Here is a 50534-nt window from a genome sequence, read left to right as displayed (position 1 = left end):
TGAATAGGCAGAGGAAAGGTGCGAGTATGCCTGGTAATATAAATGCTCTGCATTATCACTTCAAGTCACCGTGTCAGTTCCAGAAGAAATAACAGACCACTGAAATTATTTCCTTTGCTTTAAAGAAGAGAACTGAACTTTGAAATAATAAAAGGTTTTAAAATTTGGCTTTCAGTAAGGACAGTATAAATTTTAACCCCATTGTTCTAGAAAGCAAAGTCTTTCGTTCCTTGGGGTTTTGGATGTTGAATCTGCATACCATTTTCCTGTTAAACTGTATATGTTGGTCTTTTTAAAACAGAACCAATGAGAACAAAGAGAAGTGGAATTTGGGGGATTGAAATAAGTAAGTACTTCACTGTAAAGCAAGTATACTGACAGCATGCTTTTGAAGTCTGGTGATAAGACAGAAACTCCTCTGCAAATGTATTTTATTTTTTGCTGCTCCTGGCATTTGCTGAGGAACAAGGAATACTTTATTCCTTCTCATAAAAAGACAGGCTCAGGAAATACGGGCTGTTCAGCCTGGAGAAGGTTGCATGGAGACCTCATAGCAGCCTTCCAGTAACTGAAGGGAGCCTATAAGGATGCCGGGGAGGGACTCTTCATTAGGATCTGTAGTAATAGGACAAAGGGTAACAGGTTTAAACTCAAACAGGGGAGATTTAGGTTAGATATAAGGAAGAAATTCATTGCTGTGAGAGTGGTGAGGCCCTAGCACAGGCTGCCCAAGGAAGCTGTGACTGCTCCATCCCTGGCAGTGTAGAGGGCCAGGCTGGACAGGGCTTTGAGTGACCTAGTCTAGCCTGAGGCATCCCTGCCCATGAAACTAGATGAGCTTAAGGTCCTTTCCAGTCCGAACAGTTCCATGATTCTGTCATTCCATTCTATATGCAGTATTTCTTGTTGCTTAGAATATAATAAAATCTGCTCATTCATCTATATTATTTTGTATTAGCTTGAATAGTTAGTTCATTATATTTTGTTCTGACTAGTGTTTGATCCTGCTTCCTTATCCTAAAAATTGCTGAAACTTTAAAAGGTTTGAATGTTACTTTGTATTTTATGTGAAGTCTCCTTCAGCAATAGGTGAACTTTCTGATGTAGTCATGGTCTGAATTCCTGGTCCACACATACATTTTACTGGAAGAGATCTGACCTGATCAGCATCCCTTCAGAAAGTAAAACAATGCCATATTTTTCTTAACTCCAGAGAACCGTATTGTCAATGTGGCATATCTCTGTATGTTTCTGAAACTACTGTTCTATATTTGCATTTAACATATTATTATATCTGGTTCAAGATGTACATGAATTCTGTGCACCATAAATCTGGCTTCCCAACTTTTTAAGATCTTTAAGAACCAATATACAGAGTCACCACTCTCAAGATGGTACTTTATAAGACAAAAGGTTGTTTTCACCATGTATACCTTCTATTCTTACCGCATTACTGGAAGCCAGTAGCATTTTCCTTCTGGGTAACTACTAAAGCCATTGTGCTTTAGCTACAAACATGTTAAAAATTGCTCTGCTGTGATTCTTAGGATATCTACACCATACAATTTGCAGACATACCCTAATTTGCATTAATTTGTTTGATCTGTGTATCAACAACTAGATACCTGCATGATAAGCTGACGCCAGATTTTTAGTGCATGTTGAGTAGGTTTTCTGTGCTGAGGCTTGTTTCCGTTTCATCTCTGTGTTGCAACTAGGTAGGGCTTTACAGCTACCTGAAATGTGCCTGTACATGAACTGGTAGGAGTTGTGGAACCTCTGTGGGACTGTCCCTAGCAAGCTGCTAGCTAGTAAGTGAGGGGGTCTCCTGTTTCTTCATTCTAAGAATGGATCACCACAGCAAATCCTCTTTCAAAGAGATTTTGTTCTTAAACAGGCAAACCTTTTTGTACAGGCAAACCATAGCTGCTTTATTTTTTCGCCACTAGATCTCACACAGTATTTTGCAGCTGACTTTCCAAATAGCAAATAAGGAAGATTAATTTATTTTCAAATTACTTCACTTTTTTGCAAAACGACAGAAAACTGAAGTTGTATTAATAGGTAAAACACAAATACAAAAGCAAGGTTTGGTGGTTGCTATTACACAGATCAGTTACACTGATAAAGTTGTATATAAAGCAAGACAGATGTGAAATTAAAGCCAATAAAGATGTACATTAATGCTAAATACAATGTCTGCAATTAATTGTAAGCAAGTCGAACATGTGGTGCATATTAGAGTTCATAAAATCTTGCCACAGGCAAACAATTAATGTGCATACATCAAGTCTGGAAGGACAGACAACTGAAAGTGATTAAAGAAGTGTGGAGTATAGAATTAATTATAATTTGCTAGAAAAGTAGTAAAGAAGTAAACAAGATTCTGTCATTGTAAGTTAAGAAACTATTCCCTCATTTGGAAAAGAATTTAAAATAGATCTCATGTTTGCTGAAACAGGAAGTTTTGATGTTCATAAAATGTGCCATAAACAAAACAACCTGGCTCTGCTTTACCTTTCATAACTTTTCTCAACAGAGCAAATAACCTGAAACTGAAGTCGCCTGTCAGTCTAAATTTAAAGTCCCTGAAATCAGTTACGGGATTAGAAACATGTCTGCTTCTCTTCAAATGAGAATGCTCAGTGAAGTAAAATACACTCCTTGGTAACAGAGCTTACGAAAGGGATACTTTAAAAACAGGTTGTTGACTGATAGAAGCATCAAGACAATTCATTCTCTTTGGCATAGAAAAACTGTGTCAGTAAAGCCTAATTACTATATCCTTTCATGTTAGAGAAGGTGACGGTAAAAAAACAAAACCCTAACAAATGTCACCAAGATACATTTACATTTATGCTATTGGGTCAGATGCATTTTACTCTCTATACTGCTTTGTATGCTGTATAGAATTTTGTACTCTATACTGTCTATAATGGAGTTACGTATTAATGTAACTATCAATTTGCTGCCTTCAAGACAGGGCAGGCCAGAGTTGCTAGCAAATGTGTGGAGCAGCTTCCTGTGAAAAGCTCTCTAATGAGACAGAAGATAATTTCAGTTTGATTTCTGGAATAACATTGAGGGATTGATACAGCTTTTTTTTCTTTCCAGTTTAAGAAATTGAAAACAAGAGAAATTATATTGAAAGTTCTGGAGTTTGCAGAGCAGAAAATTGATCTCTTCAAAATGTGGAAAAACAATACTTCAACCAGAATCATGTTCAGTCCAGTCAAATCCTTCAACCATCCTGATGACCTAAATCTGAATCTAAACTCAAGTGTCTAAATATAAAGTCTGCCACACCTGTACTGTAGTAAAGATGGGCCAGTCAAAATCCTATCTTCTTTCTGGCCTTGGCTCACCATCCAAGAGGACAAATAACAGCATTTAACAAGTGATGACACATCTATGTCTTTGAATACAGATAAAATGGATATTCATTTTGCTTTTCAAGTCAGGCTTCCGTATCAGCAGTGCATTTGCCAGCATATCATAAGTATGGGTTGGAGATAGAAAAGGATATGTTGAAGAACACTGAGAATGCCATATGCTAATTCTTCTGTGGATTATCCTACTGAATCATTTAGTCGTATATAGGATTAGTTACTTCTCCATATGGTGCTTAAGGGCCAAATTGCTGCTGGAATATTTTCCAAAGGTTATTTTTATGTTTTGCTGTACTATGGGATTGCGTTAAAAATTGCATCATGACCTTCACATACGCTGAGATATTTTAAAGCACCCGAAGAGCTTTATACGTTTTCCTCCATGTTTTAGCAATTACAATACTCTCTCAATTAGTAATCTTTGCAGAACTCTGTGTAATCCATTCACTGCTATACATACATTTCTGTATGAATAGAGTCTGCGAGCTTTGCAAAAGCGGGTGTGGGTGGTATGAAATCATTTATGCTGCTAATTGACAATTATGCAGTTGCTTCTAGTTTCAAACAGGAAAAGAAGTCAGTGTAGACTGGCAGATAAAAAAGAAAGGGCAAGGCATAAAATACCATTTTTTGCTATCAGTTTGTGTAGTACTATTTAAATCAATTTTAAGCTAACTAAAACTAATCAGCTTTAGCTAAAATAAAATTCTTTTTTTCTTGCTACTGCATACATTAGCTAGCAAGCTCTGTCAAGATGACATTATAATTATTATGAATTACAGATCAGTGCCTGTTCCCATCTATACCTACACTTGAGTGACATGAGTGAATTAGGGTAGAACTTGGCTAGTATGAATTAATCCCGAATACTTCTCAAAATACCTTAATAAAAGTGTCAAAAGGTACTTTACTTATTCTAACTTCTGTAGCTGTAATAAAAATATATATGCATAATTTACATATTAACAGTGATGGAGGTTATTAGGCAACTGATGTCTTTGCTAGGAACGGAAAAGCTACATGCATCTGATAAGAATGGAGAGAGGGAATCATGGTTTTTGATAAGAAAAAGGAGTAGTGCACTGGGATAAGGCAGTGGGACTGGCAGGAGCAAGTGCTGTCTGAATGCTCCTTGGTTTCAGAGAGTTGGCTGAGTTTATCCCATTGCCAAGGGCCACATGCAGCATAGCTTGCACCTGCTCAGGCACACTGTGATGTGGGCCAGTGGGTTCTCCGTATGCAGTTGTCCTTACCATCATCATGACACAGGGACATGAGGATCAAATGGAACTTTTTATATTAGGCAGCTTTAAATAATGCACACTACAGCAAAATAACTTCTTAATTTTGAAAACACACCATATTTGATCAGATTTCAGATCCTAAAGAATAACTTTAAAGCTCCCCCACCATCTAGTTGAAATGTCCCTGCTCATTGCAGGGGTGTTGGACTAGAAGGCCTTTGAAGGTCCCTTTCAACCCAAACTAGTCTATCATTCTATATTCAAAAATTCGTAGCTAAATTCTTACTGTCTTTGATAACTGAGACTTAGAATAATTTCCCTTTAAAATGCACATATTTACTTTTCTTGGGCACGGAATCATAGAATGGTTTGGGTTGGAAAGGACCTTAAGATCATCTAGTTCTAGCCCTCCTGCCATGGGCATGGACACCTTCCACTAGGCCAGGTTGCCTAATGCCCTGTCCAACCTGGCCTGATTTCTTGGTCGGTTAAGTGAGTCCTCCTTCTCTATAAACTGTTTATTTTAATATATCAGTAAATAAGACACATACAAAACTGAGTGTGGGAAATGCCAAACTTTAAGCATACATAGTGCAATGAAGAACTTGACTGAGACTAATAAAAATACTTTACAAGAATTGAATGCTTGTGATCATCCACACAGAATAATTCCCTGTCTTTGCAGAAATGGGTTTGTTGTTTTTTTTTTCAGGGAGATGTCCCGTTTCAATCTAAGTAGCACAGTCAGGTGCAACAAAACCAGAATTGAAATACCCAAATCCTGGGCTTTTAGCACAAGACAGGAGAATACTATGCTGTAAACCTAGGGTAAACATCAATAGCTGTAGAACTTCTGGCAGAAAAAGCTCTCCCTTCCCAAGAGATCCTGGTGTAGCTTTGCTAACTGCAGCATGACATGAATGCACATGCAAAAAACCACACCTGAATGGAAAACCTACCTTCTCCAGCCTGGAACATGAAACTGTCACAATGAACTGTCTGGAAATATTAGCAATACTGGAATTTTCACAACTGCATCAAATTTCTGTCCTACCCACAGATGTGGTGTCCTGGGTTCAGCAGCAGCAGTCATTTTTCTCCTCCTTAGCAGCTGGTGCAGCACTGTGTTTTGACTTTCAGCCTGGGAACAGTGCTGATAACACCCATGTTTTCAGTTGTTGCTCAGTAATGTTTACTCTGACCAAGGACTTTGTGAGCCTCATGCTCTGCCGGGGATGAGGGGAGGCCGGGAGGACCAAGGTAGCCAAAGAGGTATTCCATACCACAGCACGTCATGCCCAGGGAGGTAACTGGGAGTTACCCAGAAGGGCACGGGCTCTCTTCTGGGGGTTGGACTTGTTTTGGCGGGTGGTATTGTGTTCTCTTCCCTTGTTATTTTCTCTTATCAATATTATCATTGGCGGTAGCAGCAGTGGTTTGTGTTATACCTTAGTTACTGGGCTGTTCTTATCTCAACCCGTGGGAGTTACATTCTCTCCATTCTCCTCCCCATCCCTGCGGGAGAAGGGGGGGTGAACGGGGGGGGAGGGAGAAAGGGGGGAAGAAAGAGGGAGAAAGGGGAGGAGTGAGTGAACGAGCTGCATGGCTGGGTTTAAACCACAACATGTGGTCTTCACATTCCATGATATGCTACTTGGCTACAATTGCACTGTGTATTTTTACCACGTGAATTAACTGTGGTCCTTTTCTAAGTAACTGCAGAGCGAATTGAGCATCCAGTGGGAGACTAAAACATGGACTGTGTCTGCTAACAGAAAGGTTAGAGCTGCCCAGTAGTACTTGCTACAGCATAAAGCTATCAGTTGCTTTCCTCTTAAAGCAAGGGATGAAGCCAAATCCCAGACCGGGATGCCAAAGCTCACTGCCTTTTCTGGCTCCTTTAAGGATCAGCAAGCTGCCTTTTGCAGAATGGAATAATCAGGGATAACTTATACTCTATATTCACAGGAGAAACAATCTACTATATAAGTATTTTCCAGCTTGCTTTATGTCCTTTCACTAGACTGGAGAAGGTCAATACAGAAACAGAATAAAACTTCCACTCTTATATAAGAATCATGTTTTCCTTCAGTGGTTATCACTTCTCTCCTCTGTACTCTGTTAGGGAGATGTGCTTTCTTTGTACCTTGGTGTTCTAGCTGCCTAGATTTCAACAGTCCATGTTTTGGAGTCTTTTTGCTGTTGTTCAAAGTCTGTACGAAAACAAACTGATTCTGGAATGATTTTCTGTATGAAAGAACAAAAATAACAGCACAGACAATGCAATACTTGTGTTAACTTCAACATTGCCTTCAAAATAGGATGCATCAGCAAAATTCTGTCTAGCACCTCCTCATATGCACAGATGGCATGAGAACTGCTAGTGAAACAGCTTAGTTTCTTTCTCACTTTCTTAGCCTTGATTTTTCATCCTTGATATAAGTCATAATTTTCACATCTTTTGAATGTTTATTGCATGAGATCAGGTTTTTAGTCTTGCACAGCCATTTCTTTATTAAGAGTTTCAAAAATACCTGCATTATGTTCCTTGCTATGATGCTTTTCTTTCTATAGTTATTTTTGGCTTGTCAGATGTCTCCCAAGCCTTCCTCAAGGAGAATGACTTCATTTTTCAGTCTGTGTCACTGTCTCAGTGCTGTTTTGAATAGGGTATTAGAGGCACTTGCCTGGGTAAAAAGCCATCAGTCCATACTAAACTGTGCCTAGACAACACCAAGTGATATCCAGCTATCTTACCTCCTTTCCTCTCTGTGATCAGCTCTGATTTTAAATAACCTTTCCTTGCTTTTATGGAAATTTTCTAATGTATTTCTTTGAGTAGGGCCTCCATGATGAGCTGCTTGAGAATCAGCTTTGATTTCTTCCATCAGTTCTTCAAAGTATTTCCTTTGTGAAAACTGGATTAGACAATGTGCATTCAGCCTGGCCTCTTTCAAGCCCACAATTACATGTGGTACTAGGACTTGTAGCTCCTGCTTACCACGTGTCAGGATTCATCTAGGGACACAGTTTGAAAGAGGCTGCCATAGAGCCAGAAAAACCACACATCTGTATGTGAGTGATTCATAACCTGATCAGTCATAGAGAATCACAGAATGGTGTGGTTTGGAAAGGGCCTTAAGATCATCTAATTCCAACCCCCTGCCATGGGCAGGGACATCTCACACTAGACCATGTCACCCAAGGCCCTGTCCACCCTGGCCTTGAACACCGCCAGGGATGGAGCATTTACCACTTTTTTGGGCAGCCTGTTCTGGTGCCTCACCACCCTCACAGTGAAGAACTTCCTCCTTATTCCAACCTGAACTTTCCCTCTTGAACTCTGAACCCATTACCTCTTGCCCTATCACTACAGTCCCTGATGAAGAGTCCCTCTCCAGCAATCTTGTAGGCCCCCTTCAGATACTGGAAGGCTGCTATGAGGTCTCTGCGCAGCCTTCTCTTCTCCAGGCTTAACAGCCCCAACTTCCTCAGCCTGTCTTTATATGGGAGGTGCTCCAGCCCCCTTATCATCCTTGTGGTCCTCCTCTGGACTTGCTCCAACAGCTCCATGTCCTTCTTATACATAATACATCTGTAATAACTTATAAAGTTACTGTACTCCAGCTTAGACATGGTAAAAAGATCATCTTGAGAGAGAACAGAAGAATTTTCAGGTGAGGACAGGCACAATGTCCTCCCTGCTCTCTCCTTACCAGGTTCTTCACGGAGAGAGTCTGTACTCCATCTAGTAAGTGGCCAAAAATTTCTGGCAAACAAGAGAGCCTGACATCTCTCTATCCATCCCCGTGCCCTCTGTGAGTAACCTCACTAAACCACATTGCTCAGAGTCTTGGTCAACTGGACGCTGGCAGCATTAGTCAGTCCAAGTTTCCCATGTCTGATTTCACTAGCTGTGGTGTTGACTTTGATCTTTACATAATGCTCACAAAACAAGATTTGATCTGAACTTCCTAAAACAACAGGGCATGTAATGTTTCTCATAATACAATGTATAAAGTTTTATCACTGTCTTTAGAAGGCTATAATGGACACAATAAGTCTAAATCCATGAATATGCTAATGAAGACATCCTGGGAATGTTAATGAAAGAACCTTCAGAACAGAGCAAGAAGGTCATCTCTGCTCTTTTCTATCTCCACACACGTACGCAGGTCTCCAGCACATCTCTTGTATCAAAAGTCTGTGGCCTGAAGGACTGCACAGGCCAGGCTAAGAGGTGGAACAACAGTACTCAGAAAAGGAAGAAATGTTTCCAGGATTAACTGGAAAAGCTTTCTTGCATGAGAGGAGGGAGACAGCAGCACAGCTGACCCCATGAGACCTGAGGGAGTTTGTGAAAACCTTTATCCCCATTTTACAGGACAGAAAATGAAACTGAAAATTACTTTCCCATAAAAAGAGGGGTAAGATGATTTACACAGCATGAAGTAAGGTGGCATTTCAGAAAGGAGCTGATTTAAAAATATGTACAAATCTTGGACTGTACAGGTGCTTTGTGAGAAACACTGAAAAATGCAGATGAATGGGAAAGGGAACTGGTGTAGACAATAGCCAAAAAAAACCCCCCAAAAAACGGAGTTTCAAACTTCCTTCTTGATCGAGTCAGTCTTTCCACTTACATTTAAAGTAGTCAGGAAAGGATCTTCATAACCTTTTAGTTTATCTTCACCAATAAAAAGTTGCTTATCTAGTCTTTGCAGAATCCTTACCAAATACCCACAACTCTGGTTTCAGGAAATTACACATACTTTTTTGAAGGGTTTTTTTTTGTTTGTTTTAAAAAGCCTTTACATGAGACTCGGTCTGTTGTGGTGGGGGATACATTTGCATTCCTCTCAGTATTTGCCAGAGAGACCCTCTTCTGCATAAACAGCTACTTGTAGTGCAATAAACTACTGCCTGGCATGTCTGCCAGCATCCTAGAAATTACATGTATAGGATGTGTAAGCAAAAAACATGGGATGACAAGGAGACTATACTACTGGCATCTGAGGAATAAAAAGTGCAGAATGAGAAGGGAACACAGTGTTAAGGCAGGCTAATTCATTTGTGCCTTGCTTTGGTGCTCATCACCACACAATAAGCCATTGCTTTGGAAATGCTGGTAACTTCTTTCCGTTCAGCCAGTGGCAATTTAAATACACCTCTGCAAGAGATGATGATGAGTGTAAACTTCAAACGCACATTTAATCTCTTATGTGGGTTTTCATGTGTGTGTGTATGTATTTTGACTTCATCAATCAAAACACGCTCAGTTTTGGTTTCCTGTGCGGGCCTACCCTGCACCAACACACACAAACACGCTTCAGAAACTTCAATACAAAGTGTAAAGAGAAAGCTGAGAAAAGGGGTCTACTACTTATGTGCAGTCCTTGGAAGCTTTATGTCTCTCTCTCTTAACCATAAGCTAAAAGCCCTCAAAATAATCCTACAAACAAAGAGACATTCTTTAATGAATCTGATTGACTTTTCCTTCCAGTTTCTGAGAAAGAGTGCAATCAGTATTTTCCACCATTTTTTGGAAAAGCTTTCATATAGGATAAAATTGGAAGTATTTCAGTGAACTATTTTATTCCTACAACTAGGATTTAAGGAAAAAATAAAAAATGGCAAGATTTTACATTAAACATAAGAAGTTAACAGCATGATACTGCCTTTCACCAGCTGAGAAGCTGCATCAGCTCCTGGATATGAGCTCAACACATTCAGTGCTCCATCTCCCAGATCCATTCAGTAGGTATGGCTCTAGCTGGCAAGGCTAGCAGGTTTTCCACTCCTTCCTTGCATTACTAAAAAACTTAGAAATACTAGAACCGAGGAATATGGTGCAATACCTGCACCATGTGTTGCCACTGAACCAGCATATACACGCTCTATGTACCAGTCCCTGGTCCCAGTCTAAGCAAATAACCAAAAGGAAGAAACATTTTGGGCAAGATGAGACATGCAGTGTGGGGTTCAGACTTCCCCTAGGTCAGAGAGAGCATTCAAAAAAACCTCTTCTCCCCTCATTTAAAAACCTACACAAATTTATTTGATATTAAATTAAAAAATAATATCAACTCCTGTGCCCAATTCTTCAACAGCTTCCACAAATTTCCAGCTACTGGCAACTGGAGAGCTCTTTTCAGTTTTGTAATTGAGCTAATTAGAAACACATCAAGGATGTTTAATCTTCATCTCCATATACCTATTTTAATACCAGTAAACATTGCAAATTTGCACCTGGGACCATATCTGCATGACTTGCTCTAACTTTTTTCTCTTCAAAAGAGAGGTAACAATTGCAGGTACCATTACATCGCATAGACTAGGGACTGAAATCTTATTTTCAAACAACTCTTCAGGAAGACTTGAGACTGTGGGTTTCCCAGGGACTACTGGACACTGTGTCTGCAGTCTAGTGAAGTTATTTACTTCACTTGTGAATACCAAGCAAAGTATTTACTTGGTTTTTACATTGTAGGACACACAGAAGCTTAGGTAATATCTGTATAGCATACATGAGACTGATTGCCTCAGCATTAGCAGACCACTTTATCATTTTTATACGAGCAGAAATTCCTTCTGAGGAAGGGAATTTGCTGTAAACCCATTTTTTGCCAGGTAAGAATATCACACCCAAACCCATACCTACCTGAAACTTCTTCCTCTGAAAGACAACGCATGCATTTTGAAAAAATTTATTTATTTTCACTGCTTTAATCTCTCTACTGTAGTGTTAGCACTTAACATAAGCATCCACTCTTCTACTGTTCTATTTACAATCCATTGAAATGTATACTCTACAAATACAATACATATTTTCAGAAATGTACGGGAAATACACAATTTTGTAGGGTTTAAAAAAGTTACACTCATCTGTACAGGATCCTCAAATCATCCAAAAAAGTAAAATTTACAAAGCAGTATGCACACAGCTATGTAAGGGCAGGTGCTACAGTGACAAAGCAGCAAACTTGCTAATACAATAAAATACAGAAAATTAAAGTGTTTGGGGGCACCAGGTAACACATTTAGTACCGCTGAAGTTGTAAATTTAGTAATACCCATATTTCTAGAAACATGTAACTGCAAACCCAGAGAATGTTCTGAAAAATATTAAACATTATATACACGAGGTAAATGTACCTTGGTCTTTTAAGAGGTAATTTGAGTTTAAAGCAACTGATATGGTGAAGGTTTTTTTTTTTTTAAAAACCAACAAACTCACAAAACAAAAAAAAAAAAAAAAAAAAAAAAAAAAACCAAACCAAAACACAAAATGATTAACACCTTGCAATCCTTTCAATGGCACTATATAAACAAGGAACTAACTAAAAGGTGAATTTCATGGCAATCACACTCAGAATGATTACTGGAAAAAAAAAATAGCCTCTTATTTCATTTGACACCTTCATGTCCCCATATAATCAATCCCAACGTCTTTACCTGTACACAAAGTCTTTCTTAGGATTGTAAGTGGAACCATTGGAAGGTGACAGTGTGTCATACTTGGAAAGTCAGCTTGAGAAACATCCCAGAATTCCAGCTTTTAAGGTTGGAAGGTCCCTGAAGAATTCCAGCATTCCAAAATCAACATTTTGGGCTTTTCAGCATCAGACCATTTCCAATGCTCCTTATTTTCCACATCCATATCCACGTGGTCACAAGTCTGTAAACCAAACTGAGGCTTCAATGCTACTAGAATGTCAAATTGGTTAAATCCACAAAAGTGAATGTATAATGTATGAAATATTTACAATAAACATTTGCATCAGTATTCATCAGAAAATGTTTTGGTATATACTTGAAATGATACAAAATTAATATTCTGAATGCTAAAATATTTTGGTCCCCCTGGATTTCCAAGAGCAAATCTGGTGATATTACAATCTTAATTTAAAAAATACTTATGTGTACCTGTGTCCATATATATAAGATATGATCTTACACAGGTAACATTTAAAGTTACATAATATATACAGACACAGCCTTTGTAAAAGGTGTTCAGTTTATATAATGGAAAAGAAGAACAAAGCTTGAAGTTGTGGTGTCAGAACTGAGGATACATACAGCCTTATTCAGAATTTCCCTGTTCTGCATTCCAATATGAATGTGTCCCAAAATAACATTCCTAACATCACACACTGTATCAAGCATCCTTCCTGTGCTTTGTTTTTGCAAGCTTCTATTACAAAATGAAAAATTAGAACAATTTAAGAACAGTTGCTAGCAATTCAGGAGAATGAAGACTACTAGGTGTTTGAGATGAGACATGTTACAAACCACTGTAGAGCTGACTGAAAAGTCTGCATGCCGTGATGTTGCTCAGCTGCCTTAAGATTCTCTTTTAAATGCAACAGAACTATCCTTACATTTTAGGAAACTAAACATTATGGTAATTAAGCTTTGTAGGTGCTAAAATAAGCCCCTAATGAAATTATTTGATGAACTTCATTGGAAGCTCTCTGATGTTACCATCAAGATTACTAGAGATCTGAAGCATGCTGGTAGCCTGATGATTCTGAAGTATGAACTATACCATCTGTATCTATGGTAAAGATCCAGTTATGCCTATGAAAAACTCTCTGTGGACTATATGCTGAAGAATGAAATGGAAGCAGAGTTAAGGTTGCTGCGTTTGTTAATAACAGGATGGATACTGATGTGTTCTAAAGAGTGTGAACTTAGGTGGCATATTAATTACCACTTTTAAATACTGAAATACTACCGAGTATTTTGGGTATTAATAAAAGCAAAGGACAACCAGACTCTTCCTGAAGTGGCAATAAAAAAAAAATTCCTGTTAACAGCATTTTTTAAGAGAATTTTCCACATTAATTTTCCCCATCCCCTCCAGAAGTTGTACATTTGGGCAAAGAAGCAATTCAATTTCTAAAGAAGTTTCAGAAAATCTTGTAATACCCTTAAAATCTTGGGCAAATCCTGACTAAAGCTATGCATATTCTTCTGTGTTCTTATGACAACACAAGCCATCATAAGCTTTGTTCTTGTAACTATGAAGAGAATTGCTGAAATCCTCTGGTATTTGTATCCAAAGACCTGCAGCTCAGCACTTTCTGCAGCTCACCGCTTTCTGTGTATGAGGCACACACAAAATATATGCACATAAAATTTATAAGCAGCTTTGAACTTTCTCATACAAAAGCCCAAATAACTTCTCCCTAATTACAGGTGCACTTAATCCTTGTTTAATTGCAAACACTGTTCTTTGAGCCTTAAGACTCTGCAGAACTGCACAGAAAATATGCTTTTCATATTTGATTTAATGGAGCAAAAATCTCCCTTAAGAGCATCTTACTCCTCATGCTACTTTTCTGAAGTAGATAGGTACTTCAAGCATTTTAGAAGTACCACTTGATAAAAAACAACAAAAAAACTCCCTTAAATATAATTATGACTCATGACTTGACAAGTACGACAGTGAATTAACTATCTTACACTATTTAAAACTCCCACAGTGGTTTAAAGGGTCAGATTTTGGTAAAATTAAAGGTATTTCATGAATTATGTACTCACTTGCTGAAATGAGTGTGAATTAGATCTTAGCTAGGCAAAGGAACAGTTGATCATTAATTTGTTTTTTCAAACCAAAAGTACCTTAGGGTTTGTACGTTCCTACTGTTTTGCATTAGAAGACTCAAAAGCGGCACTTACTGGTATAATACAATCTATTTTGAAGGCAATGTAATGTTCTGAGAAAGTGGAAAAAACCCCAGTAATCATGTATAAAGTACAGTTGCATAAATTATGTTCCCACAACTGAATGAGGTCAATTTGTATATCAAAGAGTCCAAACGATGTACTACCTTAATAGCTAGCAAAGTGTACTCCAACAGTACATTCACAATCTGAATCAAAGAACCTTGACAGTGGTTCAGAATAGTCAATGTACCAGCCAGGAATAAAGTTGCTTACAGAGCCATCAATGCACTCTAGAACAAATTAGTGAACCAGTTCAATTTTAAAAGTGACCTCCTGTTTTTAGCACAGTTAACTAGAAGACCAGCTATCAAAATAAAAAATTATAGGTTAATAAAAATAAAACTAGACTACACAATGTTTTGTAAGTAACCTGGGAAAGAGGTTCATAGTGCACAGAAAGGACCCAACACAACTGTTCAGCATGTCCACAAAAATCCTAGGTAAGTGACGTTCCTATGAAGTGCTAAAAGGCAGCAATATCCTTCTGTTCCCCCAGTGAGGTAGAACAATTAACCTTCTTAACACGCCACTCTGGTGCAGACATGGATTTTTACAGTATTCTTTGTTAGTGAATCCAGGATTACATCTTTATCCCCTCCTGTTGACTAAGTTGTGATAACGTTTTCTTAATGCGCAAAGCTGTTAGCCTAGCAGCTCCATTGGCATACCAGCATTCCCGCATAATTTTTGCCATTACTCGTAACGCCTGTAAAGGAAAGAGAAACAATTATATGTACTGCAGACCAGGTAGCGTCTGTCCTACCTTATCCTCTTCATCTGTTTCTGAGGTCTATTATTACCCATGTATTCATTTCACACATGCTACAACCCAGTTCTCTCTTCCATCATGTCTTATCAATTTCTCATTCCTATTGTAGCCTACCACAGCTATTCTCTTAAGGTCTGAATCAGAAAGCATTGGTTCTAGCCCTAGGTGGGTTTCTACAGTAAGCAACATGAACAAAGCTGGCTGGAAAGGAAAGAGCTCACTGCTGTGCATACTAATGCCTGTGCAGTGACTACCAGCATAATGACCTCACCCCAGAATCAGGTAAACACTTCTAGAGAGGCATGGTTAGTAGTCGCCACCACATGTACACTGCAATTTTAAGTCTTTGGCTTACTAGAGCTTCAGCATCCTAATAACAGTGTTCATCTTTCAGTAAGTGCATAAAGTACAAACTCCGAGATGTACAAACTACTAAGGCCATCACAATTTTGGGCGAAAATTCCTAAAGCTTTTTTTTTTAAAGAAAAATCCCTATTTTGGCCAGTCTGTAGTATACTCCTTCATTACACAATGACAGGGCAAAGACCCTTGAAGTGAGTTCCAAGCAAGCATTTACATGAGGCAGCACAGCACTGTTGAAAGAGATAACCAGCCTTGTTACAAACCAATTGGCACAGACCTGATTACCTCATGTATGTTTACTACCCTTGTTGTGGGTTAACCCCAGTAAGCAGCTAAGCCCCACACAGCCACTCCCTCACTCCCCACCCAGTGGGATGGGAGAGAGAATCATGAGGGCAAAGTGAGAAAACTTGCGGGTTGAGATGAAAACAGTTTCATAGGTAAAAGGGGAAAAAACAAACCAAAACAAATTCTGCCCCTCTACTCTGCTCTCGTGAGACCCCACTTCGAGTATTGTGTGCAGTTCTGGTGTCCTCAACAGAAAAAGGACAAAGGAACAAGTCCAGAGGAGGGCCACGAGGATGATCAGCGGACTGGAGCACCTCCCGTATGAAGTAGGCTGAGAAAGGTGGGGGTGTTCAGCCTGGAGAAGAGAAGGCTGTGTGGAGACCTCATAGCAGCCTTCCAGTATCTGAAGGGGGCTTACAAGGATGCTGGAGAGGGACTCTTCGTTAGGGACTGTAGTGACAGGACAAGGGCTAATGGGTTAAAACTTACACAGGGGAAGTTTAGATTGGATATAAGGAAGAAGTTCTTTACTGTGAGGGTGGTGAGGCACTGGAATGGGTTGCCCAAGGAAGTTGTGAATGCTCCATCCCTGGCAGTGTTCAAGGCTGGGTTAGACAGAGTCTTGGGTGAGATGGTTTAGTGTGAGGTGTCCCTGCCCATGGCAGGGGGTTGGAACTAGATGATATTTAGGTCCTTTCCAACCCTAACTATTCTATGATTCTATAAACAAATGATACAAAACCAATTGCTTACCACCATCCAACCGATGCCTAGCCTGTCCACAAGCAAGAGCAACCCCTGCAAATATTCCCCCTCCCTCAGCTGTACTGCTAAGCATGACATTACATGATATGGAGTATCTCTCTGACCAATTTGGGTCAGCTGTCCCAGCTGTGTTCCTTCTCAGCATCTTGTCTACCCCCAGCTTACTCAGCAATACGTGCTGGGGGGAAGAGAATGAGAAACGGGGAAAGCCTTCAAGCTGCATAAACACTGTTCAGCATTACTTAAGACGCTGGTGTGCTATCTGTTTTGGTCACAAATCCAAAACACTGCCCATATAGGGCAGTTAATCCATATAGGGCATATAAAGTTAACCCCAGGCAGCTGCAGTACAACCGCAGTTGCACAATTTATTTGCAATGGTAATTCCTGTATGCTCGAGATTGCCTCAGGAGATGTTAGTCTTGTTCGAAAACTTCCTGATCACCTAAGCAGCCTTTTTTCCAAACAGATTTGCCTATCCCACATGCTCTTGGTTACCGTGCTTGTAGTAAGCATAGGGAAAGCCCTTTCCAAATCTTCGCTCACGAAGCCAAGCCATCAATATAATTCAGACTAGCTTTAATTTACATTACTATCACCTATGTTTCACAGGAACGGATTACAGAATACTCCACAAAAGGTTAGCTATTAATGTGCATGAAAATACATTAAATATTAGCATATAACCAAGGATCAATGACATTCAATAAAGCTACAATGATCAGAATGTAATTAAGGTCTTGAAGCAACCCTTCTCCCTTCAACAACAAGCACAATTTATAAGCCACTGAAATCAATAAAAGCTTCAGTGTCCATTAAAGCAGCTTTAGCAAGGTTAGTTAATACCTCACAGCTCTGCCATCTGTTTGGAATATTGGGCCTTAACTTCTGCTCACACACAACTTTCCTCATTTCTTCAACAGAAGGGTCTGAAGGAACAAGGTCATAGTACGGCAACTGGTAATCTTCGTGGATTCCTGTAACAGGTTGCAAACGGCTTAATTTAGGTAACGCTAAATTACATACTCTTCACATTTTACTGTGTTGCTTATCAGTACCCTACCATTTTCTTTTTTTGGCTTTCATTTTTAAAAACTACATTACAATGACTAATAATAAAAAACCCCCAAACACCACCTTACCCATACCTTTGGTATGTTCATACTGCCCTTGAGGAATTTTCAATTTTTAGATTTATATATTTGGAAAAGATGAAAGCTATGCCAAATCTTTCACATGCTATACTAAAGACATGCTTCTTGGAAGTGTATGATTTGTAATAGCATGTTTTATTTTAAATACAGTATGGATGTTACCTGAACACATTACACCTAACACTTACTGGTGGTGTTTGCCCCTTGATCTCAAGGATGTTTAACTTCACCCTTTTCTCCCATCTACGTAAAGGTTTTAGGGAAAAAAACACAACCCAAACATGGACAGGGACGTTTCGTATTTTTTTTAACAGGTATGGTTCATCAATTTAAAAAGAGGTTAAATAAACCAATCATCATCTAAAGGATTAACAGTTAGAAAGCCTGAAAACCATATTATTACCTTGTACAATTTTTTGGAACAGACTTTACTAAAACTTATTCACATTCCGTAAGCTATAATTCCTTAGTATCTCCACTTCTGTAAAGATTGCTACATACCACCAATTGAACATCGCCGAGCTATTTCCCAAAACACTAATCCCATGGCATAGATGTCTGCTCTTTTGAATGACTCAAAATGTTTCATATTTATGGAATCATCTAGAACTTCTGGAGCCATGTACCTATTTGCAATAATGAAACAAAACAAAACACCAAATAAACAAAATAACATTTAATTTCATAAATACTTACTGTAGAGAAAGTTCAATGCTATCGAGCTGCTCAAAACCAAATGCAAATATGAGACAAAGGAAAATCTGCTTCATTAATCAAAGATCTCCAATGCAAGGGGGATAAGTAAACTGAGAGAAACAAGCAAAGCAATAGTGGAATAAGTATAAGGGGAAACAATGACCAAATAGAGCCATAAGCCTGACAAACATGGGATAACAGAGACAATGACGAAGACCCAAAGGCTCAGTTGCTAACTGATGTGCTATTAAAAAAATCCAGGCATAGCTTTAGGGAGGGCCAGCGTGCATGCTGTAACTGCTGATATGCGGGAAGCAAGAGGAACATGAGGACTGTCAATATTCAAGGGAGGTCTGTAGGACAATGCAATGCCTATCAATGAATGTTCAGGAGAAGGGTAACTGAGAGGAACAAAAGTGAGCAAAAGACAGTAAAGTTTACGCAAGGAGCCACTTGCATAAACACTTGCCCACCATTATGCTTGTTTGACCAAGACCTCCAAAGGCTTGCTGCAGTGTATCTTCTTACTAAATCCTAACTATCTTTTTATGTAATCTCACTCTCAACCCCATGTGCACATGCGCTTTAAGGACTACATGCCAGCAACTGGAGCCAGGCATGAGAGAGCTCAGGGGTAGCAACTGGAGTCAGACAAGGGATTAAGTTGCGCTTGGGCTTGGTGTGCCAGCAACTGGAAGGGAACTGCAGATCCTGCGAGCAAGCATCCAAAGGTCTTAGAACCATGTATCCGGAGCTACTGTGGGGGTACCAGCAACTGCAGTCAGACAGTGCGTGAAGATACCTCTGGTGCCAGCAACTGGAGCAAATGAAGGTCTCTGCTTCAGCCACTGAAGTAGGACCATGTGTCATAGGCTTCACAGTCACCAGCTTAAAGATAACAGCTACAGGGAAGAACTAAGATGACAGAAGCAGAGTAAGAGGCTCTCAGCCGCAATTGGAGTGGGAATAATAGGTCACAAGATCTATATGCCAGCTGCTAGGGTGTACTTCCCCCAAACCTGGCATGGGTGGCAGGTGTGCATATGTGTAATTCACTAGCTAACTTCAAGCTAGTCTAGCCAGCAAAGAGCTGACCCATGCAGGGATGGTATTCGAGGGAATACCACACAAGTATACACTGGTATTAAAGGGAATCCATGAATATAGGTGTGCATACAGGTATATGCATCCATTTGCTACTGTGCATTAGCACAGCCCAGCTGGTGAGTAGGAGAACTGCAGAGCACAGAAGAGGGCATTAGACCAAAGGTTGTATTCACATGGAATTCATAAGCACACGTGGGCTTGTCAGGCTACAGCAGGGAGTTTGCATTTTAACTAATGAAGTTGAATCCTGATCGGCTGAAGCATGAAGACTTGGCTGTTAACACTTATATTTTATACAAGTTCTGACAGTGTTTTATGTGGGTATTGAAGACAGCACGTGGTATATAGCAATCTGTATAGCCAGCCCTGTCAGTATTGTATGTGTCTGTATATGCGTAGCCCCACTACTGGTTGAAGCCCAAGAAAGAAAGCAGCAGCTATATCCATGGGCCTGGAATGGACACAGTCCAGCCCTTAGGACACACCAGGCTAGCAGAAGCCAGGCAGAAGGATGCCTGAGCTCCTGGAATACGCCAACATGTAGCACCCACTTATAATATTCACTAGCAAGACCACAGAGGGAATAGACATGAAGAGCTGATTAAAAAAGCAGAGCTGATAAGGATCCCTTGGGAACAAAGGCTCCCTGCCATTACAGTAACTGATTATTCCATTATAAAAATCACATAAAGCTTTTTTTTTTTTTTTAATAGAATACTTTATCAGCATTTTCTGCAACAGAAAAATCTGTGACAGACTTTCCTGGTTTCAGCACAGACTTTCAACTGAGAAAGAAAGACTGAAAACTGGTCGTGGCATTGTTACCTTGTTTAGTGACTAAGCCAAATGTGGGAACATCAAGCAAAATGTCAGTGTGAACTGCATTGTGAAATATCGACAGCAGCATCCTCACTGATTGCTGGAAGGAATGAATAGTATTTGCTGCAGTCAACATCAGCTGTAATTCTGCTTTCTCAATCTGGTATAGCTCTGGCTACTAAATCCAATATACGTAATGTTTAACAGAGTTCAGTGTGTTTCTCCACATGCCTTGTCAATCTCAAGCTGCCATCCTAATGAAGCAGGGAAAACCACCACCAGGGCTTTGGAAAGCACAGATAACTGGTAAAAACGCAACACACATAGATTACTGGAATGGAATACAATGTCAGGTGATAGCTCAACCCTGAATAGCCACAGAAGCCTATGTAGAGTTTCATTTTATCAACATAATACCAGGATTTTCTTTCCATAGGGATGTGAGGCAGAATACAAGACACAGTACTTAAATTCAGAACTATCAGACCTTCCAGAACACTCAGCACTACTGTCTTACAGAAGTGACATACATTCAAGGAAGCACGGGCTATAAACAAAAGAGCAAAAATGTACCCCGTAGTTGTATTTGTTCTGGGCTATCCAGAACTTCAACAAGGGTTGCCATCATGAGAGTTCTCCTAAGCACTGTACAGACACAGAAATTCCCCACAACTGATAAACACAGCACAAGCAGTGGACAATTGTTTAAAGAGGAACATAAGGTTTACTTTGACAGTATTCATTGAATGGAAGCAGAATTCTAAGTTTACATATGTCACAATCTTTAACATAAGCAAGACTCAAAATTATTCTGTGCCACCTGTATCAAAAGCTTTTTAATCAAGAATGCAAGACTGTGATGAGTGTTTTAATGCTCTCCAAGGATTTTGCATTATTGGATAATCTTAATGCACTTGACAGTATAGTGATCAGCTTTGGATTTAGAAGGAAGAGTATTTGAGCTGTCTTAAGATCACATGGGGATGTGAAGAGTAATAAAGGTGGAAAGCCACTAAACCAAAACCCCCAACCATGTTGCGAGACTGTCCGCCAAAATCACGTATACAAGCAGTAAAGGAGATCGTATCAGTTTCTATATATTGTCCTAAGGACAAAGGTTTTTACAGGAAATACTGAAAGAGGCCCAAATGTGTCAATGGAGCTGAATTCATACCCTCAAAAGAGAATAAAAAAAAACCCCCACCCTTTCCAAAAGTGACTTCGACTGAATTTATTGGCAAATTGACCTCTTACCATGATCTTCCATCAATGCATTTAGATTGGCTTTGATGTCCATAACATAGAATGGTAAATGACTGATCAAAAAGTCTGAGAGATTATTGCTGGAACAAGAGAGGCGAAAGGCAAGTAGGTCATCTAGTGCAGTCAGCAGATAGCCATTTCATGGCTATCAGACAACAGAGAGAGAAACACCCATCTCCTTTACAGCTTATATATTAGAAATGCACTGCTTATCAGAAACAGTATTTTGGGTTCTGGAGAGAATTACTCTACATAGACTAACTTGGGCCTTCTGAACTAGGTCTGCAATTCAATATCCTCCAAGACTGACAGGCAAAGTCTACAAAGAAGTTTAAAAATGTTGAGCATGGGTCACATTTGGCACTTTGGGTGCCTACTGACCTCCTCACCTCTTTTAGTCTGAAAACTCTGTATTAGTTGCCTAAACTTCTTGCACATATAGGGCTGGTGTAATCAAATAGGAAGCATGCACAACAAGTTGAATATGACATCTTCATCTTCTGAACAAGCATAACTAGAATTCTGTTCATATTTGGTTTGGATAAACTACAGAAAAGCACCCATGTTAAAGTGGAATTTGAGCCTTAGGGAGTAAGAGAGGAATTCTATTTTCTTCTCAGTTTTAAGCTCATATTCTCTGCTTTATACTGCAGGCTGAGCTGTGAAAGCACACAGTTCACACGCTCTGGGATACAGCTAAGCCTCTGAACAGAAAAGAAATAAAGATTCATTCAGAAAGAAGGATCATCAGTCTGACTTAGCACCTACATCACACAAACAAGAATGAGTCTTGCTTGCTTTCTAGGCCATACATCCTTACAACAGACAATCATTAGAAAAATATAAACTTAGCTGAATCTCCCTGAACCTGCACACAGAGCGTCCATGTGCTGTAAAGGTACCAGCAGCAGCAATCAATGGGAGTTAAGGCAAGATCTGAACTGTATTACGAAAAATTAGCCACAGGTGCAGCATTACTTACCCAAGAATTCACAAGAGGGAGGAAGAGGAGACCAAGACTTTTATGAGAACGAACAATTTTCAGAAAGGTAGAAGTGACTAATGTCTTCAAAGTGGGAAATGAACTTGGTCTTGCTGCTGTGCACTGCAGCAAGCAAGAGTTACTACAGCATTACTATTGCAAAGAAGCATAAGGCAGCTGCATCTTCATTCAGATACAGATTTAATAGCGCCTACACAAGAAGAGAGCTTGTAAGTGGGATCTACAGACACAGCTGAAAGGATGCTTCCTCCAAAGACTAAAGAAAGTAACAGATTTGCACTTCCTTTTTTTTTTTCCCTGTGTGTAGGTGTAGTAAAAAATTCCGTGACATGAAATGCACCCTGCACACAGCTAAGTCTGCAATGACAAATCCCAAAGTAGTCTGCTGTTTTACTACCAATGATTCCTGGAGACTTTGAGAAGGAATAACACCCAGTACTTTGTAACCCAGTAGCATTTCAAAAGTAAATCTCATCTGACCATTTGTATGGTATTTCTAAAGTTGGCAAAAGACTAGTTCAGAAGAGCTTTAGAATAAAGTAATGTCAGCAATATAATTGTCAGTAAAGTAAATTTTCAGTACATGTTCTAAAAAATTTTTGTTCACTGGGCCTTAAAAGAGAAGTTTGTTTTTTTCTTCCAAAAAGACAGTGCTAAAGGTACATCCCAGTTCATTGTTTATGCTCATCCCTCAAGCCCCCTTGCAGTACCACTAAAGAGATATAGAACTGAAAACCTGCTAGGGCATATGCTGAAGGTAATCACATACAGCCCTGAACCACTTGGGCTTCCACACATTCCTCTGTGACAGGCATACAAAACTTTAGTTTGGCATAGTACTGGACCTATACGCATCAAAAGGACAAAATGTACCTGTATCACACAACTCTGTTGCTGTGGTTTACCGTTAGTGCTGTTATCTCTGTATGCTGTATAGCTGCACAGATTGCTAAAGAAAGTTAATCTTCTCTTCAGAACATCTTCCAATTATTGTTCTCTGAAGGTTCAGCAATGCTAAATTACAGCCAATCACAAACTGCACTAGTGTCAATGGAGTTAAACACTCTGAGTTCTTTTGAGGACAAAAAACCAAATCTGTATTCCTAAATTCAGAAGTACGCTTAGGAAAGGGAGTATACTGACTCATGTACTGATAATTCTATTTACATATTAGATAACAAAGATGAATGCTGTTTTAAGTTCTCATATTTCTCTCAAAAATATGATAGGCCCGTATCCAAGACTGTACCTTGTATGTTCTACCACATAGGCTTCACACTGAAATAAATCCAGCTTTTAACTTCTACTGCCAATATCCTGTTTTACACTCCAGATTGAGCTGAAATCATTTCCATGCAACACAAGGCACAAAGAATAAAGATACAGCAGTGAAGTTTCAAGACTGTCACTCATGAAGTCTCCTAAGTGTTTTAGTATATACTTGCACCCTACAATATTTTGCAAGTTTTCTGTATTTTACACATGCTAGTAGAAGATGCCAAGATTCAGTATGCTTTTTAAGCACCTACTGTCTAACTAAATAACCAGCTGGCAAGGAAGTGCCTAGGAACTCTACCTGCCATTGTTTAGATTTTCCTGCTGCTTGTGTTTGTACACAGGAAAATCTTCTATATGGGGCAAGAAAATCCAAAGCATTTTATTGTAAATACCACCTGACACATCACATTAATGATTTTACCTTTTTGTTCCCACTCTGTGGTTTGGGGCAATATCAATTGTGTCTGTAGCTGAATCGTGCCTAACTGCCAATCCTAGGTCTGCAATGCAGCATGTTCCATTCTTTTTTACCAATATATTTTTTGATTTCAAATCTCTATGAGCAATCGCTGGTTTGCCTGTAAGGAAACAAAACAAAAACCAAAACAGAAATAACACATCTGTAAAAAAATGTAATTGCTACTGTTCTAAAATGGGTGCAGATTTTGTTTGATGTTACAGAATTCCTTCCAGTTCTGCTACCTCATGTACATTAAAGTAACTCCTGAAACCATTCATTGTGGATTGGCTGGCTGGCTGTCCAGAAAAGTACCTTAAATGCCTGCCATATTATGCCACTCTACTCCTCCTTCTCCTCTTCCTGCAAGTACTTACTGTGTACCCATACTACTTGCCACAAAAAAAGTTTCTAACATCTCTGGAAACAGACACATAGTGCTGTCTCAAGTCAAAGACGATTCTAAAGGCAACACTACTTACTGCCTTTTCATAGGTGTTTTGTAGGAAGGACTGTTACATCACAAAACCTGGATACACCACAGAAAGATAAAAAAAATCCAAATTAAGAAGTTCTATTAGTTCAGATATTATGACAGGCCCCAAACAGACATTTTTCAATTCCCTCAGCTCCACAGGGGATTAACCTGAGTATCTGCACTGAGTTTAGCTGCCTTATCATCACGTAAGTAGCTGTGTGCAAAGAAATTACAGGTTGAATGTTCAAATTAAGAAAAGAATCATAGTAGAAAGAGCATCTATGATTTCTTTAAAAATCCAATACTATCCACATGACAGGCTACATAGTTGTAAGATTACCTTGTGTGCCAACAATTTCCATGTGAAGATGAGCAAGACCACTAGCAGTGGACAAAGCTAATTTTATCATTCCTTCCACTGTTACTGTATACCTGTTCAGGTAATCAAAGAGTGATCCATGCTCATGATAGTCAGACACCAACCACAGCTGAGTCCATGTACCATTGTCTGCAAAACAACACTGGCATGAATACCACACATACACACACAAAACGACAAGCAAACCATATACGCCACTTTAATACGATGCTTATGAAATACAAATTACGATTTGCAAGTAACTTCAGCCAATTAGACTCTAAAATCTTTACTTCTATCCCTGTAACATTTAAATGCCTATATAAGGGCTAGGACTACCATGCAAGATTTTCCAAATAGCTTAGTGAGTATTATTTTATTTAAGGTAAAACACAAGTCATAGAAATATGATGTCACTATGATTCTGCAGAGAACTATTTTATAGCATTAGCCAGGCCCTGCCCGCCCTTAACTTTTCTACCTGGGGGGAACAGTGCTGAATGCATGATGTGAAACTAACCCTGTCACTGTTGGTCTAGTACAGTATTGTCCAGACTACACGTAACTATGAAGAACAAGACAGGCCATAATACATATGCAGATATCCCAAGAAACACAAATGACAGGTAAGAACTAAATTGTTAATTATTAAACTAGTGGACACAAAATACCTTGAAGTTTAAGCCACAGAGAGACTTTCCTGACTATTAAAGGAACAGTCAATCAGGATGGGGTAAAAGTTTGGTGGTTTGTTTTTTTTGTTGTTTGTTGGGGGTTTTTTTTTGGTTACCTAAGAAGTAGAAATATACCCAGAAAAAAAAAAAACAATCCTGCCACAGTTCTTCCCTATTGTATGTCTTATTTATGGCCCTTCAACCAGATTTTAAGAGGGATAGTGCTACATCCAAGCTTACATGAACAGTATTACTTACAGACAAGCCGAAATGCAGTAAGTAATAAGTAGAGTGTCCAGCTATTAGGTGAGACATACTACATGTTCTTTACCTTGCTATATTTGAAAAGCTACGCATTTGTTCAGCTATCTAAGAACACATTACGATGAACTTAAGTCTTCTTGTACTGTTGACAGCAGTTAATTATTACCAAGTAATAATTAACCTGACCCTGAGTATTTTTGGCTGCACAGTAAACAGCATCTGCCATGAAGCTTTCAATTACAGGATATGCATTATCAAGTAATAAAAAGTAATTACATTAAGTAGTAATTACATACAGTAGCACAGCCTTCCATAACAAGGTAACCTAATTTAGTTCATATACACACCATGATCAAGAATCTTAAGCAATTTCAGAACATTCAAGAACATTACATATGTTCTTGGAAACCTATTTAATTTCTGTAAAGAGATTAATTAAGGTTATTTCATTTATTTGCATAAAACACGAAAGTATTTTAGATTATCAAAATCACTCAGAAGTAACAGGTTTTTCTTTTGCAGTTCTAACAAAATTTGAAATTCTGAGTAAAGAAGCTTTCAGATTTGTCAGAAGACTGGCTAGTTTCAGAGAAACATTAGGGCAGTTGAAGCAACATTCACCTTAGACAAGCTGCCTCTTGAAGAAAGGGATTTATAACAAATTCTCTATAAAATACATAATCATATTTGAATTAAAATTGAATGGACTGAATTTACTTAAGTGAAGATAGTTTTTTCACATTGGTATTAGCAAAACAAAAATTAGGACTTGGAGTATCATATGCTTGTTTTCAAACCAAATACTAGGTTTTAAGATGTAACAGTATTGCTTGGTACAAGAGTTTTGAACCACAGACTTATGTTCCAACTTGAATGTTCAAAAGAAGTTATGAAAACTGCCTAATTGTATGTGTTCTCCTGTGTCATATAGTAAAAAGTGTTTCAAAGCAGTGAGGTACAATAGCCTTTTTTAGCATGCAGATAAAGTAAAAGAAAAAATACCAACCAAAAACCAAAGAAAAAGGATTAAAAAGATCAGCTAGAGATAGGATCTATAACTAGAAAACTCTTAGAAATGAGGTACTCAAGGAGATGTCAGGGAAAACACTTCTGTCTGTGGCTGAAAGAGGGCTGATATTTTGTTAGTGAACAGTTTGACTATCTCAATGTGATAGTCATATGATTAAATTGATGAAAAGTGCTTGAGCTGTGTAGATTAGCAAGATCTTCCAGGCAAACTGCTAAGGCTAAACCAGAGCTTTAGAAAGAGTAAATAGCTCAAATATTATTTTTCTCAAAATAAAGGAATTCTGCTCATTTCTCCAAAGCATACTGCCTAATATTATTCTTGGGGATCTACTTATCACATAAGGTAGTCTGAAAAAACCTTTCAGCTAGTCAACTGCAGCTTTCAATTAACAGGAAGGCATGGAGAGGCTTAAGTATTTTAGTGCATAAAATTATCTGAAAGTATGCAGTACAAGACTTCACCTTACTTGTAACATGACTACAGACAGGTATGGTTACAGACGACTAAGCCAGGGAAGCCTTTAGTACTGTAAACAGAGGTTGCTGCCTGCTGCCACTGCTCTTCTGCTGCTAGAATATTGCAGATAAGTAGTCCCCAATACACTTTACAATTAACTATCTAGGTTAAAAAGAACAAAACAAAAAACCCACCCAAACCCCAGACTATCTTTTTAGATGTTTCAAAACAAGGCAACACATGGCCCAGAAAGTAATTTCCATGACCCAGCAGTATTTGAAAGTTAGTATACACTCTTGGCTAAGTAAAGAGCTACCCAGAACACAAACATGCTAGTCAGACAGAACACAACTGTAGTTAAAATAATTTACTGATTTCCAGTAGCACCTACCCCGGCGAATTTTGGGATGGGAAAGCAGACAGATGGCACCAGCTCCTATAGCCTTCTGAATACCATATAATCATGCAGAAGTAGAGAATGAGATGGGAGAATGTGCCATTAAGGCACATGGAAAGATTAAACAGTGTAATATAACAAGGAGTCAAGACAGCAGTTCAGTCACAAGCTTTGACTCCACCATCTCAGCTGAATACCACTGATTTAGCTGATCTACCTGCACTTGTAAACACTTTCTAATCTTATACATGCACCTTTCTACTTGAAGGCACCCCCACAATTTTACAACTAAAATGGCCAGCCAGAAGTCCCCCAGCAGTTGTGAAAAATATGCAGTTGCGTGAAGAGGAGAGACCGAATTAATGCCTTTGCTGGTGGAAAGATTTGCATTAACACTGGCCCACACTTACACCAGAAGCTACATGCCATGAGGCACCAGTCCTCAGCATTTGTGATGGATACATGAGAACCTGCTCCTCTACATGTATCACTGAAGCCTTCAGCACACATTGAGTTGGGATTGCACAAGTAGCTGTTTCACTGTTCCATCTCTGTAGTTAACTTTGCAAGGTGTCAGACACACAGTGAGATTCTTAGTCTCATGACTTTGTGCATTCCAGCTAGGCTGTAGTAACTCCTGAATGCATTCAACAGTACACCTTATGGAGAAATCAGGAGCAACAAAAGAAGAGTGACCAGGAGGTTGAAGGAAGGGATCCTGCCCCTCTACTCTGCTCTGCTCTGGTGAGACCCCACTTCGAGTACTGTGTACAGTTCTGCTGTCCTCAACAGAAAAAGGACATGAAACTGCTTGAACAAGTCCAGAGGAGGGCAGTGAGGATGATCAGAGGGCTGGAGCACCTCCCGTATGAAGACAGGCTGAGGAAGTTGGGGCTGTTCAGCCTGGAGAAGAGAAGGCTGCGTGGAGACCTCATAGCAGCCTTCCAGTATCTGAAGGGGGCCTACAAGGATGCTGGAGAGGGACTCTTCATTTGGGACTGTAGTGATAGGACAAGGGCTAATGGGTTAAAACTTACACAGGGGAAGTTTAGATTGGATATAAGGAAGAAGTTCTTTACTGTAAGGGTGGTGATGCACTGGAATAGGTTGCCCAAGGTAGTTGTGAATGCTCCATCCCTGGCAGTGTTCAAGGCCGGGTTAGACAGAGTCTTGGGTGAGATGGTTTAGTGTGAGGCGTCCCTGCCCATGGCAGGGGGTTGGAACTAGATGATCTTAAGGTCCTTTCCAACCGTAACTGTTCTATGATTCTATGAAATGGATGTAAATCCATCAAAGCTATTATTGCTGTGAATTAATACTTCATCTTGCCTCTGGCACCTAATAAGCATTTATGAGTTAGCACCAGCATCTACAGCGGAAGAAAATAGGTGTAATAATCCAGCTTTCCACATCTCTTCAGAGAGCAACACTGTTAGAAAATACAGCCAAGAATAGCAGCATTTCCAACACATGTCTTTACTCATTTTTCAATTACCAACTAATTCTCACAAAAACAGAAGTCTGGCTCATAACCCCTAAAGCCTCAAATAAGGGTATGACCTATCAACTAAGGATTCTTTCTTTGTGTGTACAGCATATCAACAATAGAATCAAGGAACAATGTTATATCAAATTATATTATATTACAAGGAACCTAAAGATGACTAAGTCAAATGGAATTTCTTCCTACTGCATCTGAAACCTGCACCAGCACTCAGGAAGTTATTTTAAGAACCTGCTTATTCAGGAAATCTTCCTCATAGCTCTTCTGCACAGTAGTCAAGTATATTTTTTGGACAAACTATCAATGGGTTTGGGGCAAAATGGGAGACTGGTATGCTTAACCACAGAGAGATTTTGTTAAAAGTTATAGCTAAGGTATTGCAATATATCCTTGAATCACAGAATCACAGAATCCCAAGGGTTGGAAGGGACCTAAAAAGATCATCTAGTCCAACCCCCCTGCAAGAGCAGGGTAACCAAGCTTTTTAAGCTTTTTAAGCTTTTTAAGCTTTTCAGTCACAAATAGTACTTAAGGCTTCTGTAGAGGTGGATTTCCATTTATGTCTTTAATGCAACTGATCTATTCATTTTAAACCCAGGCTGAAGATACTCCATTAGGTCCATCAGAACAAATTCATAGAATCATAGACTCATAGAACAGTCAGGGCTGGAAAGGACCTTAAGATCATCTAGTTCCAACCCCCTGCCATGGGCAGGGACGCCTCACACTAAACCATCTCACCCAAGACTCTGTCTAACCCGGCCTTGAACACTGCCAGGGATGGAGCATTCACAACTTCCTTGGGCAACCCATTCCAGTGCCTCACCACCCTTACAGTAAAGAACTTCTTCCTTATATCCAATCTAAACTTCCCCTGTGTAAGTTTTAACCCATTAGCCCTTGTCCTGTCACTACAGTCCCTAACGAAGAGTCCCTCCCCAGCATCCCTATAGGCCCCCTTCAGGTACTGGAAGGCTGCTATTAGGTCTCCACGCAGCCTTCTCTTCTTCAGGCTGAACAGCCCCAACTTTCTCAGCCTATCTTCATATGGGCAGGGCTGCAGCCCCCTGATCATCCTCGTGGCCCTCCTCTGGACTTGTTCCAACAGTTCCATGTCCTTTTTATGTTGAGGATACCAGAACTGCACACAATACTCCAGGTGAGGTCTCACAAGAGCAGAGTACAGGGGCAGGATCACCTCCTTCGACCTGCTGGTCACGCTCCTTTTGATGCAGCCCAGGATACGGTTGGCTTTCTGGGCTGCGAGCGCACACTGCCGGCTCATGTTCATTTTCTCATTAATCAACACCCCCAAGTCCTTCTCCACAGGGCTGCTCTGAATCTCTTCTCTCACAGGTGCTAGTAATATCCAATCCAACCTTAGGCATGAAAGTAAGACAGTTTCTAATGGTAAGCATAATAAATTGCAGGAAAACATTGCCTGGTATGCTACAAATCTGCAAGCTGTTGGAGGTTTGGTAGGAGCCTAGCCCTTTCCTGGAGAAGGGAACACAACCTCTTCAGTTCTGTTCCAATTCTAGAGATCTGTAGAGATGTAGAAATTTGAAATTAATCTACTGATAATTAAAAAGAACTCTATTCATGTGTGTATTTCAACTACGCTAAACTACTTAGGAATTTCCCACAAAACTGAGAGCCCTTTTAGAAGCCAAGGATGTCTGTGGATTCTTGACTTCCCCCTAGCGTGACAGAATTTTCTGTCAGTGCTTGCTTTGCAAAAAAAGTCAAAAGCCATTCATGGTGAAACATATAATTTCAGATTAAAATAACTGAATGAAACAGTATAACATTTTAGCTCCTCTTAACGTAAGAAATTCAAAACTTCTGTTGGTTTTGACAAATCTTGTGTCTTAAACTGGACAGCAGGAAAACCCAGGAAACTCATCTGACTGAAACTGTAACAAATCAAGTTAAAAAAAAAAATAAAAAATAAATGGTCAAACTGTTCCTCTTAATGGATACTTAAAAAGCTTATAAGGAGAGCTTCAGGAAACAGGTATAATTTTTCATACTAGGAACAAGCCAATAATTCTCCTTTTCCAAATTCTTTTCTAGCTGGAGTTCTTAATAACGTCGGACATCTCAGCCTTAAAACGAATTCTCTAACTCTATTTTCTATTAGGACAACGGGATTAGACATCACCTCTTTTGGTCCCACAAATCTATCTTATTAGGCTATAAGGGAAGTACAGGTACACGTATTCAGCAGATGTGTGGGCTGACAGGACAACGCATTTACTTTTTGGTACTAAACTTAGCTAGTAGTTTAACTTGCTTGTAGAAATCACAGCTCATTAAATATGCAATTAAAAAAAAAAATTAAACAAAGCATGTTTTCCAGAAAAAGGAAAATGGACTTTTTTCCTTCATAAAGGCTATGAAAAGCCTGTCAAAACCTGAAATGCTGTAGTAAAAAGATTTTTTTTTCTACTCTTAATTGGATCCTCACAACTTTATTTTCCGTCCCATTTACCATCTATTCTGAATACACAATCAGCAAAATGAATTCATAGTATCACTAACCTTTGTTGTCTGCAGCTATAAATCCAAGAATGTTTTCATGCCTTAGCATAACTGTTTGATAAATTTCTGCTTCACGAAACCATGAGCGCTCCTCTCTTGAAGAGAAGATCTTCACAGCAACTTCTTCTCCTCTCCACTTCCCTCGCCAGACTTCTCCAAAGCGACCCTTACCAATGCTTTCTTGAAGTACTATAGTTCTTGCAATTGTTCTTTGCACAAGTAAAGGTAAACCTAAAAAGAAGATTTAACATTAAACAGCATTCTAACAAAATAAACACTTACAGTAAGTACTAAATGTAAGATCCATATGCCATAAGATATTTCTCTTAGAAGGCACATAAACTCTCTTAAGATTTTAAGAGTTTCTTGTGAACTGCTAACCAGTATGATGCTGCCTTCAACCTTAAAGGCCAGCAAAACAAGATGTTATACTACAAACTGCCTCTACAGAAGAAGATACAAACTTTCTTTCAGTTCAGAATTTTGATGGTTTAATTCAAACCATGAAGCAATTGGGATCAGGATTGAGGTTTAAGGGTTTGTTTCTTTTAATTGGGGGGGTAGAGCAGGAGGGTGATTGGATCTGCCCATAACTCGTAGTTCAAGACCACTTCTAAGTTAAAATTAAACCATGCTTATCAGCAATACTGTCAAAAGTTTACACTCATGTCCAAGTACACCAGCAGCCTGTCAGCACTTTCAAGCCAGCGTAAAATAGGAAAACATTCTTGTAACACAAGCTTCCCATTTCACAGGCCATTCTTGTGCACCTCACTGTAATTATAATTGAGAAAAACTTACATTCATGAAGGTTTTATAGCTTTGGAACATCTACATGCTTCCAACTCACAGCATCTCATACCATGCTTCAGTAAGTTTATACAAGAAACAAGAAGCACTGGCATCCTCCATCCATGGTTGGTTTATTTTAAACCTTTCCTGTTGTAAGTGCAAGGCTTATCACAGGAATCTGTGGTGATACTAAGCTGCAGGATGAATGCAGCCAGGTTATCTGCTCACAATAAGCTCTTTTGGTATAGGATTATTTCACTTAAATAAAACACTTTACAAAGTAATCTATTACTCCATAATCACCTGTTACAATAGCTGACAGAAGAACATCTGCATATGCTATAGAAAATAAATACCAACTGATAGCTCAAATAACTACTTTGAGTCCATCTCTGGTCGTTCTTTGCTAATAACAGCTCTGAAAGGACATCTGATCTGGTCAGCAGCATTGCCATGCTTGTATCTCAATCTGAGGAGTGCAAACTAAAGCACTGCAGTGTACAGAGCAGTTCTTCAAGATTTACAGACCTACAGGAATTTTCTGTATGATCTGTGCTGACAACATAACTACATGAAAAAAGGGGCAAACATGGACACCATGCCAGTGATTAATTATTGTCAGGTGCTGTGATAATTCCTACTGACAAAGTTAAAATTTTTGCTGTAATAGCTGGCCTCAGGTTCACTGTGCTGTGTGCCCAAACTGTAAAGGCTCACCTGTGAAGCCCAACTTGCATTCCTTATGGACAGACTCTTGAAATGTAGAAAAACCAAACCAAACCCTAAAAATGTATAATTTGACTTTGTTGGCCAGAGAAAGCTTTCTGCTTAGTACTTATGTGCTATGGCGAATTCCACTGGCAAATGGTAAAAACAAGCCAATTTCCTACATGTGAAATGGGCAAGATGCCTAATATTTGTTCCTACAGCTGTTTCAGTAAACTGTACATTTTGAGTTTCAAATATATTTCTTTCAAGTTGCTGTGCCATATACAGACATCCCTTCTTGCTTAAAAAAGATGTTGAAGGGTATCAGTGAACCTCCAAACAGATAGATACTAAGCTCTAAACCTTCCAGACATGAAGCACTTCAATTTCACAAGTGCCCAAACATCACATTAACATGTCGCAGTACAATATAAGTCCCTGCTGACTGATCAACCCACTGTGCTCCTAGTTATTTTTGCAGTATTTACAAGATTCAACTCGCCTCTCTTTTTTGCAACTGTGCTTTCTCTTACTACTGCTGCTGAACAAATTGTAAGATTGCAATCCATATTTATCTTACATCCATAAGAATTCCTTACAGACTTTGTTGCAACTGAGCAGTCTCTTAATTTTGCTATAGAGGAAACACAGCCCTGTATCACCAAGAACTTGAGCAACTGCTTTACTGTAAACCAGACTGCCTGAGAAGTAGCTAACTGGCGACAGCTACAACACCAACCTTTGACATACACATTGGGCACAACTGTACTTCAAGCTCTTGAAGTACAGCTTCTTTTAACTGTGCATGAAGATGACGGTCAGTGTGCTAGTCAAGACCCTGTTAAATTCAACAGCAGCTCAGAACATTTAGCACCTTTTCTTCAGCCATAGTCACCCAATTTATCCCTGAAGCCTTCATCATCATCTTCATACATCATGACAAAGTACTCTCAATCAAGCCTTCTGACAGTTTAACAGAGTTGTCATTTGTAAGTTGTAAAGTAACAGCTGAGCATCCCAATCTATCTATATAGCATGTAATTGATACTTAAAGAGATTTCCATCATGATATGAAAATTGTTCTCAGCTCCAAAAGACTTTGAAATCCTTCTCTTAAAAGCTGCAGGTTCAGAAGAAGAATGTATTTCTGGTGTTTCATCAATTTCTTTCATCAAGCCTCTAGCTCTTTCAGGCCTTAACTGTCTTGAAAGAACAAGGCAATACTAACATAAGTCAAGACTGAACACCAACAGCTTCTTACTCATCACTGCAGAAAATGAATCCTACTCCCCTTTTGTGCAGGAAACTCTAAAAATGAGTTTTGTTCAGTTCTATTTTATATGCTTCTCTTCGACAATACCATAAACCAAAACTGGTAGAATCCTTTTTATTTGACTTCAATCTCTTCTGGTCTCTCAGCATGAATTTTAAAGTAGAACATCTACTTCAGGTCACTAGACTAAACACTTCCTTAGCTGTGCCTCTTAGGTCTGGATTATTTTGTCTGTTCTGTACATTTCCATTATGCTTCTTGCAACCTCTCGCCTAGCAGCATCCCTTTCACACAGTTAAGTTTGACAAGGTTAAGCACTATGATAACTAGCAGCCCTGAATTTTCTCCCTTCAGTGACCATGCCCCCCCACCCCCGTTTATTCCATAAATGTACAGTCTTCTCAATGAGATTCAACTGCTGCAGGCATATTTCAGAACACAAGAAAATTATCAATGCAAGTGCTAGGGCACTGTGAATTTAGATAGTCACTGACTGACTAATTTTGAAACAAAGTGATGCAAGTCATTGCAAATACATACGCTGCCAACAGTACAGAAGATAAGTACTTGAAGCACCTCCTATCCCACTGCCATAATTCCACGGCACCCAACATGAGAAGGACACGGACCTGTTGGAGTGAGTCCAGAGGAAGCCACAAAGATGCTCCAAGGGCTGGAGCACCTCTCCTAGAGAGAGGCTGAGAGAGCTGGGCTTGTTCAGCTTGGAGAAGGCTGCATGGGGACCTCACAGCAGCCTTCCAATATCTGAAGGGAGCCTACAAGGATGCCAGAGAGGGACTTCTCATCAGGGGCTGTAGTGATAGGACAAGGGGTAATGGGTTCAAGCTGAAAGAGGGTAAAAAGAAATTAGATATAAGCAAGGAAGTCTTTACTGCGAGGGTGGTGAGGCACTGGCATAGGTTGGCTCAGAGAAGTTGTGGCTGCCCCGTCCCTGGCAGTGTTGAAGGCCAGGCTGGATGGGGCTTTGAGCAACCTGGTCTAGTGGAAGGTGTCCCTGCCTCTGGCAGGGGGTTGAAACTAGATCATCTTTAAGGTCCCTTCCAACTCAAACCATTCTAGGATAATACAAGGGAAGTAGAGATTGTTAAATAAAGCTAATACTTCTCTTACAAACAGATGAACAACATAGAACTCATTGCAGCTTAAGAGATAACTTCTAAGGAAACATCCAATCTTGTTTTACAGGGAACACAACTTTCAAGCATTAAAACAAATTCGTGAAGAGCTTTCCTTTGGGGTAAGTAAAATTCAACCATATTTATCAGTCTTCTTCCTCTGATGCAGCCACCATTAGCCAGTGCTCAAATACTGCAGGAGGCAAGGTACTCTGGGAGTCTAGACCAGCTTGAGTGTCTCGAAGCTCTGAAAACAAAGTAATTCCCCAGCATGCTGCTTTTACTTAAAATGTAATTCACAAATAGGCAAGGGAAGAGTCAGTATCTAACCATTTGCTCTGGAGGAAGAATCCTAAGTTTCTTCTAACTGGGATTCCCCACTTTTCAAGAGCGTATTTTGAAGGAGTACTTCCAGAGTCTTCAAACACGAAGAGAGGCTCAGAAACACCACAGGGAGGAAGGCCAGAGGAAAAGGAAGGAATATTCCTGATAACAAGCAGAAAGACCAATTGACAACTAAGTCTGAATTAACATTATCATAGGCCTGATTTCTGATATAAAGAAGTGTGGGAAAGCAGCAATGTAGAAAGTGGGAGAAGTGCTGTGATTCTCTGAGAAGTTAAAAGGGAACTATCAACCAGACAGTACTTTAAAACAACAAACAAGTTTTTTGTTTGTTTGGGTTCCCCTCTCTCCATTAAATTTCTTTTCAGGTTTCTTTAAGAAAAGTCTGTACCTGCACATATTAAGAGTTTTATGCTCCTAATAATGTAACAACTATATATCATAGGTTCTTGCATTCCAAGAAATGTTAATCTCCAACTCCTTCATATTCTCCAAGTCTCTTTATTCTGTATACCCCTCCTAGAAAGGACATAACTGGAGGAGTACGTCCAGCATTTGCATTTATCAAGTTCTAGCCCAATATATTGGAACATCTATTTCATTTAATCTATAATCACTTTCATTATTCGATTAGTTATCACTATTAGTAAATGAGAAATTTAAGATAAACACAGACTACTAAAGCTCCATTTCTAACCAGAGAGCAGCTTTACCCCTATCAGATCTTATTTGGACATTTTCTCAATTGAAACATCCCCCTACACACTCAGTGCAACCTAACCTTCTTCAGTGAAGATATGACCAAAGATTACTCTTTATTTAAACTAATTCTAAATATGATCAGCAAGTTACATTGATTTTACTTGATAGAGCAATGGACTCTGAACAGTTTTACCAGTTACTGCCTTTGAGAAAGAAACACAACCTAGATGCTTAGGTTTTGTTGATATAAATCTTTTCAGTCAGGAAAATTAAATAATTCAGCAATTGAGAATCAAACACCAACATTTCTTTCCAGAAAGTACGCTGAAAGGGCATGTATAATTCAGCACATACATTTGCAAGTAGTTGGAATAATTTTCAGTATTATTTAATCTTTCTATATAGCAGAAAGTTGGTAAGAGGTACACATTCTCATGTCTCTCTCCTTAACATGGACCAGAAATAATATAATTTATAACATTATTTATCTGACACGTCATCCCCTATCAACACCTATTAAGCCATATTTCTGTGACACAGACCACCACACTCCTATAAGCAACAATGTCAAGATTATGACAGCAAAGACTATATGCAGCGAAAAGACTATTACATCATCTTCCAGATCAACACATGTTAAAGTCACAATTAGAACAAAAATTCATGAAATCAAGGGACAGAAATTCTTCAGACATGGTCTGCACACTCCATCCATTCTATACACATAGCTACTGCTACTTGCAACTCAAAAAATATCTTCAGTAAGGAGAGAACTGGCTAAAATATTAACTCGTATTTAGAATTCAGAATATTATTCATATACCAATACCTACAGATATAAATGAATTTTCAGGTTAAAGATAAAAACTTCACAAATTATCTCAAAACCACAGAAGACAGTAATATATATATGCCATGCAGAACAAAAAGCTGAATGACTGATCTTACTAATAGAGAAAACAAAACATTTACAATAGCTTGACAGTCCCTGCATATCAGACTGTAATCTCAGAATGAGAAACACTAGCAGCAACTCAGTATCTTTTATTTCACTTATTTCCATATTTTGAGTCTTCACTGATACTGAATGAATCTGTATGGAAGTAGCTCTTCTAGTAATTTCTCCAGTTTATTGCAAGTTAAGTAGATTTGACAATATAAAAAAATGGATGCCATATAAGGTTCTTAAAACCAGAATAATTACTAGTAGAAGCGTGACATTACCTGATCCAGAGCCTGAAGTCGTCATATCATATATCAAATCCTTTAAAGTAGTTCCTTCTGATATAAAGGGACGATCCAACGAGGGATCTTCTTCACTTGGCACACGATGATGAATTACAGTACGATTATGACAAAGATACAGAATCAATATTAGTGAAATGCAGACAAAGCACACAGGTCCAGCAATGACAGCAGCCAGTTCCACGGGTCCTAGATTAGAAGCTGGTTTTCCTGGAGTAGGGCCTGACAGTAAAAACAAAAGAAAATAGTAAAACCACTTCTTTCTTTTTATGATACTAAATTGACTGTATTTTGCAGTAATCTTCAAATTATTTCAATGTATTGTTTATAACTCTTGCACAGTAACCTTTTCAAGAATCAAAATAAGTATTAACAAAGGCGCAAAAGCAACTATGTGCTTACTCACAGTTTCCATTTACTTTGCATATAGGTCTTCAACACTGTCCCTAACATCCCTATCCAGAAGATTAAATTTCTTTTTCCAAATATCTTTAAATTTTATTGGCAGAATCTAAAGTGTATTTTAGGCCTTGAAATTCACCTCCAACTTCAAAACTGAAGCTTCTACTCTTGCAGAATTTTCTGTTAAAAAAAAAAAAAAAATAAAACCCCCAAATATGTTAAAACCCCTTACCTGGTGTTGGAATTGGAAGTTCTATTTTATTGCAGTAGTCTCTGTCACAGCAATGAGGGAAAGTAAAGACTCCATCTCCGGAGGAGTGGGCACAAACAAATGGTCTGTCTCGGGGAATCAGATCAATCTCTGCTATACACATACTATTGTGTATTACTTTGTCTGCAGTTCGTGTTACTGAGGTAAAACACAGCCCATCTGTCACACATGTAAAGTTGTCTTTTGTGCATAGATGGCAGTAACACCGTAATGCTGTGTTGAGAAAAAACATGAATGTTAGTATTGGTACATGTTCTGAGCCAAGAAACAACTTGAAGGACTAAGAAATAAAAGAGTTCAAACCACTACGAGGCCTATGATCTTTTTGGTTACGTAAACACAGAACTGCAACACTGAAGAACAACACAAGGCTTTTTAGCAGGACAAAAACCAAATAAAATTAAGATGATCAGATGAAAGTAAAATTTAAAGCAGACATAATTTCTCCTTATACAATTATGTATCAACAGAGAAAGGCTGCAATCCTAGATGTTCCTCCAGGTAAAGGAGTTTAATTACAGATCCTCATAGTAAAGTTCTGGACTTTTTAACACCACCAAATCCCCTATAACATGCCAATTTGCTGTTTTCATACTGAATACAAATAATGCCTTTTTTTTTTTTCCCACAGCAACCAGGGGAATAGCTTCAGTAAGTGACAAATAAGAATGCTGCTGGCTACACAAGATTAATACTTTATACATGACTTGATGGCTTCAACTTTGCACCAAGGAAAGGTCATATAAAGGCTTAATCCCCATTAAAAATACAAACCCTGAATGACCAAAGAGTATATGCTTTCATGCAAGCAGAAAATGGTTTAGACTTGTTAGTTATGAAGCCACAGGAAAACACTGCTTTGCATTACTAAAGTTGTTGGTTTACTAAAGCTATCAATTGCACTAGGAAAGGAGGAGACATGGGTAGGGAAACAGGAATGACAGACTAATCACATCTAAGATGATCAAGTTACATTCTTTACATTGCAGAAGTTGTTGGAGATGGAAGACTACTACTTCAGCTTTCTTTCTCCATATTTCTTCCTGCATTTACAGGACCAAAGCCAGACAGGGAATGGTGCAGTAGCAACAATAAAAATATCAATACACTGACTTGTTCATCCATGGAGACCAAAGGTTTGCATAGAGCTTGTGCACATGCATGCAGAAAGATTAAAATACAGAAATTTAGACACATTTACAATCTTAAACATCCATGCCCAAAACACAAAAATGTGCTGAGCCATAAACAAACCTCTCTCGAGGGTGTGAGGATAAAATCGTGGTAAAGCAAAAGATGCCCTAAAAACTGAAATTTGTGTGCTTTACTTAAATTCACGAGTTTAAGGTAACCACCTGAACTGTCTCTGATTTTACACTCTTCTCAATCCCTGGATATCACAGATTTAAATAAATGGCAATCTGATCTCAAATACACATACCATCTCAAAGTCTTGATTCCATTTTTCTGAAAACACCTCCTTCCCCCCAGATCTTGAGTCAAAACATATTACTGCCAATCATCCTCTACTGTTGGAGTAAAAACATGGTAAAGTATCTGCTTTATGCTGTAGCATAAAATATATGCTACAGAATGAAAACCCATGTTTCTGAGAGATTCATCAGCCCATAAACCAGTCAGCAAAAACAAGGGGGGGAGAGAGGGGCAGAAATGGAATTGCAAAATTATTCAGTATTAAGATTACTGAAAAAATAATTAGAATGTATATAAAATGAGAACTGGCACATGGAAAGGTAAAGCTTCTTTAGAGTACCGCTTCTTGAAGATATAATTTCCCACACCCCCATCAGAGTAGTAAGGCAAGTCTTATTCAGTTTAACTATGAGAACATTTAACAGTTATTTTCCTGTCAGTGTCCCTTTGGTAATTGACACTTTATTTTTAAACCCATTAAAGCATTAAAGTTTCCTAAAATATTCATACATTGATATTTCTTTCAACTTTCTTAACAAGCAGGACTTTATCTCACTGCGTCATCCATGACTTTTTTTCCCCGATTTAAATAATATTCTTGGCTCATCATAACAGCACATGCATCTGAATGCCTACAGTAAGAGACATTATTCGGTAAGATATATTTACATTGGGTCACTGTACAGAGACCAAGTTACTTGAAGTGAAAAATGAGGTTTGGGTTGACCTTGTTACACTTACCCATCTTACTGATCTGGTGAAGGTATAGAGACACACTGATACCACTATGACTAAATAAGCACTTGGTGTCTAATCTTCCTCATTCATTTTGTTCCCACCTCTCTTTTGCTACAGAATTCCCAATGAATGCAATCTGATACAATTTGTACTTCTGCTGCACCTTGATGCCAGTACCTTCTAATATCCTGCCAAAACACAGTACACTGTCACACACACATGAATAATTTCCTCAGCACAAATATATCTTTACTTCCTTCTGAAGCTACTCTCCCCCTGTCTTAAAAGGAGAAAACAATGCCTAATCAGATGAATAACCAAAGCTTCTAGGAATACAGGTTTTTGCTGCTCTCTAGTGGGCACACTCTTTAAATTAAAAAAAAAATCAACAACATTTAAAAATTCTTCAGCCCCCTTCCTACTCTCGCCACTAACAATTCTTCATGCCTTCCAACTTAAGTGGAAAATAATTGAATTTCCATATTTTCTAACAGGAAAGCTAACTCAGCATCTTCAGCAACAATCCATTCCAGAAGAAAACAGAACTGGAATATCCTTGCCTATGTCTCACTCTCCCATTATCTAGGTGTAAAAGAAGAGACTATGACTATGTGAATACATTGTAGATGAGATTTACCATCAATGGGATGAGGAGATGTCAATAACCAACTGTAGTTAAATAACTTCATTTCTATAAGGAAGTGTTTTCACTTGTAACTGATCTCAAAAATACCATGCCATTGTCTCCTTGGAGATGCAAACTTTTATTGTCTCCAAGTAGTCCAATATTTTTCTCAGAAAAGCATTATAGCAATCAAAAATAAGTCAGAGAGAAACCAGTCAGGTCTCCAACTTCACTTGAATGAATGCATACATTCTTAAAATGGGTTGACAGCAGCATGCGATAAGAGAATGACAACTCTGAAGTAAGGTAACCTTCCAGAGCCAGGAATATCTTTCAGGTATGACGCATTTCCAATCTACTACCACAAAAACCTCCTTCAAAACTACTTTATCCAAAGAGGAGGAAAAAAAAAAAGTTTTCACTCCTTAGCCCATGATTTCCATGGCACTTTTTTGTTGTTTTGTGTTTGTTCTTTTTTTAAGTATTACAACAGTGTTTGGATGAAACCACTAGCATGAAGCTCCATACCAAATAATGAAAGGTCATGCCTGCAAATGATATGAGGCTAGGGAAATGAAAAGTACAGACAACTAAATGAATATACTGAGGGTTATGTAAACAACCAATGACAAAGCCAAGAACAGAAAGAACAGGATCTGGAGCACCATCACAATTTAGTGCCCTCTCTATTGCATTTCCTCACTGCACCATGACCATTCTACATTCTACATTCCTGTTTTATGTGACTGTTTACTGTAACAGTGAACAGTAAGACAATACAGTTATAAAAGAATGTCTGTGCATTATGACACATACATGTCATAGAAGTTATCAACAGCATATTTCTCATACCTCAATATGATTTAGTAAGAAGATTATTAGCAAGTTGAGAGCTGGGTTTGTTCAGCCTGGAGAAGAGGATGCTCCAAGGACATCTCAGAGCAGCTTCCAGTACCTAATGGGGCCTATAAGAATGCTGAAGAAAGCCTTTTTACAAGAGCATGTAGTCACAGTAGAAGGAGCAATGGCTTTAAACTGACAGATTAGATATTAGGAAGAAGTTCTTCCCTGTGAGGGTGGTGAGGCACTGGCACAGATTGCCCAGAGAAGCTGTGACTGTCCCATCCCTGGCAGTGTTCAAGGCCAGACTGGATGGGCCTTGGAGCAACCTGGCCTAGTAGAAGGTGTCCCTGCCCATAGCAGGGGGCTGGAATTAGATTATCTTTAAGATCCCTTCCAGCCCAAACTATTCTATGATTCATCTCTAGTGTTGAACACAATTACTTGAGTAATTTCTCAGGCTGAGAATCTCAGTTTGACAGTTTGGTATTTCCTTTAAGAAGTCTTTCTTCCGTGGGTGTTGCAGCCTGGAAAGCCCACAGTAAGAGTAAAGCAAACGGGTGACATAATTTAGACACAAAGTACACAGCTTGAAGAAAATTTGGTCCCAAAAGCTCCAGTATTAATGCTATATACAAAATATGAAGAGAGAATTAAGCACACGCTATCCACTTCACTTTCAGGAGTCTGTATGATCAGGTACCTATGGAAACAAGTCTTTTTTGTCTCTGTTGTTTTTCTGAAGCAGGAAAATAGCACAAAACCTTTATTTTTAGAATCGCTTAAAAACCTACGAATCACTATAGTATTTGCTAACATCCTGCAAAATTACTTCAATCAGACACTTTAGCATAGAACACCTTCAGCCAAAGAATTTTTGGTTGGAAATCATATGTTGAAATACTGTCTTTCAAAGGATGCTAACAGAAGGTGTTACAGAAGTTAAACTTGTGAGGTGCTCTAAAGAAACCAAACCATCTCAAACCAAATTTCATTAAGAGTAATTAACAATTTCATACCATAGAATCACAAAATGGTTTGCGTTGGAAGGGACCTTAAAGATCATCCAGTTCCAAACACCTGCCATGGGCAGGGGCACCTTTCACTATGCCAGGGTACTCAAATAAAATTATTAATGTTTTTATTTATTTACTGAAAGATAGTCTCTGGCCCTGAACATCAGCAAGGATAGAGGCTCTTCAGGGAAGACAGACTGGGGAGATGAGGAGGGGGTGTCAATGACCAGCTGGAGTGCATAGATCTCTGCCTGGGGATGGATGAGGAGCCGACTGAGAGCTTATGGGTCAGGATTACAGTGAGGGCAGGCGCAGGCAACATCCCAGGGAAGGGAGTCTGCTACAGGCCACCAAACAAGAAAGACTGAGTGAATGAGGACCTCTATAGGCAGATATGCACAGACTCATATTCACAAGCTCTGTTCTTCATGAAGGAGACTTCACCCACCCCAGATGCTTGTCGGAGGGATAACACAGCACAGCATGAGCCCAGGAGGTTCCTGCAATGCATTGATAAATTCATTCACCAAGTAATAAAGGAGACTAAGAGACAGTAAGAGGGGCCATGCTGGACCTTGTTCTTACCAATGCAGGGTGGGCTGTGTGGGTCGTGAAGTCCAAGGGCAGACTTGGCTGCAGTGACCACAAAATTCAGAGTAGAGTTTGAGATCCTTAGAGTGACAAGATGGGTGCGCAGCAAGCTCACTACCCTGGACTTCAGGAGAGCAAACTGGTCTCTTGGTGGATCTGCTTTGTGGACTGACATGGGGTAAAGACCTGGAACGAAGAGCAGTCTGAGACCATCTAAGGAACCTGAAGGTGCACAAGTCCATGGGACCTGATGCGATGCATCCACAGGTCCTGAGGGAACTGGTGGATGAAGCTGTCAAGCCACTATCCAGTCATGGCACACTGGTGAAGTTCCCACTGACTGGAAAGGGGGAAATACAACCCCCATTTTTAAGAAAGGAATAAAGAATGACAGATGGAACTACAGGCCAGTCACTTCAGTGCCTGGCAAGATCACAGAGCAGATCCTCCTGCAAACTATTCTAAGGCACATGAACAATAAGGGGGTGACTAGTGACAGCCAACATGGCTTCATTAAAGGCAAAACAAAACCCTACTGTGGCCTACAGTGATAGGACTACAGCACTGATAGAGGGAAGAGCAACTGACATCATCTAGTTGGACTTGTGCAAAGTTTTGACACTATACCACATGACATCCTTGCCTCTAAACTGGAGAGGCACAGAATTGACAGACAGATGGATCAGCAGATAAGAACCATCTGAATAGTTGTGCTCAGAGTTGTGGTCAATGTGGTCAATGACTCCATGTCCAAGTGGAGACCAGTGACCCCTGTTCCTCAGGGGTCAGTAATGGGACAGTTCAACCACTTTTGTTAGCAACATGGACAGTGGGAGTCTTGGGTGGCATGGTTTAGTGTGTGGTGTCCCTGCCCATGGCAGAGAGGTTGGAGCTAGATGATGGTAAGGCCCTTTCCAACCCTAACTATTCTATGATTCTGTGATTGAGCACCCTCAGCAAATTTTCTGAAGAAACCAAGCTCAAGCTGTGCAGTTGACACACTGGAGGGAAGGGATGTCATCCAGAGGAACATGGGCAGGCTGGAGAAGTGGGATCATGTGAACCTCATGAAGTTTAACAAGGCCAAGGGCAAGGTTCTGCACCCGAGTTGGGACAATCCCAGGCACAAATACAGGCTGGACAGCAACTGGATTGAGAACAGCCCCGAGGAGAAGAACTAGTGGGTGTTGGTCAATAAGAAGCAAAACACGACCCAGCAGTGTATGCTTGAGCCCAGAAAACAATCATGGGCTGGGCTGCATCACCAGCAGCTCAGAGGAAGGGATTCTCCCCCTTTACTCTGCTTTTTTGAGACCCCCACCCGCAGTCCTGTGTTCAGCTCTGGGGCTCCCAACATGAGAAGGATGTGTAATTGTTGGAGTGAGTCCAGAGGAGGCCACAAAGATGCTCCAAGGGCTGGAGCACTTCTATGGAAACAGGCCGAGAGTTGAGCTTGCTCAGCCCAGAGAAGAGAAGGCTGCATAGAGACCTCATAGCAGCCTTCCAATATTGGAAGGGGACCTACAAGGATGCTGGAGAGGGACTCTTCATCAGGGACTGTAGTGACAGGACAAAGGGTAATGGGCTCAAACTGAAAGAAGGTAGACAGAGATTAGATATAAGGAAGGAATTCTTTACTGTGAGGTTGGTGAGACACCAACACAGGTTGCCTGGAGAAGTTGTGGCTGTCTCATCCCTGGAAGTGTTCAAGGCCAGGTTAGATGGACCTTGGAGCAACCTGGTCTAGTGGAAGGTGTTCCAACCCCTATGCCACAGGAGGATCTAAATGATCCTTAACATCCCTTCCAAACCAAAATATTCTATGATTCTATGAAAATAGAAACAGAAGTTTCACTGGAAAGGGGAACTTCACCAGAACCACCATCAGGACTCTCAGTTCCACAAGATATAGTTTCAAGGGATAAAGGGACAAGGCTAGATTATATGCAAGAGACAGTATTAGATTTTGGGCAAATGAGCAAAAGGGCTGCACTTGTAGTTTTTTTTCCTCTCCTATGAAATTTGCCAGAAGCAAAAAAGCATAATACAGAACAGTGCTGTCAGCTTTCTATTCTCTTATTCAGACAATTCCCTCAAACAATACACCTGACTCATGTCTGAACTCTTCTAGCTCAAGATATAAAAATGACATCTTAGGTCTTATAATTTCTGGATCATGCGTACATTTTTTTAAGCCATGACATTTCAAGAGCTGCACTGACTAATTCTTCTCACAAAGGCACTAAGTAAGTTTAACTTTTGTAAAGTAACAGCACTGGATGTCAAGTTTTCAGGACTACTTTAACAGACATTTCACCTATCTTTGTCAAGCAAAATTACCAAAAATTACTGTTTTCAATGGAAAACAAAATTATGCACTCAAGAAAACAGACAAACTACTTTATTAAGGCAATATTCTCAAATTGCAAGTAGTGGGAAACCCTTGTGAAAAACCCCAGCTTCAAAAAAAAGCAACATTATCTTCTCCATAGTGCATGTGCCAAGTTGTACTACCTTTTTTTTTTAGCCCATCCATAGACCTACTCACAGGTATGTTCATGCCCAGTGCAGCAAGATGTATTGAAAATTTATTTCTGGCATCTTTCATAGAAGAGTACGCTTTAGAAAAAAGAAAGTTATATGCCTAGATTATAATTTTACTAACATTATGAAAGCAGAAAGAATAAAGATCTTCATTTTTACTTTGAAATTCATTTCAGCATACAAATCATATTTCCGTCATTATATGCGATTAGGAGCAATTGTGTGAATGCACGAATTTCCAAGAGATGACTCCCCAGAACTTTGGGGAGACCAAAATCTACTGCTCACACAGTTAAATAAATAAATAAAGCAAGCTAAATTTTAGACTGCTGTTAAAATCAGGGGTGTTCTACTGTTAAGCTAGCTGCTGTGACTCATTACAGGCCTGATCTCCATATGGTGATATAAAACATATCACAAGGCAATTCATTAACGCAGTTTCACTAGTATACTGCAGAACAGCAGTATCAGAAATCAGAAAATGCCTAACTTCTGTCAACCCATGATAATACTAAGTAACAGTAGCCAAATCATACCATGCACTTCCTTGTCAACTCAGACCACAATGTTCTAATTAATCCCTTACCAGTACCAGGACTGGTCTGTGAGTTATGGATCAAGAAGCCTGGATCCCCCATATTATCTTGGATAAGGATGATTTCTCTCTCTTTAAAAAACTGAACAAAAAAACACACACAAACCAACAACCACCACCATCACCACCAAAACAAAGGCCACACACCACCAGTTCCATCCTTGTATGTTCTCGTATGTAAGTTTTTGTATGGAAGTCTATTGCCTTGTTTTCACATAAAGCTTTTAGACATTAATTTCATTATCAATATTAAGGGAAAACTGTTGATTGATCCGAGGCATTAAGAGGTAAAAGTTCAAAGTTCACATCAAGATAAATTTCCTTCAATGTCTAAACTGGACATGTTACATAAGAAAGCTTTTAATTATTAAAGCCTGTTGCAGCTTTTCAAGAACACAAGAACCATGGTTAACTTAAGCTTAATTCACTGTCTCCCCATCAAGGATTCTCCATCTTCTTCAACAAGAACATGGGCAATTAACACAGCATTTTAGTATAGCTACTTCTGTCTTCTTTAAGTAATACTTTCTTTACTGCACAAGTACCATCCTAGGTTGAATTATGAACAGCATAGTAAAAATCTAGATGAAGGGACATCTTAAAACTGTAACTGAAGAAAGCAATGGCACTTCTCCACTTCCTCTTTAGAACTCAAAGCAATATGCAATATATCTACAGAGGAACTCAGGGAGCAGGCCAATTATAAAATGCAGATTTCGTGTGTCTGCCATCATCATAATCTAACTCACCATAGATGAAACTCAAACCTAAATCAATTAGCTTAGTGTCTTTAACATTTGTATATCCTATTGAGGCATATGGCCCAAACTGCTAACTGCAGAACAAAACGGTTTGTGGTTTGTTTTTTTTAATAGAAAATTACCTATTTCTTGTATTTTGGAATGCTGCTAAGAACTACTGTTTCATGCACTAGGTCTGCAACAGCACAGCTCTAACAGCATATCTTTCTTACAAGAAAACATAGGTACAGAAGGCTGGAGAAACAAAACTGTTTTACTGTACAAGGTTCATCAAAGATTTTATTTCTGTGCGGCTTGGACTCTACAGAGCATTCAGGTTAGCTGTCTGACTGTGAGAGATCACCTCTATCTCCAAGCTACTAGCTTTCAGAGCAGACGCTGCAAGCACACCACAATGTGGCGTGTAACGGAGCTAAAGCATCTGACGTGGGAGTTCAGGGAGTCTTTTACCTTCACTACATGGAACATTCAACACGTATCTACACGAGCAGACGCCGCTTGTCTCTCCTCCCCCGTGACACTGTTTGTAAGCGCTCCTCAGGAGCTCACAAGGCACGGCGGCTTTTCCCCAGTCTGGTGCCTAAACTGGAGCACCCCGGGCAGAGCAAAGGTAGCTCTCGCGGGCTGATGTGCCCGTAACGACGGAGAGAGAGAGACAGAGAGAGAGAGGAGGGTGCTCCGCCACCGACAACCAAATTACCTTCACGGGCCACGGCCACCCGAACCCGCGTGTGAAAGGAAGAGCCGGAGCCGGCCACAGTCCTCAGGGCCCGACGGGCTCAAGGGGCTAGGGGAGCGGGAAAGTTACCCCAGACAGAGCCACCCGAGGCGGCAACGCGGGCACCGGCGGGGGGCGAGTGTCAAGCGTGCACAGTACCGCGTCCACCCCTCATCACTGCCCCTCCTCACCCAGCCGCACCACGTCTGCCCCGCGCCGCGGCCCCTCCCGCCTAGCCACCACTGCGCTCGGCCAACAAAGAGACGAGCACTCCCCGGGCTCCGCCGGGCTCGGACACCGGGGTGGTGGGAGGGGTAGGGGGGAAGAAGGCGACTCCGCCCCAGCCGGCCCCTCCGCCATGTTGTTGAAAGGAACCGACGGGGACCCGCAGCTCCTCATCGCTCTCTCCCCCCCCCCTCCCCTCCCGTCCCAAGCACCACCTCACCCACTCCCTCCCCTCTTTTCCCTTCCTTCCTCCCTTCCCTCAGACACGCGTGCACTCACCGGCCGCCCCTGGGAAGAGCGGCGCGGACACCACCAGGCACAGCAGGGCCCAGAGCCGCCGAGTGGCCGCTACCGCCATGGTCCGGTCCCGAAACCTTGGAGCCAGGGCGCGCGCGCGCGCGCACCCGCGCGCCAGGATTCCGCCTATCGCGGCCCCGCCCCTCTCCTCCTCCCCCGGGAGAGAGGCAGGCAGGCAGGCAGGCAGGCAGGCAGGCAGGCAGGCAGGCAGGCAGGCAGCCGCACGCACCGCCCCGGCTCGCTCCTGCCGCGAAACTCCCTGCCGCGGCGGCGCCGCCCGATTGGCCTCTCTCCCCCACCCCGCTCCGGCCCCGGCGCCGCCCCCCGGCAGCTGCGGGGAGCCCCAACAACAACAGGCGGCTGGAGGGCGCAACCGGCGCGCCTGAGGGGCGGGGCCCCGCGCGGCGCGGCTGGGTTGTGATTGGCGGGTGGCTCTCGGCGGCTCGTCGCGGTGCTGGTGAGGACCGGCGGCGGCGGGAGCGCAGCCGGCCCCGCGAGGTAGTGGTGCGGCGGGAGCTGCTGTCCCTGCGCATGCAGCCTGGGGCGGTGTAGCTGATGGCAGAAGCTGGAGCGGCTCTTAGAAACAGGGGCGGGCCGCGCGTTAGGGCGGCGGGGGAGCACCCGGCCGTGTGGCTGAGGCTCTGCGGCTGCTCTCACCGGCCACCATCAGACACAGCGGGGCCCAGGGCCGCCGGGTGGCCGCTAAAGCTATGGTCCGATCCCGGGGCTGGAAGGAAGCGGGGGATAGCGGTTAATCAGGCGGGAGGAGTTAGAGAGCCCTCAGATAGCTGCGGGAGAGGAGGGAGAGCTGCAGTTACCCGAGGAATTGCTCCTCTGGAGACTGCGGGTGGGAGACGGGCTAGGAGAAGTATGCGGGGCCCTTTAGTTGCTCAACTGCGATGCTTCTGTCTTACGTGAGTTGTCGGATGGGTTGTAGATGTAACACGCAAGCAGTCTGACAGCTTATTCCCTGCTAACGTGCCAGCTGGTGTATGCATGAGACGTCTCAGCGTTCGTGCTGCTAGTGCAGCCTGCGTCGCGATTCGGGAGTAAAGGATGCACCTTCCCGCAGCACGAAGAGCTATAGGGTAGAGAGCCTACAAGTTTTAGTACTGTGCGAGGAAAGAATCAGCGCTAGTCCCCATGTGTGGCTCCCGTCTTATTTCACAGGTTAACTGCAGGGGTTACTTGGGAATCAGAAACAAATTTGGACAGTCCAAATAGCTGTTTGAGGTTCTACTTAA

The 50534-nt window shown here is 40.4% G+C and overlaps 1 protein-coding gene across 1 annotated transcript; it reads right to left on the bottom strand.

Annotated features, from left to right (window-relative positions):
* Positions 1 to 11328: 11328 nt before the first annotated feature.
* On the bottom strand, positions 11329 to 49483 carry TGFBR1 (transforming growth factor beta receptor 1). The gene is made up of 9 exons (XM_065667156.1): positions 49273 to 49483; positions 38868 to 39119; positions 38213 to 38455; positions 32033 to 32263; positions 25146 to 25313; positions 24292 to 24448; positions 18206 to 18330; positions 17397 to 17527; positions 11329 to 15071 (listed from the first exon to the last, which is right to left on the bottom strand). Exons 1-9 carry the CDS (start codon positions 49349 to 49351, stop codon positions 14946 to 14948), a joined length of 1512 nt encoding a protein of 503 aa, XP_065523228.1. The 5' UTR covers positions 49352 to 49483; the 3' UTR covers positions 11329 to 14945.
* Positions 49484 to 50534: the final 1051 nt, after the last annotated feature.

The sequence above is a fragment of the Lathamus discolor genome, chromosome 2 (genome assembly GCF_037157495.1).
Source record: "Lathamus discolor isolate bLatDis1 chromosome 2, bLatDis1.hap1, whole genome shotgun sequence".
Taxonomy (NCBI): domain Eukaryota; kingdom Metazoa; phylum Chordata; class Aves; order Psittaciformes; family Psittacidae; genus Lathamus; species Lathamus discolor.
This window is presented reverse-complemented; position numbering and strand designations above follow the sequence as displayed.

Bases quoted from the DNA above. Each gene is read 5' to 3' on its own strand.
- TGFBR1 (XM_065667156.1), bottom strand. From the start codon at position 49,351: ATGGCGGTAGCGGCCACTCGGCGGCTCTGGGCCCTGCTGTGCCTGGTG. The intron at 32,264-38,212 runs GTAATGTCACGC...TCTTCTTTTTAG, and splicing joins GACTTCAGGCTCTGGATCAG to GTTTACCTTTACTTGTGCAA. The intron at 25,314-32,032 runs GTTAGTGATACT...GTTGTTTTGCAG, and splicing joins TATAGCTGCAGACAACAAAG to ACAATGGTACATGGACTCAG.